This window comes from Crinia signifera, chromosome 3 (genome assembly GCF_055691185.1).
Source record: "Crinia signifera chromosome 3, ASM5569118v1, whole genome shotgun sequence".
Taxonomy (NCBI): Eukaryota; Metazoa; Chordata; class Amphibia; order Anura; family Myobatrachidae; genus Crinia; species Crinia signifera.
The window spans coordinates 194,483,232-194,555,320 of NC_139219.1; positions in this window are offsets into that span (position 1 = coordinate 194,483,232).

Below are 72,089 nucleotides of genomic sequence, written 5' to 3' on the forward strand. Positions count from 1 at the left end.
GCAAGATTTGCAGGTCCATATATGTGAAGGGTATGCCAGCGTGCACGGACGTACGCTCACTCTCATGAGTGGTGACATACGCTGAGTTTTCCATTGAAAACAATAGAGACCCATCCGTGCACGGTGGCGTACGCTCAGATAGCCGCAAGAAGTTGGTGGGAAGACGGACGAGAGACGTCCGTAAACGGTGGCGTACGCTCTGTTGTATGCCAGTTGTCGGAGTCTAAGGGCTGAGCCGTCCGTGTACGTTGGCGTACGCTCAATTGTACGCCACTCCCCTTTGACGTTGTTTCTGGCCGTACGTATGCGGCTGATTTGTGGGTGGACTTAACCTCAACGGCCGCGTACGGAGAGCGTACGCTAATATGGAACGTACGCACGTTTGGCCGCACCAACCAGAATAACCCCCATTATGTGTGCAGCATCATGTGTAATGGGTACTATGGTGCGCGGCATCATGTGTAATGGGTATTATGGTGTGCGGCATCATGTGTAATGGGTACTATGGTGTGCGGCATCATGTGTAATGGGTACTATGGTGTGCGGCATCATGTGTAATGGGTACTATGGTGCCATCAAGCAAGAACACCCTAGCAATGAGCACGTAGGTAAGCAGCACTTATGTGGCAAATATGTAATGGGCATTACGGTTTGTTACATAGTATGTAATGGGCATCATGATGTGTGGCACAATGTGTAATAGGCATTATGGTGTGTGGCTTTATGTGTAATTGGCATTATGGCGTGTGGCTTTATGTGTAATGGGTATTACGGAGTTTGCTAAAATGTGTAATGGGCATTACTGTGTATGGTCTAAAGTGTAATACCACACCCCTTTTTGTGTTGCCACACCTCCTTCCCATGAGGCCAGGTCCCCTTTTTGCAGTGCTGCTGCGCCGCGCAAAGGTCCCCCTACTATTATGTCTGGATCTGGGACCACCCATTACCATAATTCTAAATTCGCCTCTGCTTACAAGCCACTGTGCGCATGGTACACCCGGGGGACCGTAGGTAAAAAGTTTCTCCTGGCTGTGTCATAACACCACAGGCTGTTGGAGCCCGCTGTTGGAGCCCAGTGCTGGTTCCAAAATACAGGGGACCCCCAGTCTTTTTGTCCCCGTATTCCGTATTTTTGGAACCAGGACTGGTCCAAGAGTCTGGGGCTGGTTTCATAAATACAGGAGACCTCTATGCTTTTTATGCCTCCGATTTTGTGAACCAGGTCCAGCTCAATGAGCTGGTTTATACTATATATTTTGCACTTTCATGTCTAACAAAATTGCACATTATCAGTACTAAAAATCACACTTGTCTAAAAATTGCACATTTTCTTTACTAGAAATCGCACTTTTTCCTTACTAAAAATTACACTAAATCGCATGCCAATTCTGACTTTCTATAAAAATTTGCACCCTATTACATTTGTGATTTTAACAAAAGATGTGTGATTTTTAGACATGCGATTTGGGGCAATGTCTAAAAATCGCACCCTATTAAACCACCCAATATAGCAAAACAAATTAAAGAAAATTGCTGGAAAATAAAAATGCACCTTCTTGATCCCTCATACAACCACCTTATGTGACTGATATCCACAATGCTGAGAGTGGGAGTGAGAGTTATTATTGCATCTAACCTGTAAGAAAATTTTAACTGATACATTTTCATAATTGGGCAGCACAATAGGGGTAATGGTTAGCATTACTGCCTCACAGCACTGAGGTCATTTGTTCAATTCCTGCCATTGCCCTAACTGTGTAGAGTTTGTATTTTGCACTTGTGCTTGGGTGATTTTTGGACTTTTTTTCTTACACAATCAAAAATGATACTGATACTGTAGATCAGCGGTTCTCAAACTGTGGGTACTGACCCCAAAATGATTCCCAACCTTCTCAGCATAGGGTGGCGACTCCATGTTGCTGACCATTAGGCTGATGACTTTTCTAATTTCAGTGATTCAAGTGATTCAAATCTGTTGAGTTGTCTGTTATTTTAGACTCCTCACATCACTTTGTGCCTCCACAATACTGCCATACGTGTGCGGTCTGCTGACTACACACATGATGTGATGACATTCTGCATTAACTTGCTGAGGTCCTGTCATTATTTTTATTGTCTGATGGGGTCCCAGAGCAAATAGTTTGAGGACCCCTGCTGTACATTAATTGGTTCCTGGCAAATAAAACCCTAGTGTTTAGGTGCATGTTTTTTTTTAAAGGATCAAACAGATTATGCAATCAACCTAAATATGTCACCCAGGCATGTCGCCCACATTAGAGGTGGTACTGCTGATCCTTGCCCCTATTCATTCTTTTCTAGCCAGTCAAATAAAAGGAGGCAATGACAAAAAAAATATTCAATATACAGGTATTTGTAGTTTTCTTATAGTCACTTTTATTTGATTGTATCATGGTATTATAATATGCCATCAATGTTCCATTTATTTCATTTTGCTCTGCTAATATTCTCATTGGCATCTTATTTTGCTATAAAAATCTGGAGTGAATTCACCCTTTTTTGAAAATCAATAACATTTATTTGGAAAAAATATATATTTTTGGACAGTTGCAATTGTATGTGTGAAAACTTTTGATCTTTTCATTAATTTATATATTTTAAAAATTGCATTTTACATTATTCATTGAAAAACTTTGCAAATGTGTTATGTTGACAAAAAGCGCCTCATTGTTATGCTGACAACAAGTTTTTTGTATTCTTTTAAAAGGATTTTCTTTGTTATTTATAAAAGACAAACCTTTTTCGCTACAATGTTCCCATATCACCAATTGGGCTTTACTAAAGGGAGACATTCTGTAAAGGGCATACACACAGCCACTGCAGCTGTAAAGGCGGCTAGCCTCCAGCCTACCATACAACTATGCTTTTGAAATTAGAAGCAACAAAGGCATTTGATATGGTATCTTGGCCATATCTCTATGAGATATTGGAAAGAAGGGGATTTGACTCAAATTTTCGAAGCACAACTACATTTTCTATAGCCAACCATCCACATCTCTACTGGTAAATGGCACTTTTGGGGAGAAATGTAAATTACTAGAGGAACAAGACAGGGTCGTCCCCTATACCCCTTACTTTTTAACTTGGCATTGGACCCTATGCTCAGAGTATTACAAAGTTGGACACAATTTCAGGGGTTGGTTTGGGCACTGAGGAGATAACTATTTCTGCTTTTGCAGATGATGTTATTTTAATTATTTCCTGACCTGGAAGGACCCTTGGACCATTGATGGATCATATCAGGTAATTTGGATTGGTATCTGGGTTTGAGGTAAACTTAGACAAATCTATTACTCTTTATTTAAAGCCAGGTTACAGATGCCCAAAATGGCATGGAGAAGCTCCCATTAGGTGGATGACCAAAGCCATTACCTATTTATGGATACTACTTCCAAAAATTTTAGCTAGTCTATACGCTCTTAACCTAAAAATCTAATACGCAATATGCGCAAGGACACCGAGCATTGGCATCATTTAAATCTTTCCTATTAAGGGCAAGTAAATTTGATTAAAATGGTTGTGTTTCCTAGACTTTTGTATCCTCTCCAATCTCTTTTAATCTTACTAACTAGGAAAGATACTCTAGAGATAGACAAAACTGTTTGTTCATTTATTTGGAATGGTAAAAGAGCCAGAATTAGTATGATAACATTACACCAACAAAGGGCCAATGGAGGTGTTAATTTGCTTAATGTTAGGGAATATAGTTATGCCTCTCACTTACAATACTCACTTGACTGGATACACGGGGACAGTATTTATTCTAATACTACTAATGATGCAGATTTCTTAGCTGGTCATAGTATAATTTCTTTCTCACATCTTCACAAGGAAGAAATTCCCATAACAATTCAGGAAAATTGACTCAATGTCTACGCGCACGGTATGGCATGTTCTGCGCCATAAACCTATAATAAACTCCCATGTCCCTATAGATTGTAAGTTTGCAGCAGGGCCCTCTTACCTCCAAGTCTGTCTGTTGTTACCGTTTGTTTTATCACTGTCTACAATTGTAAAGAGTAATGGAATCTGCTGCGCTATACAGGTTGAGTATCCCTTATCCAAATATCAGTTGACTTTGTGATACTCTAATCCACAGGTTCCAATGCACAGGTTCACAAACTTTGTCCTCAGAACCCCACATAGTGCATGTTTTACAGGTCTCCTCACAGAATCAAAAGTGGAATAATTATCTCCACCTGTGGATCTTTTAAAATGTGTCAATGAGTAATAAAAACACCTGTGCATCTTCCGTGTGACCTGGAAACCGTGATCTGTGTGGGGTCCTGAGGACTGAATTTCAAAACCACTGCTCGGTACTTATGTATTATCTGGGTTCCCATGTTAAATGCACCCCATTTTTTCATACCCCTACTATCCAACTACGCATGGAACTGATTCTATATAGTGTGGCGAGCGCAGCGAGCCACTGGGCCCGAAGCGTGGTGAGCGCAGCGAGCACCGCGAGGGGATGCGGTCTCATAAGAAAACCAGGAGCCCAGATATTACATAAGTACCAATGGGGCAGATGTATTAAGCTTGGCGAAGAGATAAACTGGAGATAAAGTGGAGAAAAAGTGGAAGGAGAAAACACACCAACCAATCAACTCCCAACTGTCATATTTCAAACACAGCTGATTGGCTGGTGCTTTATCTCCTGCTAATTTATCTCCAGTTTATCTCTTCGCCAGGCTTAATACATCTGCCCCAACATCCCTTATCCAACATATCCCTTATCCATAGTTTCCAGAATGCAATTTTTTAGAATCGCCAGCCCTCACCAGCCGCCATTCCCCGCAATTCGTCGGAAGGGGGTGCACGTGCACAAGACGCTCATGCACCCCATTCCGATGGAACTCCCTGCTGCCATCCGCTGCCTCCCCGTCTGCCTGCATCCCCTTTCTATGGTTAGAGTCACCAGATGCAACCAATAGCCCTGCATGCTGACTGTGCTGCATAATCCAATATTGAAAAATGCATATATTGTGCAATGCACAGCAGCAGAGCACAATGTCACATACGTTATCAACAGAATACAACAATGTCCCTCCAGATCTATCAAGACAGTGGATATTAATAGCCAAAATGTGCAATCTATCATAGATTATGTGGATTTACAGTACTGTATGTGCATCATTATACTGACACTCAGCGAGACTATCAGGAAGCAACAATGGAGTCAGAAGCCAGGAGAAACATCCATACCCCAAATCCCTTTAAATAAATGTATTTCTAGGTTAACTTGTCCACGTTTCTAGATGTGCTTAGAGAATATAATCAGAGGAATATGTACTCATCATTCACTCATCCCTATGGCATTTTGTTGGCCTAAAAATGTGCACACTGCGAATAAAGGAATCATGCATGAGCCAAGATAGCTGACACATGTACCTCAGCTCAATGTGCATGCAGTCTATCAACTGCATATTAGGACTTTGAGCATACTAACCTGATATCATGTCATTGTGATTCCTGGCTAGGGAAACAGTTATAGTTGCTGGTGAGGATCTTGAGTGTGGTAAGGACTTTGCCAAGGTAACATGAGGAGGTGCGACGGGACATTTCCATTATCCTCCCTGTCACTACAGTACCTGAAAGCTCCCAGTTGCAAAGAAGTGCAGAACAGCCAGGAGTTGTGTAGGGCTGATAAGGGGCGTGACTCTGCAGTGTTTGGCTTAAGCTGCATTTTTACAAGGTCATGCAGGTACATTAAGTTGTTACAATTGAGGAAGAACATCTGTATGACTTATCATCAGAGAGTGCATTAAGGCTCAACCACCAATGGAAGAACCTAGGCCTACATAGGCTCAGTGGCACCCCTCCCTGAGGACCCTCATTTTTGTTTAATTATCCAGGGGTCCTCTCAGTCAGCTGAAAATTATTTATATGCAAATTGGTCCTTTGTAAAGATCAGCAATGTTGTGTCTTCTTCAATTGAAATCAACCTTTAGTAGATCACCCCAACACCCCCACCACTCTTTTTATATTCAGACTACATTTGACAGTTCCTGCCCACTTCCCCCATCCTATCTAGACAGTTACAAGAAGTGCAGATAGCTTTTATGTGCAAACAAGATCCAATCCATGCATTTTATGTTACTTAAACAGACATAGGATTAGCTGAACACCAGTCTTTCCATTTTTTTTATTATGCAGTATATTACACAACTGTTAAAGTTGAAATTGAAGTGTCATTAAGGACGAAGGCTCATTAAATTGTACCCATTTATAACTTTCATCAAAAAATATTTTGAAACCTTTCATATCAGTTTGTTGAATTTAATTTTGCTGTAAATATAAGACATAGCAGCATGTCTTAAATAATTAAGCAACATATGTATCACACATTGGAAATAAGGATTACTGAAAATTGTTAGTGACAGTGTTTGAAAGTAAAAGCAAAAAATTAGGGGAAATATAAGAAAAGGAGAACCTACTAGTTGTGTTATAATTGCAAATTAGAGATTAACTGTAATGAGAATCAGGGGAATGGAGAGCTTTCATTGTAAGAGGACAGTTTTGTAATTAATACTTAACGTGTAATACAGTACCTTAAGGCTATATTTTAACTAGTTTGAGTGAGAGAAATATGTAAGATAATGAAAGTCAAAATGACTTCTGAAATTTAAATTATTGGCAACTTGAAGTTAAGTTATAAAAGAGTTTTGAATTAAAAAAATGTTGGACATGTTTAAGCTTATAACAGCTACAGTCACATACCGAATCATGCTGTAATGGTACACAGTATTTTTTATGTATTTTCTTCATAGTTACTCACAAAATGCAATGGTTTTACAGATCATGCTAACATTATCAAAAGACAGAGCTAGGTTTAACATGACAGTCATGCCGGTACTTATATGTTGTTAGTTGGGTACCCACTAAGCTATTTGCTTAGTTTTACGTGTACGCTGAGCGTACTAACTATAGTGGGCGCCCAACATATAAGTACCGTCATGCCATATCTCATGTTACAGTTGACTTTGTGATACTCTAATCCACAGGTTCTAATGCACAGGTTCACAAACTTTGTCCTCAGAACCCCACATAGTGCATGTTTTACAGGTCTCCTCACAGAATCAAAAGTGGAATAATTATCTCCACCTGTGGATCTTTTAAAATGTGTCAATGAGTAATAAATACACCTGTGCATCTTCCGTGTGACCTGGAAACCGTGATCTGTGTGGGGTCCTGAGGACTGAATTTCAAAACCACTGCTCGGTACTTATGTATTATCTGGGCTCCCATGTTAAATGCACCCCATTTTTTCATACCCCTACTATCCAACTACGCATGGAGTTGATTTTATATAGTGTGGCGAGCGCAGCGAGGCCACCGTGCCCGAAGCGTGGCGAGCGCAGCGAGCCCCGCTAGGGGACGCGGTCTCATAAGAATAACGGGAGCCCAGATATTACATAAGTACCCACTGCTCTAATATAATTGCCTAAATCATCATTACAGGTTTGTCTGTAGTAACAGTAGGCACCACTTGGGAGACTCCGTGAATTTGAAATCATTCATTCAACAATTAAATCCAATTCCCTGTTAAAAAAAAATCATAAATGAACCTTACAGTGTACACTGTTCCATCAAAACTCATACATGCTTATAGCCTGAAAGCAGGGCCGGCGCCACCACTAGGCAGCTTTAGGCAGTTGCCTAGGTTGCCGGCCACTGGAGGGCGGCACCACACCCTGCCAAATAATAATTCCTTTGCTATTCCCTTCCGTTCCTTAACATGAATAGGAGCAGAGATGCCGTCTCACCCAACCCACCCCCCTCCCCCAAGATCACCCGGCATACACTCGTGTGACCCCCCCAGCTGCCCCTTCCCCGGCATACTTTGCAGCCCTTTTCTGTTTCTTGTCGCTGCTGACACCGGGAAGCACTGAGCAGCAGCCTCGAGCCCGCCCACATCAAGTGACTTTTGGGAGGGAGTGCTTCGGGAGCTGGAAATCCACTGGACGCACCGGATTGCGGAGCTTCTCCAGCACTTGCGCCCTGCCAGCACTGCACTGCTATTCCCTCCGTGTGCCCCAGAATGCTGAAAACGCGTTTGGCATTCTGAGAGTTGCCGCGGGAGAGGACGGTGGAGCAGCTAACAGTATAGAACACTGCAGAAGTCAGTGCTTCCTCCCAGACTGAGCCCGCCCCCGGAGGAAAGAGTGAAGCTTTGTGCCAGCCCAGGGGACCTCTGCCCTTGAGCGTTTGCTGTCAGCTAAAACCATGGTGAGGTGAGGCCAATTTTTAGTGTGTGGAGGAGGGGAATTGTTTATGTGGGCTGTGTATTTTTCGCACTTTTTCACCAGAGGGTCTCCGTATTTTTACTGGGGGGGGGGGGTTGTGCTGACAGAGTGCCTAGGGCACTTGGAAACCTTGCACCGGCCCTGCCTGAAAGAGCAGATACTGTATAAGCATTATTTATCTTTAAAAAGTACAGTATAACCTACATCAGGCTGGGTTAGTTTCATTGAGTTAACATGAAGATTCACAATATAGGGACACCTTGTCATAATATTAGCAAACACCAGGCTGTAGTCTCTATGAAGAATGGGCCTGTAAAAAATTGTGACCACCCAGGGAAAACCAGTCTTGTACTGACTTTGAGTAGGGTGTTATTACTAGGTCCTGATATCACAGAAGGAGCAATATTTCAGCTGTCATTTGTATGGCTGAAGCAGCCTTATTACTGATTAAAGTTTCGAATGTAATGTCAATCTTGCTAAAATCTAGTCAGTTCTGAAAATTGGACCCTATTAAATTACAGCTAAAATCTCTTGCGAACCTCCATTGGATGTTCAATGAAACTGAGATAAGGGGTAAATTAACAAACATATTAGTTTAGTTTCTGACAATAGAAGCCACAGCAAACTATGAGAGTTAATATATTTATGGGTATCCCCTATAGAGCCACATATAGAGCCATAGCAGGCTGTATACAAATACCAACATTAGTGTTCATTCTAGCACCCGCCATATTTGAAAACCCATGCAGTTCCTCTTCCCTGCCTGGGTTGTCACTGTCTGCTGTGGTGTTTCTAGCACAGGTCTGGTTTGTATATCAGTGCATAATCCGTTTTGCCCATTCAGTTAATCCTTCCTTCTAAGCCGCTGGATGTGGTAGCCCTGCTAGACTCTGGCGTTCACATCACAGTGGGCAAAAGCCGGCTCCATATATTTAAACCAAGGACATATAAACGTGTGGATGTCCATTTAAATTAAACTAAAAAGTCTTGTGGCTGCTATAAGTACTGTAATTGAAGTGTTACAGCTGTTTCATATATAACAAATTTTTATTCACGTTCTATATTGCACAATTGATCTAAGTTTTAAAAATGCTATTTAATGTAATATATCTGTGTATTACTTAATGTATATTTTTTTTTATAGGTGGCCGCCTATGTTTGTTCACTTTTACACAGTAAATTGCTAATATTGCATTCAAAATTAAAACAGTCTCCATTTACTTTGAGCTTGTGTATCCATCCATGGTGAAAAAAGGTAACTTCCAGTTATTAGAATGATAGATTCTGGCATTGCTGGGAATTTTATTACCAAAAGTTTTGTTCTCCAACATCATTTGGTGACTCAGTCCTTAACTCAACCTCTCCTTCTTTCTGCAGTGGACAGCAGTCTAATTGTCAATGGGCAGGTTACTCTCTGCACCCGGCCACTCACACTTCATATTGGAGCTCTGCACCAAGAGGAGATCGAATTCCTAGTTATTCCAAAAACTCCTCAACCCATAATTTTAGGTTTCCTGTGGTTTCAGAAACACCAACTACAAGTTGTTTGGACTTCCATGCAGGTAACTTCCTGGAGTCCAAGATGTTTCCGAAGCCTGTCACTCAAAGGTAGTGCCCCTCGGTCTTACCGAAGTTGCAAACATATCGGAGATTCCATCATGCTACCATTCTTTCTCGGACGTCTTCAGCAAGGCTGGGGCTGATATTTTACCACCTCATAGAAAATGGGATTGCCCAATAGATTTAATCCCCGGTTAAATCCCTCCAAGAGGTTGCATCTATCCCCGCCATGGCAGAGTACATCAAAGAAAATTTGGAAAAAGGATTTATCAGACCATCTTCGTCTCCCGCCGGAGCAGGGTTCTTTTTGTTAAAAAAAGATGGTGAATTGAGACCATGCATTGACTATAGAAGTCTCAACGAGATCACTATAAAAAATAGATATCCTTTGCCCCTAATTACCGAATTATTTGATAGAATCAAAAGTGCTAAAGTGTTTACAAAATTAGATCTATGCCTGGCCTACAACCTCATCTGCATTCGCAAAGGCGACAAGTGGAAGACGGCGTTTAATACTCGTGACGACCATTATTAATATTAGGTCATGCCCTTCGGTCTTAGTAACGCGTCTGCCGTCTTCCAACATTTTGTTAATGAGAAGAAACTGCTCTACAAAGATGGCCTTTGAAAAACAGAGTGAGAATATTCATTGGGCATTCCTAAAGCAAGGCTACCCCCCCCCCCCCAAATTAGTGCAAGATTCTTTAGCCTTAGAGAAAAAATTTTATAGAGAGGAACTATTATGTGCTAAGATGAAGTTGCAAGAATCTAGTAAAAAGAAAAAAGATAGAAGGACTGTGTTTGTTACACAGTACAATGTAAAGGCATCGGAAATTAAGAAAATAATGAAAAATAACTTGTATCTCTTGAAATTAGATGAAATTCTGAATAAATAAATAGATTTCAACTACACAGTAGTATTTAGAAGATCATGTAATTTGAAGGAAAGGCTAGCACCTAGTTTCTTTAGAAAAGAGAAAAATGGTGCCACTAAATCTACCTGGCTATCATCAAAGCCAGAGGGTTATCATAAATGTGGGGGGAGTGGGGTTGGTGGCCCTTGTGCCTCTTGTCTAACTGTGGAGAAAAAAAACTACAAAAATTACATCATATGTATCTGGTGAAACCTTCCCTTTAAAGACTTTCATTAATTGTAAAACTAAATACATTATTTATGTGCTGACTTGTGGATGCGGTCTGCAATATGTAGGCCGTACAATTAGAAACCTACGTTAGATATCTGGGACACAAGAGAAATATTGTAAAGATGAGCAGGAGTAACAGTTTGTATAGACACATGGCTGGTTGCCAGAGGGGGGAAATGAAAAGTATTAGAATGATAGGGATCGAACAGGTTAAAAGTACCCCCCGAGTAGGTGATAGGTATGTCCGGTTATGTAGACGGGAGGCATATTGGATATTTTGTTTGAGAACTTTGAGTCCGTTGGGTCTGAATGACACTATAGAACTTAATGGTATATAAACTAAGATACGTCTCTGGAACTATGGGGGTTATGATAGTTAAAAAACGGATATCAGTCATCTTTTAACTCTGCGGTGTATGCATATAGGGGGAAGGTTGAGAGGAGGGTGAGTTCTTATTTTAAAATGTTTATTTATTTTTATTTTATTTTCATATTTATTTTTATTTATTTTCCACCATATTCACCAATTCTATGCCAAATGATTACTAAATTAAATCATAATTAATTAATGGCCGCGGAAACCTATAAATATAAGGAATCGAGAATGAGGCTTGGACCGCAAACCCGGAAGTGCGGGTTAAAAAAAGACACGCAAACAATCGCAGTATATAAGACACTCACTGAGGCTCAAACTGAGGAAGCCGCTGAGTTGTGACACAGGCGGAGAAACGCATTTTTGGTGAGATCCTCTGCTACTAGATCCCGCGGATCACTTATTCTGAACAAGCTGTTATACGGAAAATGTCCTGAGGTCTGCCCAAAGCAATATAATTGCATTTTGTAATCATCTGGAGTCCAGAGTACTTCTGGTAATTAGTAGAGAGACTGACCCAATAAAACATCCTGACAGCTAAATTGGATTTACATGCGGGACTGGTAACTATAATATTGGCATTGCCTCTTGAGGAACTTTTCATATATCCATATAACCATTGAGCCGCTTTCAGCCTCCATACACTGATATTTATTATATATGTATTATGTTGTATGTCTTGTCTGGTTATTCATTGTGCACTTTGAAAATTTAATATGATAATTTAATATGTAATTTAATATGAATTATGCTTTATAAATGTAATGGATTGATATTTAGATGTGCGATTCATTTCCTGAACAGGACTGCGCTTCTTAAATTGATAGCTGCAAATTTTTGTTGCTGTCACAATTCCTAGATTTTGTTAATGAGATTTTCAGAAATTTACTTTACAAGTAAGTGGTAGTCTATCTAGATCAGGGCTGGGCAACTGCGGCCCTCCAGATGTTGAGGAACTACACATCCCAGCATGCCTTGCATCAGTTTCAGCATGGCCACATAGCAAAACTAATGCAAAGCATCCAGGGATGTGTAGTTCCTCAACATCTGGAGGGCCGCAATTGCCCAGCCCTGATCTAGATGATATACTCTTTTTTTCTCAAGACTTAAGTTCCCATCAACTCCATGTTGCCAAAGTTCTTTTGAGATTACCTTCTAACCGACTCTACTGCAAACTTGAAAAGTGTATATTTGAAAGACCATCTATGCCATTCCTGGGTTACATTGTTTCTGATACTGGGCTGACAAAAACTAGAAAGAGAAAGAATTGCACGATTGGATGCACACCAAGGAAGAAAATATTTGAAGAGAGGGAGTATTCTCAAAAATATTTAAAATTTAACTTTTAATGATATTTAGAACTAAAAAGAAGAGATAAAATTATCCTGAGTAGATTTTTTAATATATATGATCTCACAGGGTGATCTCCTTCTTGGGCTTGTGAAAAATTTCAAGAATTAAAAAGACTTTGACATACATACATACATACAACATATATTTGTGGCGTGCAGATGCACGAAAGAAAGAATAGTGTTTTTAGGGATTAAAACGATTTTCCCTTTAGGCCGGCTACAAGTGATACTGTGAATCTGTTTGGTAGTGCTTCTCTTGGGTTAGATCTCCAATCAAGATAGTTTTATTTGATGTCCCTTTTCTGTGGTACTGGGCTGACCCTGTTAAGGTCCAAGCCATTCGTGACTGGTCAAGACCGACTACTCTAAAGTCCATTCAACGTTTTCTTGGTTTTTCAAATTACTAATTTCACAAATTCATTAAGAGGTTTTCTACACGAGTAGCGCCAATCACAGCTCTCACCAAGAAAAACTCTGATCCTGGGAATTGGCCTCCAGAAGCAATATCCACCTTCAACCTGTTAAAACAAGCATTTGTTACCACTCCTATTCTCTGTCAGCGAGATGAAAAACAACCTTTTATGTTGGAAGTGGATGCTTTGTCAGAAGGAGTAGGAGCAGTACTGTCGCAAAGATTTGAAGATGGGAATCTACATCCCTGTGTGTATTTTTCTAAGAAATTCTTCCCAGCCAAGAGGAATTATACAATCGGGGAACAAGAATTAATAGCAATAAAACTGGCTTTTGAGGAATGGCAGTACCTTCTGGAGGGCGCAAATTATCCCATCACCATTTTTACTGACCTCAAAAATGTGATTTTTTTTTACAAAACACTCAATGTTTAATTCTAGACAAGCTCGTTGGGCCATGTTCTTTTACCGGTTTCATTTCAAGTTATCTTTCTGTCTCGGAATTCGAAACAATAAAGTCGATGCCCTCTCCCGTTCCATGTCTCCAGAGCTCGAGCTTCCCAAACAATAAACGATCCTCAGTCCTACTGTGTTTGCTAATACAAGAATTGTGGATCCGCCCTGGGGTAAACTTTGTTTCTCCTCAGCTTCGACAGAAACTTCTGTTTTGGGCCCATTCTTCAAGATTTTCTGGACACCTAGGAATTCTGAAAACTCTAAAAGTTCCTGCAGAGAACCTATTGGTGGCCTACCATGAGAACTGATGTTAAATAATTTATAGCCTCCTGTCCTCAGTGTGCTCAGCAAAAAGTTTCCCGACTTATCTATGGACTTTATAACAGATCTTCCCTCCTCTGGGTTTTAATACCATTTAGATCATTTTTCAAAGATGTCCCATTTCGTTTCTCTGAAAGGATTACCTTCAGCACCTCGTCTCACTCAGTTATTCATTTCTGCGATTTTCCGCCTTCGTGGACTTCCAATTGAAATAGTCTCAGATCAGGGGGTGCAATTCATCGCTAAATTTTGGAAAGCACTCTGTTCTCCACTACAAATGAAACTCAACTTTTCTACAGCCTATCATCCTCAAACCAATGGACAAACAGAAAGAGTAAATCAAGACTTGGAAACATTTCTCCGCCTATACTTGACCTCATTTCAGGATAATTGGTGGGAATTCTTACCTTGGGCAAAGTTCGCCCATAATAACGCATATCACTCCTCCAGTGATTTTACCCCATTCTTCACAGTTTATGGACTTCATCCACAGGTTCCCGAGTTCCTAAAGCTACCCACCTATGACCTTCCAGCTGTTAATTCTTCCCTTTGGTATTTCTATAATATGTGGAAAAATGTTAATGCCGCTCTCCTAAGGTCCTCAGTCAGGTATAAAACATTTGCTGACTGAAAGAGAGGAGCAGTTCCTAGCATGAAATTTAGAGATTGGGTACAGTTGTCCACCCATAGTCTCAGATTACGTGTCCCTACCATGAATTTGGCCCCCGATTTATTGGCCCTTTCTCAGTAATCGAAGTGATTAATCCCGTAACATTTTGTCTTAAACTACCTTCATCTTTAAGAATTCCCAACACATTTCATATTTCCTTATTGAAACCTCTAATCCTGAACCGATTTCGAAGGTCTCTTCCAAAGACTTCCATCATATGTACTCAACGAGGGATTAAATTCAAAATTAAGAAGGGCCTGGACTCCTGACAATGGGGTTCCCACATACAATACCTTGTGGCGTGGAAAGGCTGTGGTCCAGAAGAGAGTTCCTGGAATAACGCTTCGGACGTGCATGCTCCCCGCCTTGTTCAAAATTCCATCAGGAATTTCCCTCTAAACATGGGAAGTGTCTGGAGGCCACTCTGAAAGGGGGTACTGTCACTGCTCAGCAGAGAGTGCAGCGGAGGTGCCAACACTTACCCGTCCATACGCTGCAGGTCTCCTTCAAGTGCTGGCGCCCGGCGGGCTGGGGCTTTGGTGCTGGCTCTCGCGGCCAGTCCGGTGGGCTCTCCTTCTGACAAATGCCGCAGTTGGTCCCGACACTTGCTCTGTAGGACTGTAGGAGACCTCACAGGCTCAGTGCTGCTTCTTATTAAAAACCCTCCCATGACTAGGCTGCTGCTGCTCTCCTCCATGGGCATGAGAAGCATGTAATGAGCTTCTGTGTCCAACACTAAGGACATTACCCTTGACCCCCATATTCTGGAAACGTTTTGAACTTTTGCATTTTAACCTGTCACCTTGTCTTCTCTAATTTCTCACCTTGTCTTCTTACTATTTGCTCTGTCAATATCCCTGTGCACTTGTGGGTGATCTGTTACCACACATAGTGACACTACACACGGTGACTCATAACCACTCATCTGGTATTATTTTTGCTCTAATGTATCCCTCATCTATCTGCCAGTTGTGCATGCTACATATATTCACACTGGTGATGGTAGTTGACAACCTACTATACCCTGGGTAGCACTCACCCTATGTCATAAAATCTATGTAATTATGAGCCTGTTTCTTTGCACTCCCCCTGCTGGATAGATACCAGCTTATTGAGTTAATCGGATATGGGGTACATACCCCTCATTCTATTGATCACCTGCTGTGTATGTCAAATTAGCCCTTTCATTCTATCACTGACACGCATGCGCACCCGGTATTCGGGTACCATGCGGGAATACAGTAGTTGTCCCCTATACTACGATTACCAGACATGCCACACCCCTTGGAGTGACGTGCGCTGGTATTTCGTTTCATTATTCCACTATACTGATATGGAGCGCACACATCCATGTGATGCGTTCCATGACTCCCGGACGTCACTTCCGGTGACCGGACATCCGGCACCGGCTTTCCCCTCAATGTGCGGTCCATCTGAGCTGCTGGCTTCCTGGTTGCGTCACACAGGATGTGACGTCATCAGGGGAAACGGCGGGACCCGGCGCACACATTGACTTCCGGCTGGGGGGTATTTAAACCAGGCTAACACAACCTCTTCAGTGTGTATCCACCACTGCTCCATGCTGGTTTGCATGCAGCGCACCTATGGCTTTGATGTTCTTTGCTTTACTCACCTAAACGTAAGTTTATCCAAATTTTACACCATCTTAAGTATTTAAACTTGTGTAGGTAATTTTGGGCTGTTTACATTGTTTTTTTTGTACCTACTTAGGCTCCTTGATAAAGGTCCAATGTTTACGGACCGAAACGTCGAAGTATGGTGATGTTATTCCAATTACGACTTTGACCTGTTGAAAATAAAAACATTTGATATTTTTGGGAGGGGGGGGGGAATTTGAAGTGGATTGCGCTGCTGAAAAATAATTGTTTTAAAAAACAACACACTAATTGGCTGAGAGAAGATGAATGAAATGCTGGACACACTGTTAAATTGATAATTTTATAAGAAAAAAATATACATCAATAAAATACATACATTAGATACATACAAAAACAATTAATAATTAAGTATATAAAAAAATATATCTCGTAAAAAGAATCCCTAGATCTAGGAAAATATATCTATAGCTGGTATATTAACAGCCTAAGAGCCTGTTTTATAGGTTAAATAACCAAAGAATGTATGGAGGGTAGTGGTTATGATGGTAAGTGGAGAATAAAGTCCGGTTTATATACAGTCAAAAGATCATTTGATTTGTGAATATAAATCGCAGGTTTGTATTGCTCACCCTTGATGATAAAACTTGCTGCCGTGCCAGTATTTAGGGGTATCCAACGAGTGGTTACAGGTGTTGTAGGTTGGTAGTTCCTTTTTATTTTATTAGGACTTACACTCCTCTCGGCTTGTCGCCGGTGTAGCCTGCCTGTAGTCAGGTACGGATTCACCGCACCGACCACGGCGGTGAAGGAGTGTGTCCGACAATTGGTGGAATGTTGCGCTCTGTCTGGATTCCTGGCTCTCCTGATGTAGCGTGGAGAGCGACTAGGTTAGGACAGCTGATTGCCGGCAGCGGGGGACGAAAAGCTGCACTTCAGCTGTACGGCAGGGTTGGCAGATGGCGGTGAACCAGCAGGTGTGCTGGTGGGGAACGGCTGGGTGAAGACAGCTGATTGCCGGCAGCGGCGAACGGAAAGCTGCACTTCAGCTGTACGGCGGTGGGTCTGCGGGTATGATGGTGCTGCGATGCGCTTGTTCAGCGCGAAGTGGCTCAAAAACCGGCAGCGTGTAGAAAGCTTCTCCTTGTATGGAACAGGCTGGAGGCTGGAAATAGGACGGGTAGAACACCTAACCAGGTGTATAGTGACGTCAACGCGTTTCGTTCCCGTGGTCTGCTGGGAACTTTTTCAAGACAAGTACCTGTGTTCTTTGGGAGATCCTATTTATAGGGATGTAGTTGCTTAAATGTCCAATTGATTATTCAATCAGATCAATTGTTGTTCAGCACATAATGAACATCAAATAATAATAGTACATGTAACTTTTGTATAAAAACCTTTTCATATATTCTTATTCACAGTGTGTCCAGTAAAATAAAGAAAAATAATAAAATAAAACAGAGTAGATTACATGTATTCACCGTTTATAGAAGAATCAGTGTCAAAGAGATCTCATTAATAGTTAATTAGAGTATGTGTTTGGTAACCTTTCTTTTTAGTGGTATATGTTCAAACCAATACACATTGCCTCCATTCGAGTATCAATCCATACTTTGTTACATATATTAAATCAATAAACAGTTTGGATTTTTTTCTCTCTTTTTCTTCTTTTTTTGTTGTTGTTCGAAGGCAAAAACACTTAAGGATTTATTTGTATATCTATATATTATATAGTATGATATGTAATAAAGACATGGAGAATAGAGAGCAATAAATTTGACTATCTGTAAAATAACTGATAATATGGAGATGGTATTTATTTTCATCAATTACTATACTTATATAATTTATTGGGTGTATAAGGTCATTATTATAACTTTCAAAAGAAGTTATTAATTATTAATAGTTCAATCAATTTCTTTATTTATAATTCATTTATATAGAAAAGGTCAATTCAGATCAACCTTTAACAGTTATATATGTCAATGTATATCGAGAGAGAGAGAGAGAGAGAAGGGGAGGGGATTAGAGTAGGTAGTCCAATAAGTATCTATAGAGAAAAAAGGGGGGGATGAGGGAAAATAGTGAGCTCACTGAGCGTTTTAGATATTGTATATGGCTAATATTTCTATAAGGAGTGAGGTTCATATTCAGTAAAGTTGGCGGTCTTATCACAGATTAAATATAGAGGATTCGTAGTAGGCATAGTTAGGGTATCCATCCCTCAGAGCAGACACCTAACCCACCACCTACACATTTTTAACACCACATCAGTAACGGTGTGGTGTATTTTTTAACAGTGACCCGTAACAAACATTAAACTAGTATTTTTCTGGGGGTACAAAAAGTCTCTCGCTAAGCAGAGTTTTCTAAAGCGATCGCCCCCTCTTTTTGTGTTGACAATTTGTTCAATTCCTGTAACTGATATTCCACTGGGGTCGCCCCCATGTTTTTCTAGGAAATGGCGTGGGATACTATGGTTCTGTATTCCCTTTCGGATGTTATTTCTGTGTTCCCTAAATCTGCTTTTTAGACTTCGAGTTGTTCGCCCCACATATTGGAGCTTACATGGACACTCCAGTACATAGACACAATAGACTGTATCACAATTTATAAAGTGTTTAATTGGGAAGGTTTGCTTATTGGAAGTAGATGTTACTAATTTGTTTTTATTCAGCATATGTTGACATGTTAGGCATATATTCTTATTACATTTGTAGTTGCCAATCGGTTTGGGGGGAATCCAAGTGGAAATTTTGTTACAGTTCATGGGGGGTAAAAGGCTCGGAGAGTTGAAGACGAGAGTCGAGACGGGCTCACAAGAAGTGTATGCTTCAGCTGTGGAAACCCCATAGATTATTAAAATACAACTTTAAAAACTGCTAAGCGCCAGGAGGTGTGTCTCGGAGTGTTCTAACATATAGTCACTTCGATCGTGCCCGATTTGATATTTTTATCTAAAACCTGACTGTTTTTGGATAAAGTGGCGAGTGCCTATGTCTCTGTCTCAGAGAAACTTTTTCTATAAACTGGAGTTCAGAGTACACTCTTCACCCCTTCACAGGACACCCCATCGTTGACGTTTGTCTTCCCTAGTGAGAGTGCGGTCTACACCTACACGATTATATATATATATATATATTATTTTTTTTAAACATGCCATCCACATGGGGGCCCCAAGCTAGAGGGGGCCATGGGGTACTGACCCCATTTGCTCCCCCTTTAATCCGGCCCTGATCTGCACCATCTGCAGTGAACATGGTGTTGCCCATTAAAGAATGAGTTTGCGTTTGTGAGTGAACTAGAATCAGGCCCTTAGCACACTGTAGAAGATAATGGGTATTGCTAACCATAAATAGAAGCACAATTAGATTTTAGAATTGCTTCTAGCCTAGACAAATATTGAAGATGTACATTACTATGAAATTGGCCATGTATATAGAGAATAATAAAACATATATAAACACACTAGGGCTTACAGCACATTGCTGCAAAGTGTGAAATCTAGATTTGTTCCTTGCAAAGTAAAATTAATTCAGCTTGAATTCCAGCTCTGCATACTGCTGTAGTATTAAAAAAAATATATTTTTAAACATAAAAAAATGTAAATACAGTTTATTGAAATTATTGCACCTTACTTTCTCTGACGGTATTTTTATTTTTAGGAGAGATTTTAACTTATTCTTAGTAGAGGAGTAGCAGGAAGGGAGGAGACAGTGTCAGCTCCAAGTGCTGCCTTCTCCCCTGCCCCTTAAGGATGAGCCACTGCTCTGCCCTACCCCAGAAAACGTCAGAGACCCAACTTGTTGCAGGGTCGCTGTGTGGAGCTTCACCTGGTAAATGCTGGGTCACTCGGATGTAAAAGGTGTTTTACACTGAAACAATAACCTGTGATATTTCCAGGTCTACCCAGGTCACAGCATGGTGTTTAAAGGAATCTGGAACTAGCAGCTACCAGAGATTTACCAAGGTAATGGTGCAGTGTAAACAGCTCAACCCAACCCAGGTTATCTGACCTAGGTTATGCTAAACCCTTTGAGTGCCGTTTCTGTGAGAGATCCTCAAAATATCTGCTAAAAATACCAGTGCCGCTCACAGCGACTTTAACTAAATTTCAATCAATTGACTTGGCTGTCTTTGTATTTACTGTATTTATACTAAAAGAACAGTCTCTGTGAGCGATGCTGGCATTTTTATTGGCTATACTGAGGGTCTCTCACAGCAATGATGGCACTCAAAGGGTTAAAAGTTGCTGATTTTCTGTGTATGTGGAGCCCTGCACCAGCGATGCACCAGTGGTGTGTGCTGAGCGATCTGTGTGGACAGTGTTCTCTGATGAAAACACTGGCGATCCCCCTAGAGTTTGACTGCATGCAGTTAGGATCTGGTCAGGCAATAGCGATGCGCAGGACCATGCATCGCTGTCACTGAGGGGTATACACACGGGGCAATGTGTGCTTCATTTCTAAGCAATCTAGTCAGATCAATTAGAAATAGCCCTGAAATTGCCCCTTGTATATGGCCCTTTAATGAAGTTCATTGCATGACTTTCATGCAACACCCAAGTTCAGTGTAAATGGGGCTTTCCCAGGAATAATCCGGGTCCAAGATGCTTTGTAAACAGGTTCTGATCCGGGTTGGAATTGTGTCCAGAAACCTGGGTCAGACAACGATTTTGGTTAAAAAGCGGTATTACTTTTCTCTCACTGCCACTCCATCCTTTAGACAAGCATTCCCATGTAGGCCACCAGCCTGGAAGGAATTATAGGGGGGGGGGGGGGGCGATTCAACACCGCTCGTTAAGCAGCGGTCATTTGCTGCTTAACGAGTGGCTTAATTACACACTACCATCCCACCAAACACCCGCTACTCTCCCACCACCGCCGCCTGCATCCCCTTGGTAACATGTGAGGGAATGTGTCCAAGAGCACATCCCATTGAATGCGGCTGCAGGTGAAAGAAATCATTCAATGGTCGCGGACCATCGAATGATTTCTTTCACCTTCGGAAATAAACTGACTTTTATTTAATTTGGATTCCACTGAAGAGGGGGCGATCGCTTATGTCGTGTGAGGCATTGACCCACCTGCATTCCCAGGGGAATTCCCAGCATTCATGGGGATCAGAAAATGCTGGGCGTTCCCATGCCCGGGGCTAATGTCCGCCCTGTCCGCCCCCCACCCTCCTCTACCTGTACATAGTCACCAAAGGCATTCTGCTTCATCTTCAATAAAAAAAAAATAGGTCTTCATCTCTGATATTATACAATGTAAGTAACCTTAATCATTGCATCAGTCCTGACCAAAATTTTGATTATTTAAATGTACAACCTCAAGCAAGATAACCATCTTTAATCAGGTTAGCAAAGTAGAAAATTAATAAATGCAATCAAATTCAAGAGGGTTATTTACAAAGCTTTGAGTGAGAGAAAAATGAAGGAAAAAAGCTGATTGGCTAGTATTTTCTCATCATATGTATTTCATAGCAAATACAAATCCCAACATAAAAAGCAATGTTTAAAACAATGTAACAGGATCACCATGGAATACATCTGTTTTAGATACTTAGGGGGAAATTTACTAAGATGTGTATTCTACTTCACATGTGATGTTGCTATGGACAACCAATCAGAATCTACAGTACTGCTTATTTATTTAGCACCATCTAGAAGATAGTAGACAGGATCTGGAGCTGGTTTTAAAAAAATCGGGGAACCCCTATTTGCCGGGTTTCCTGATTTTTTATTACCAGCTCAGGCTCTTTCAGCCTGGTGCTGGTTACGGCCGTGGGGGGGACCCCACGTCGTTTTTTTCTATTTATTTATTTTTCTATTTTTTTTTACACATTGCAGCCTGCACGGATCTGACTGGTCCGTGCAGACTGCCTATACGAATTCGTATCAGCAGCCGTATATATGGCCGCTAATACGAATCAATACAACATCGGAGGTTTACAAAGCAGTCGTATTTGACTGCTTTGGAAATTCCACTCCGGAACACAAATTTGCATCCGGCTGAAACAGCCATATGCACTCGTATTCAGTCGTATTTAGAATACGAATACAATATATCGTATTCGTATTCTTAGTAAATTTCCCCCCTATATGAAACTTTGAGTTTGCAGTGCACAAGGGTTTTATTTAACTGGACACTAATCTGGGGAAATACCTCCCTTTAGCTGAAAGACATTCTGGTTAATCAGCATAGACAATGCACACTACAGTAAATGCATTATTATGATATACGTACACACTTGCCCTTTCTTAAAATAAAGCAATTCTACAGCAACTCTATTTACTTATATAATAAATAATAACAATAAAAATGCACAGTCTCATCAATATACTATATAAGTCAAGGCAATCACTTTTGAATAACTTTTATTTTGAGGCCCCTTAAAATTAGATATCACGTTACAGTATAGTGCCCGTTTGCATGGTTTACTCAATGATCTGCTGGGATATAACTACACAATAGTACATAAGCTTTCTGTTGTCCTGGATAGTGATGCATAGATTATATTGTTCTGTCCAGCTAAATGATGTCTCTATCTTTATGGTATTTCCTTTCTATGTGTGGCCTATGAGGTTTGTAGACAGAAATACAGCATTACTGGCCGGATCTACTGCACCAGTGTTAGCCCTGAAGCTGGCAGCTGGGGACTGAATAAGTGCCTGTGTTATCTCCAGCAGTGACTCTTATATACATCTCCTCACTGCACAGCGAGTGTCCACCACTTTGAAAGGGCCGCACTACACTGCCTCAACTATGGATGGGGATCGCCATCACTGCCCCCCTAATTATCAATTGGGAAGCAGCCAGAACTGCCATGCCCCCAATCTCATCACTGTCTACTTACTGTTAGGGACTCCGGGGGCAGCTGTAAACCGGGACTGGCAGGGTCTTTGATTGCTGTACTTTGCCACCTGCTGCACACCAAGCAGGACCAGGGAATCACTGTGTGCTCAGGTAACAGAACAATGTAACTCAGCATCCTCAACATGGCCGCCTCAGCACTGCTCCAACTGTTCCCTCAGAGCCCAACTGTCAGTGTGAGTCTTCTATTTATAGCCTGCAGTCACATGACCCACTGTGTGCACATGCAGCTGTAACTGTCACAGTTGTGTCTTCAGTTCTCTTCACAGAATCACAATTTATGTAATAAAATTAATCTGGGGATCTTTTAAAATGTATCAGTAAAAAAATGAATACACCTGTGCACCTGAAAGATAACTTGGAATACAGTGTTTAAACTCAATTGCATTATAGTTTTGTCAAGGTATTTTACTGTAGATTTGATGATAAAAATGTATAAAACAAGACTACTATATTCCCAAAGTAAATAAATGCAACATAACATTTTTTGAATATAAACATTTGGTACTCTTTACCTAGAAGGGCGCCCGTCGTGGTGATCGCGGGTACATTTATGTCTGGCCGCGACGCGACCGACGCAATGCCCACGATTTCCCATTGAAACCCATGTTAAACATGGAAATCGCGTCGGTCGCGTTGCGGCCGTCCATAAATGTACCCGCGATGCCCGCGACGCGATGCACCCGATTTCCCATAGGAATCAATGTTAAATGGCCCGACCAACGCGATTTTACTGTTAAATGCCTCAATGGACCCGATTTGGCCATAGGAATCAATGTTAAATGGGCTACAGAGCCCAAATAGGCACAATTAACCCTTAAATGTCCCCCCAAATTTTTAACGCCACCCCACGATCCACGCCAACCCGAAGCGTGGCGAGCGTAGCGAGCCCGCGAGGGGCGGCGGTACGCGTCCTCCGACCTTTTCATGCCCTACTATCCACTAGGGCGTGGAGTGAGAATAGAATAGTGTGGCGAGCGCAGCGAGCCACCGAGCCCGAAGCGTGGCGAGCGCAGCGAGCCCCGCGAGGGGACGCGGATACCTTCACAGGTAAACGCGTCCCCTCGCGGGCTTTACAGGTGTCCGCGTCGCCACGGACACCTGTGAAGCCCGCGAGGGGACGCGTATAACTGTGAAGGTATCCGCTGCGCTCGCCACGCTTCGGGCTCGGTGGCTCGCTGCGCTCGCCACACTATTCTATTCTCACTCCACGCCCTAGTGGATAGTAGGGCATGAAAAGGTCGGAGGACGCGTACCGCCGCCCCTCGCGGGCTCGCTGCGCTCGCCACGCTTCGGGTTGGCGTGGATCGTGGGGTAGCGTTAAAAATTTGGGGGGACATTTAAGGGTTAATTGTGCCTATTTGGGCTCTGTAGCCCATTTAACATTGATTCCTATGGCCAAATCGCGGGCATTGAGGCATTTTACATGAAAATCGCGGTCAATCAGCCTTTTTAACATTGTTCCCTATGGGAAAATCGCGGTCATCGCGGGTAGCAGATTTTTATGTACCCGCGATTTACCCGCGATGCCCGCGATGACCGCGATTTTTACCCCCGACGCCCGCGATTTCAATCGCTGGCGCCCATCTAGGTAAAGAGTACCAAACATTTTGTTGTCTTATGACTTAAATTTTGCAGACTTAACAGATTTTTGAAATGACAATAGCCATGATTTTCCCAACACATATTCCTATATGTGCTGGCTTGATACATTTAAACTACTGATGTGAATGCATGGGACCCATTAGCTCGAAAGGATGATAATTAGCCTGGCCATTAAGCAGCTTGCATTTTCTCTTAATACACCATTATTTGTTGCTTCATTAGCATCGCAGAAACAATAAAAGAAAATATGTCACTGTTAGCTCAATTTATATGGCTCAGTGCACTCTGTGTTTAAATACATTAGAGTGGTAATTGACCATGTAATTGTATATTTCCCAGAATATTATATAATATGTTACATAAACTATAATATTGCATTCTACAGTACCATTTTTAAGCTAAAAATATTTCAGGTGGTTTGGCAGCAGACTTCAAGGTTATCATGTCAGACAAGTAGGATTTTTCCCATCTGCCACTTGGAGTTGGCAGAAAGTTTTGGAGCACACTCATACAGCTTCAGTACTGCAATGCATATAATTACATAGCAGGAATGTGCTAATTAAATGCTTGCTCACGTTTCTCTCTTAGAAACCCTCGTATTCTTGAGTGGAATACATATAAAACAAACTTCTAACAAGGACCTCATGGTGTCTGTAGTTGCCTAGTAATCTATGCACACATATTTCTTTTTTCTTGCAATTTTTGCTTCTAAAACGGAAATACTTATATGAATTGTCATGCAGATTACAGATAAGGGAACACCTCCCTTTCTTGCTGTGTTTTTACTTTTGTACATTTTTTACAAGTTGAGGATACATTGAGCTACAGCTATTTAATAACAAGCAGAATATTGTTTACTTGAAGGAGAATGCTGTATGACTATGTATTTAAGCTTACACAATGTTGCCATTTAATGTGACAGTTGTGGTCAAGGTCACGATGAAATAGTATTTATCTCTTGGCTGACCAGTACAGAAAGAAGACTCCTTTTGTGGGGCACATTTACACAATATAAACATATAGAATACAGTGTGGGTTGTCACCGGCACTCAGTCCCACTTTAGAGTAAGTTGCCCAGGTGCCTTTTGAGTAGTTCCAGAAATGGAGTTGGTAGATAGAGAGTTGATGCGGCGTCCCCCCAAGGACATGGTAATATAATAATCAGGTGTAAAACACCATGAGTTATCAACATTTCAGTTTTATTTCAAACCTGACGAAATCCTGACGAAATCCTGGTCCACAGGCAAGATGCAAAATTTGCGGCGTTGCTTGTGGACCAAAATAAGGTCCAAAGTGCCTAACATATAATATCAATTGAAGAAATAATACCCTTATCTAACACAATAAAATACAATACAGTAAAAAGGAATTCAATGCAGTATTAAAGCTTGATGAAATGCTAATTAATCACTAGATTGTTCAAAACCTCAAACAACATGTCCCTCTACATATTTGTCCACTTGTATCCAATAGGGTGGAACCAAGTAATATGTAATACATAATATAACGAGGCAACCATTTTAGAATCAAAGTATCTGCAATGTAAATGTATAAATTATACAGATAAACATATTGTCACATACAGTATAAAAAAATAACTCTGATCAGATAAAATATCCTTTATTTAACAATTCATTGGGACCTGCAGGATTAACAGTGGTTAACATAAAAATCACCTGCTCTCAAACTGAAGTAGGCTGTGTGATCTGTCATCACCTCTAATGGAGCGGGGAACCTGGTCTATCATATGATATAGGAGCATAGCCTTAGTACTGTATGCTTGGTCTCTGTGAAAATGCCAAGCCACTGAGCATTTCCTAATGCATCACAACTCATCAACGGGAAGCTTTACCTTCAAGGCTATAGAACATGTCCAGTTAGAACCAAAAGGGGGGACTCACTGAGTCTGCTATCCCAAAGGGAGACGTACTGGATATATCAATTAAACACAATGACCCCACATTGCCCCTTTCCTATAAAAGAATGCGAATGAAACCATATCAATAATTTAATAAAGTGATTATTTTATAAACATAATTTTATAAATGCTATATGGACATACTGTAATGTATACATATACATATATATGTATATATAAATAAATAAATATATACATATTTATGTACAGTATGTATGTATATAAGAAACCACAACCTGCACTGTCACCCAGAGGGAGCCAGATGCTGGGGTACCAGGAGCATAGGTGTGGCGTAATGCTACAATAGAACAATAGTGGTTATCCCCAAATGGGGAAAGAATAGCACTCACCAGGCTTTGTAGATATTCAAAAAAATTCAAAGTAGTTTATTCAGATAAATTGCTGCTGTTTGCGGATGTTTTGGTCCAACATGGACCTTTCTCAAGGCTTGCAGTATAATCCAAAGAAGTAGTCAGGAGTCACAACAGGGAACAGGAACATAATATATATATATATATATTCTGTTCCAAGAAAAACATTCCCAAACCTGGACCTTAATGAGAAAAAAGCACTCCAAAATCTGTCCAAGCGGACTGAAATTACAATAAGACCGGCAGACAAAGGAGGCGCCATTGTCATACAAGATACGTCACAATATGTTCTCAATTTAGACAAAATGTTGTCAGACACAAAAACTTATAGAAAACTACAGGGTGATCCGACCCTGATGTTTAAACAAGAAATTGACACGATCTTGAAGGAAGCAGCTCGACAAGGACACATCTCTAAGAAAGTTATGGACACTTTGATACAACAGTTCCCAATCACCCCGGTGATATATACAATCCCAAAACTCCACAAAGATCCCCTCAACCCCCCTGGCAGACCAATTATCTCTGCCAGGGGGTCTCTCACTCAGGCTGTTTCAAAATTCCTAGATAATCTATTACAACCTTACATCACGGCTGAAAAAAACTACCTAAAAGACACCACGCAACTTTTGATTAAACTTCAACGGCTTGAAAACCTCCCCCATAACACCAGTCTGTGTACCCTGGATGTATGTAACTTATACACGGTTATTCCACATGCCCAAGCGCTTGCCACTATGGAAAGGTTTCTGAGACGGGTTAAATTTGACAAACTGGATTTGGATTTATTCTTACAACTATTGGAATACACCCTCTGCAGAAATTATTTTATTCACAATACGGAATTTTATATTCAACTGACGGGTTGCTCAATGGGGTCCAACGTGTCTCCAGCCCTGGCCAATATCTATATGTTTGAGATGGAGAACGACTTCTTTTTTCAGGACTCCAATATCTATGATAATATCATCCTATATACTAGATATATAGACGATTTATTGATTGTGTGGTCAGGTCCACAAGAACAACTCACAGCAACAGTAGAAAACATCAATGCTTTAGATACCCCTATAAAATTTACGTTCTCTATGAGTTTTGAGCAGGTTAATTACCTAGACGTATTAATTTCTCTAGAGGGAGGAGATATTAAAACCAGTGTTTATCATAAACAAACAGATCGTAACACCCTGCTACATTCCAGCAGCAACCACCCCCCAGCCCTAAAGAAGGGGCTCCCCAAATCTCAGCTCATCAGGGTGGCACGCATAACGAGCGATGTGGAAACCTTGGAACCAGCATTAGATGAAATGGTTAATAAATTTGCAGACAGGGGTTATAATGTGACTGAATTAAAAAAACAAAAACGGGAAGTGCTTAATACCCCTAGAAATCAATATTTGAACCCTACGCCCAATAAAAACAATATGGACAATAGCATCCCCTTTGTAACCACTTTCTCTCCATCTAGCATTTGCCTCCCACGAGCGCTACATGCTTTCTGGCCCATCGTTACAAGTGATAAATCCTTACCAGCATTTTATAACAAAAAAATTTTACCTAGTTATAGGAGAGATAGAAACATCAAGGACATGGTAGTTAAAACCAATGTAAATACTAAACAACAAGCTACTCTCTTCAATATCCAACAGAAGAAACCGGGTTGTTACCGGTGTCCATCCTGCACAACTTGCAGTTTTATGGAAGCGGGTCATACATTCAAGCACCCCAATACGGGGAAGAAATTTAAAATTAATCATGTCCTGTCCTGTAAGAGCCAATTCATCATCTACATTATAATTTGTCCTTGCGGAAAATATTATGTAGGGCAGACGATCAGGACTCTAAGGGAAAGAATGGCAGCACATCGTTCAGCCATTAAAGCTGCTTTAGAAGGGAAAGATGTTGATCAGCCGGTGGCGAAACATTATAAAGAGTTTCGCCACTCTCTTACTCAGTTTAGGTGTAAAATAATAGATCATATCCCCCCGCTCCCACGAGGTGGGGATAGACAAAAAAAACTTACACAGAGGGAGTCTGAGTGGATATTTAGACTTAATTCCCTGGCCCCCAACGGGTTAAATGAGAAAATATCCTGGGGAGCATTTATGTAATATTGAGCATTATTGTGTCAAGCCCAAATAATAATACCCTTGAATAAGATAACGTGATATACAGTATTTTAATTATTGCTATTGTTTATAACATATTTGCCGCACGAGCCGTATATCCTATATTAATGCCTTTGTTTTATTAAGCACACTGTCTTTTTAATCATATATATTATGCTAATGCTACCTATATGCCAGATTGATAAAAAAATTTTTTGCACAGTTTTTCACTTTTTTTCATCCAATCGACAGATTGGTCTTAGTTCATGTCCCCTGGTGTGTACGCGCCGGCTGTCAGTGAAACCAGTCAGGGAAGCTTCAACGTCCTGCCCAGCCTATGGAGAGGTGGTCTGACGTCATTGGAGGCCCGAACCTGCGACACACCCCCGGAAGTGCGGTGCACCAGCCACGGGGAACCGAGCACACACGTTCCACGATCTCTGGCATAAAAGGTATGCATTTAATTGTATTTTGCTTCTTCTTTCTGCACAATCACTATTGCACTTTAGATGTCCGTCCTGATGAAAAGGCCGATAAGGCCTTGAAACGTTGATGTATATGTGACAACCTTTTGATCTTTTGCATCACTAAATTTTTTTTGCTACAAGCCCGGAGAGTGCCGCTCTTTATTCCCAGGGGGACCTGGGGGTAGTTGTGTTATACGTATATATATATATATATATATATATATGGGATGCAGTTACAATCCCGGCGGTCGGTATCCCGGCGTTCAGAATCCCGACGCCGGAATCCCGACCGCCGAAATGCCGACACATTCTCCCTCCGTGGGTGTCCACGACACCCCTGGAGGGAGAATAAATTAGTGTGCCGAGCGTAGCGAGGCACCGGGCCCGCTGTGTGGCGAGCGCAGCGAGCCCGCAAGGGGGGGCGATCCACGTCCCCCCCTTTTCGGCATTTCGGCTGTCGGGATTCCGGCGTCGGCATTCTGAACGCCGGGATCCCGACCGCCGGGATTCAATACTGAATCCATATATATATATATATATATATATATATATATATATATATATGTGTGTGTGTGTGTGTGTGTGTGTGTGTGTATAGATATATATTTAAAAAATAATGAATAACTTACAAATTTCTATTGTTAACATACGGATGTTTTATCATTATATTGTCCCAATATTTATTTGCACATATACATATATGTTTTTAGTGCTTGAATGAATCTAAGTTATTGTATAGTATACTAATTGTATTACCATATAGAGTGCCATGACAAATATGAGACTGACTCCACCAAAATGGGCCCATTATATCAAAATGAAGGTCTCTAAAATAGTTTGAACCACATGCCGATATACAATAGACAAACTCGCTTTACCAGCCACAAGTTTATTACAACACGTCAAAAGGGACATAGATGGGCATAGGAAGAGACACAATATAAAGGGACAACACACTTTGCATTCAAGGATGAAGCATGGAACGCCACTTACGGTCACGACCTGCTCATCAAGTAGCCGCAAATACATACATATCATTAGTGGGGGAGGGGGGTTGCCTTACAGGTGATAACTGAGGAATAAAATTAAGACTAATGTATTAAATGCTTTTTAGCTATCACCCGTCCAGATATACAGATATAGCGCCCCTCATTTAGGCTGGGGCTGGCGAGCCACCAGCCTCCGTCATCCGCCACCATCCACCACCATCCACCAGAAGGGGAGGCATGTGCACAAGATGGTGAGTCCCTGAGCACCCATACATGTGTGGTAAGCAAAATTACAATGGGGGCTACATGTGTATTAGCCCAGGGCACTTAGAACCTTTGAAAGCCCTGCGAATCCTGCCCTCAATGGAATAACACTTCCGCAAGGAGTCCGTCAATGCACTTACTGTCCCAATAAACTTCTGTGCACTTCAGCTGCTATCAGCCGTGAAACTTCCAGTCTATATGCCACACTATAAACATATAATATTTGCATACAGGCATCACCGAACATTTTCGGTTCCCGGGGCATTGGAGCTTCCGGTTGTAATTAGTGCCATTTGAAGTACAGTAATTTTCAAATGCAATTAAACAATTAAGGAGGATTATTTTGCATTTTGTTTGTTCCTACTATGATCATAAGATCAAAGTACCATATAGCAGACCTGTATTCTCTCCCTCACTCCCCTTCTTGAGTCTGAGATTAAACATTAGATAAGCGGTGACACGTGTTATATATTTAGCCTATTTATAATTTTTGCTGTACAGTATTTCATATCACCTTTTCTACATTTTTCTCGTATGGTAAATTATATGCTATACTTAACTCAACTTCTATGTGTTCTTAATGTTTGGTTGCCGCGCGAAGCGGAGTTCGCTCAGACGGCTCTTTGCTCACTCATGTCCTGTCCTCATGTGTTTAGGATTTCAGACAGGGGTAGGATACCTATAGTATTGTAATCTCCTGGAAGTTACTTGCCTACAATATATTGTGCTTTGTTCACCTTGGTCATTTAACTCGCTCCATATAGGTGAGAAGACTTCTGATCACTTCCGGTCCACATCATCCGTGCGCGCCACCGTTATCACGGGGATCCGATGTGGCGCTGTAAACAAAAAAGAAGTGACATTTCAAGACATATACATATAATTAAGGAAAATGTGTTCGCACCCTTTTTTGAAACATGTATATGGTGTACAAAGCAGACATTGTATATCCATAAAGGATATATATATAACAACAAAACAAAATGATAATAACCAATATTATATAATTAAATGCTAATAAGAAATATATTTAAAAAAATCTGAATAAAAAAAGCAGGAACAATACTGTATATCATAAGTTTATATCTGTAATTTCCGTGCATTCAGGCTTGTGATACTTATTTAAAGGACACAACATCACTTCTGGTGAAATTACAACTAGGGGACATTCCAGATATCACCTGGTTATGCACCCTTGACATACAAAGTTTATACACCAGTATCCCCCATGTGGGAGGAATTGAAGCCATGAGGTCTCTACTTCAGAACAGCCCAGCCTATGATGGTCCTAACATCAATGCTAAATTTCTACAAAAGTCTGGATATGCAATGGGATCACATGGAACGTTTTCCCCATAGGATAACATGGGACCCGCTACCTTCGACCCCCTCCAGTTCTGACAGCTGCCATCACCCCCTCCCCCCCCCGGCATCGCAGACGCTCATGGTTGATCTCATTCTAACCCAAATCGCTGGGCCTTCAATCTGATACCAGGCTGATCCATATGGGTCAATTAATTCTGGAGATATTGTGGGTAAACTGAGTTTTTTATTTCTGAAATGTCATTTCATGGCTGTTCATGAAACTGGAACCAAACAACCGAGTTTCAACCGAGTTTCATGGGACATAAATCATTTGAAGCTCACTCAAAAGTTCTTCAATATGTATGTAAATGGTTAGTTGGTTCTGAAGAAATAGCCAGTTAAACAATATAACGGCAAAAGGGGGGGGGGGGGGGGGGTCTCTCCCCACTCACACCAGAAAATGCAGGGACTAGGCTGGTGTAAAAGGGGCCAACCCGGGAATGTCCATACATGATCCAGAGACCATATTCCTGGGTAAATCCATGCATTTTCTGGTGTGAAGGGGTATCATTTAAAATAGCCGGGACCTGCAGTGCTCTGAATACAGCGGGGCAGCCCCCCGCTCTCTACCCGGCTGTCAATGGCTGTCAATGGCCTGGTGGCAGCTGTTCCCCAGTTACTGTAAGCATTTATTCCCCCTTGGCAATGAGCATGGAACCCCTGGCAATGAGCATGGAACCCCTGGCAATGAGCATGTAGGTAAGCAGCACTTATGTAGCATAATTTTTAATTACAAAAAGAGTTGGTTTTGCACTTGCGCTGCCAGATCTGGATTAATCACCTGACGTCATATCCGCCTGAACGCCAACCCACCTGTGAGGTCACGATTACGTGGTTACGGAGCGAGCATCACGGATTGTCTACCCCGGCTCAAATCGGAGCCTCCCCCAACTCGTATAGCCGCAGACACCAGCTAGCCGGCTCCACGGCTTAACTGTCGCATCCCTCAGGAATACAAAATAAGGACGCCAGCAAACAATGTGCAGCGGGTCGAGCCACTTGTCATCGGGCTCCCTGCCCCTCCATCTCTAACCATCAAGGAGGGTGAGCATATTCCAAAGGAGACTCTGCGCTACCTGACACTTACCACCTGGCGTTACATGCGCTTAACAGGCAATTCGCATTGAACTCCTGCTTAACAGCTTATAAAGTGCTTCTGGCTTCTACCTTCTCCTAATCCTTTAACCCATTCACCCCCCACTATTAACAGTCGGGCTGATGCTAACCGCTTACTGACATTAACTGTGCTCTTGAAACCACGCTTTACCATCTAATACGTGACCGGGCTGTTGTTGGCAATTCTAGCATATTTTTACCCCAGGGCCTCATCTGCATATGAGTAACCCACTTCTTTGATTTATGGTATCTGCCTTTTATCTGTGTATTTATATATTTTTTATGTATATGTGAACCTTTATAATATGCTTTTTCTTATATAAAATCTAATTACATTATTTGAAACGTGCCCAGGTGTCCTTTTGTTCAGTGTGGTTCGCAGGTGATTAATCCAGATCTGGCAGCGCAAGTGCAAAACCAACTCTTTTTGTAAACTTTCAGTGGGTTACCAGCAGACTCACTTGCCCTTGCTGCAGCCAAACCTGGAATATTTTTATTATAATTCTTACTGAGTATTTAATTAGTTCACTTAAGCGCCGGGCTCTGTGGATTGTGGAGATCTCATAGGAGCCCTCTACACCCACAGATCTTTTTTCCTTTATAATTTTTAATTACGTTGTTTGGCATAATACGTAAAGGACATTATGGTATCTGGCTTAACATGTAATGGGCATTATGGTGTAAATTTTTAATGCGCGCAATGTCTCATTCTGTGTAGCATTATGTTAATTTTAGCTCAATCCGTGTGGCATTATGTGAATTTTGGCTCAATCCGTGTGGCATTATGTGAATTTTGGCTCAATCTGTGTGGCATTATGTGCATTTTGGCATAGTCCATGTGGCATTATGTGAATTTTGGCTGAATCCGTGTGGCATTATGTGAATTTTTGTTCATTCCGTTTGACATCATGTGTAAGGGGCAAGTATAATGGGGTCTAGAATTTAGTTGCACTACAGTCAAGGACACATCACCTTTCGAGTGACCACACCCCTTTTCCGGAGCGTACCTTTAGTGCGCGCACATCCTCATCCTTCAATTTTGATGCCAAGGTGGGCTTGTGTACTTTAAAATATTTTTAAGCCCATTCCCATCCACTCTCTGCCCTCCTCCTCTCTCTTGCTGCTTTCTTAGTATGTACAATGGCACCACTAACACCCCCCTCTCCCTCCCAAACCCTCTCCTATCATGGTGCCCCCCCCCCTGTCATTTTCTCCTGGATCCGCCCCTGGTGTGTGTGTGTGTGTGTGTGTGTGCGTGTGTGAATGTACTACTGATCGTCACCCTATCTTATTTTACTGCATACCATATGAAGACTAATTGAAGTATAACAATTTATATATTTAAACCATAAAATTACATTGTGTTTTTTTTTATATTATACTTTTATTATGTACTATACTTCTTAGGAACTTCATGAGAACAAGTTGTACATGTCACGAAACCATTAAATGTAAAAGCTAAACATTGTTCAAGAATAACAAATGCATTATCAGAAACTGATCTCTTTATTTAGCTTATTGTAAGGAATTTAAATTCTTTCCATTGACCTCAATCATTTACATTTCTTTGCACAATTACTTCTGTCAGTTTGAAGCCCATTTCTTCAAGAAAAACTAAAATACAGTATAATGAACTGCTTGCCTCCAAAAAGGTAAGTCAAAGTAACTACAGAATAATACAGTATGCACATAATACCACCTACCACCTACAAAATCACCTACATATTTATAAAGCTTTTCAAATTTACATTAAGCATTTGCAGAGGTTATAACATAACATTAATGCATTGGAGGTAACCATATGATGAAAAGCTACATTTAGCCACTTTTTTTCTAAACAAACATGACAGAACAATAGCTTGCAATATTGGTTAACACCACATATAGTTGATTGACAGGAAGCCAGCATTTGTGGGTGTCACCTGGATAATTTCTGGGAGTATCAGGGAAAATGCAGGTGTGCCCAAGCATTTTAGGTGAGGGTATGTGACGTCAGTTCCTACTAATTTCTCTTTGCCCTTCATACAGTATACTGCTGTAGTGTCATAAAATTAATTTGTTGAAGATTAGCTGCTTTTCTTAAATCCCATTACTGACATAATTTGTTGCCGCCATCTGATAGGTAGTTTCAGGTATTGTATAATGTGTACCCAAATGAAAAGGATACTTTTGCTGTAGCGGTGGTTTGTCTAATCACAGTGGGTTAATGTGTTTGCTGATAGATGGTGTGACATTTTTCCCAGTTGTGCATGTGTAGTTCTTTATTACTGGAAAGTTGTTTTGCACGGTCGGATGCATGATGGATACCTCCAGATCAGCGAAAAGAGCCGTTATCCAATTTCTTCAGGCAGAACGTGAGCATGCTTCAGAAGTGTATTGCAGGTCCACAGAGAGCCGGTCACAGTCCACCCGCAGTGGTTCCAAAAATAGGGGGGACAAAAATAATGGGGGTCCCGCTGTATTTTAGAATCAACACCGTGCTCCTACAGCCAGCAGGGTGATGCCACAGCCGGGGGAGACTTTACATACATGCTCCTCTGGCCAAAACATCACCCCGGGCTGGTCAGACCTGGACATGGTCCTTGAGGGTGTGGGGACACCTGAGTCACCCACAGGCATCACCTGTCCAGGGCCAAAGCCCGGGGATGTCCCCAGCACCCCTGGGTGGTGGGTGCTGGGCTGATTGTTTTGGTTTAAAAAAAAAAAAGATTTCAAAACTAACATTGGGTTGTGCTGTCAAACTACAAGTCTGAGAAAGCCTCCCCCACAAGCAGGGATTTGTTGAACCACAAAGAACCCAAGGCTGGCTACTATCTACATTTTTTTTTACTTTTACTCACTTTTTTGGACAGAACCATGCACAGCTGTATGCTTCTGTCAATCTCACATGCCAGAAACAGGTCTAGTTTTCTTGAGATTTTGGTTATGTTTAGGATGCAATTTGAAAAAAATGCAACCTATAACATTTACCATTTTCTGCAATTTTTGGAGTGCAATTTTTTTATTTACGTCAAAATGTGCAATTTTTACCGCAAATTGCACACTACATGTGCGATTTTTGGTAAACTTGCGATTTTTGTGGTTTTTGACCAAAAAAAATCACACCATCTAAAAAATCGCACCCTATGTTGTTTATAGTCCATCTCTACTTTGGCGAGTTTCTCTGGCTTTTTAGAAAATCCTTTTTATATAGGACAAACTGATTTCTTATATGGGCCAGCCACTCAGTCTCCTCATTGGCAATAATCACAGACAGATGTTTTTCCTCCATGTTAGCGATTTTCCAGTAATTCCTTCCTGGGCTGTTCACTTACTAATAGGATGATTTCCAGTGAACATTTGTACAGGGGCGGTTTTTCATGGTAAATCCCACGGGTATTATTTTACATTGATAAAAGTCACCTAATGAAATCACTACTGGAAGTCTATCTCACTTTATTTTTAATTTAAGTAGATCCCTACAGATAATTCCCTTTCAAGGATTGCCTTTTTTTCACTCTCTGAGGGGCCCATTTATCAATGTTCGCATTTGCAATGCAGTCTGGACTGAATACTACTGCCCAGGATCGCATTGTAATATGCAATCCTATCAGCAGGATGTATCATGCACCAAAAAAAGTCTGAAACTGCGATGTGCTGAGCCAGGCACTGGGGGCAGTGTGGTCCAAAGCCCATAGGCTACAATGGGCTACCAGAAAAAAGATGGGGGGTTGCCTAGGCAACCAAACTGGACGCTGGTAGTGGGTATGACGTGAAGCAGCTACCGGAGGAGGGGAGAGCAACCCCTCAGATTCAAGAAATAAGGAAAAAGAAAAAATAGCGCTAATACACCAATGAACAATTAAAAATATGCAAATTTAATAACACATAAAAACAATTGCAAATACACCTCAAAGCAGTAGGGGCAAGGATCCGTACCTATGAATACCGATAATAGTCAACATGTAACTCCAATGGGGTAATTGTTGGATGAGTGGAACAAATTAAAATCCAACAGAGGGGCCACCAATATGACAGTCTCTGCAAATGCAGATAGGTTATAGTTACCACAGTGCAGTCACCAGGAGATTTTATTCCATTTCAGGATGCATGTCAGCAAGTGTTATCATAAGGTGGTGAAGAGAAGTTCATAGGTGGTGCTTTGGGGGTGAAGGAGTGGGTGGACAAGTTCTGTTGGTTGGGCGGCTGGTCCGGATCCGGGGTGAGGTGCAATAAAGTGCTGGAAGGGTGTCAGAGGTACAAGTCCTGACGCGATTCCCTGCATCCAAGTGCAGTTTTGTCAAAGGTATCATTGGAGTTACATGTGGACTAATGGCGTATTCATAGGAACAGATCCTTGCTCCTACTGCATTGAGGTGTATTTGCAATTGTTTTTATGTGTTATTAAATTTGCTAATTTTTAATTGTTCATTGGTGTATTCATGCTGCTTTTTCTTTTTCCTTACAATGGGCTACCGCCATCTCAGGTAGCCCAGGGATGTGAAGCGCTGCTGCCCGATGTTGATAGATCAGGCAGCTTCGCATCTCCCATAGAAATCTATGGGAGATGCGGCCAGAGGCGATGCAGAAGGGATCCAGCAGGGACTGGAGATTCCTGCTGCGGTCCCTTCATACATTCCAGTGATACTTAACATTTGCGACTCACCCCCAAAATTAGTGATTTCTTGGATTTTGCTGCAAATATTCAATAATAAATGCCCCCCGAGTAACTAAAATATCAACAATGGGAACAGTAATGGGTTAAGAAGTAATTTACTCACAGTGATAGCCCATACATTGCACACCGTCCCTCTAGGGCTCTATCAACTTGATGGGGTGTCACAAGAAGCCTAGGAGAATGATAAAGTATCAGCCAACCAGCTCCTAACATTATTCAAACGCAGTAATGTAACCTGGCAGTCAGGATCTGGTTGGTTGGTACTTTATCTCTCTGCACTTTATTGCTCTCCATGGCTAAGTACATATGCTCCACAGTATGAACTACTAGAGGAATCTTAAAATGCTACCAGTGATGGACTGGGGTATGAATGACCCAACAGGTAAATATTGTTGTAGGGGCCCATATTTAGGGTGTGGCTGTCTCCAAAATAGGTATGCCTTGTTGCAACAGAGGCTGGACCCTTTCATATATAGTAAATATTCAGGGGCGGATATAGAAAAAAATGACTTGGGGGGCACAATGACAGTGGACGAGGCGGGGGGTGTATCTTTGTGTGCATGCTCCCTGAAAAGTAGGTGTGGCAACAAAGGGAATGCCTAGATAAATAAATAGATAAATATATATGTATACAGCACTTATGCGGCACAGTGATGCTTATAGAAAGAAATGCTCCACATTGTAAGTAATTTTTAATACCTTTCAATGTCTGCATGAAGTGGAGTGCATGTGTGTATATATATATAAATATATATATATATATATATATATATATATAAACAGGAAGAAAAGGGGCACTTCATGGTGCAGATAAAACTAATTTATTTGGAAACCAGCAATAAGGCTCCAGGTAAAAGTAAGCAATTTGCTCGTACCATAAAAACAATCTCTGTGGGCTGGTTTCCACATGATGTAATAAATACCCAGGGCACACTGCTCCACTGCAACTCTGGATTGCGCCGCCGGACCTGGTACCGTCGGGCAGGGAGACGCGGCTCAGGAGAGAGACACGCCGGGATGCAAGTACCGGGTATCACAAGTCACGCCCTAACATGTTTCATCACAGACTTCATATATATATATATATATATATATATATATATATATATATATATATATATATATATATATATATATAGACATGGTATTCCAAGGCGGGTATCAACCATCTAGGAAGGCACCACCGGTAGATGTCCCTACTCTAGCCGAGAGTGCCGAACAAACCCTCTACCCTATATATATATATATATATATATATATATATATATATATATATATATACAGTCCAAACTGTCCGGCACTCAGCTGTTTGTAAAGCAACGGCTCCGGTGCTCATCCAAGGGTATAACATATATTTCGAACGGTGGATGTCACTCGGAAGTAAATGAAGAAGCAGACAACTGTCTTTAAAGCCAACGTTTCAGGGCTGGTGCCCTTTTATCAAGACTTAAAAATAACATGTGAAACAAACATATATATAGACTAGACAAAACTTACAGTTGCGTGCGCCCTCCACCAGCCTCGCCTCCGACCGGGGTCCGGTGACGTCATCTGTGTGCAACTACAGTGACGAATGGGAACCTCCCCGGGGGGCGCGGCTACACCGAGGCTTCTAGTAACCATGACGCCGGCTGTTGCATACTCACGATACAGTGCGTGCATCCCGGTTCTAAGCGGCGCAGATAAGGAGCTGTCCTTTGTAGTGCTGACGGCTGGAACCCCTTGGAGATGCATGTGCGGCTTGGTTGCAGAGCCTGTGTGATGACATAGAAAATACAGTGAATAAATCATGCGGTGCAAAACAGCAGACTAGTCTGAAATGCCTGGGGATTAAAGAGCAGGTTATGAGGCGATGAAATACAGAGGGGACTAGAAAAGACAGTACATAGTAATCAGTCTCAGCTGAGAGCAACGAGAGTGATGGTAGTAGCCTTGCGGTCGTTGTCAATGGTTACGGGGCTACCGGACAGTTAATACAGTTCATGGTGTAGAGGTGATGACACCGTAAGAAAGAAGCACCACTATTAAGTGTGTTCCTGTGTGTGAGACCGTGAAGGCTGGTTGCCCGGGGTTACAGAGCAGCAAAACGGCAGAGAGTTCAATGTGGTTCAAGGGGGAAAAAAACCATTCCTCTGCAGTGTAGTCCTGAATGTGGGACTGTGAGGGACCTGATTCACAGGAATGCCGTATATGAGAGCATCTCATTCAAGCCTTTGGGGTGCATAGTTTGTAAGGTGTGGATCCAGTACGATTCCCTTTGCAATAGGGCTCTATCTCTGTCTCCTCCTCTTCTGCTAGCTGGGACGTGGTCAATCATCTTCATTTTTATATTGGTTAGGCTGTGTTTGGCATCCCTCCAATGTCGTGCCACTGGCTGGTCGGCTGCCTTGCCCTCTAGGGCTGCTTTGATGGACGATCTATGCATGGCTAAGCGTTCTTTTATTTGTCGAGTAGTCTTGCCAATATACAACCTGCCACAGGGACATTTAATTTGATAGACAACGAACCTGCTGGTGCATGTGAGGGGAAACTTGATGGAGTATGATTTACCTGTAAGCGGATGACTGAATTTGTCTCCTATCTCCATAGTGCTACAGGTGGTGCATCCCGTGCACCGATAGTTCCCTGGTTTACGGGTAAGGAAATGGCTTGGTTTAATGATGCCCATGTTGGTTACATCATTGTGGATCACAGTGTCTTTTATATTTTTGCCTCTGCGATAGGAGGGAAGTATTCTGGTTCCTTTTAATGCCGGTAATGTTTTGTCCTCAGCAATAATGGGCCAGATAGCCTTGGCTTGACGCATCAAGTTGGTACTTGCTGTAGTGTACTCCTGTGTCCATACTACAGATTGCAGGGCTGTTGAAGGATTTTTGTCTGCAAGCGCTTCCTCTCTTGTCATGGACAGTGCCTTCATCTTTGCTTTTTGTAGAGTTTTATGGTGGTAGCCTCTTCGAAGAAATTTAGAAAGCATAATGTCCATCTGTTTGTTAGCATCATCTTGGTCGCTGCAGATTCTCCTTACCCTGAGAAATTGTGAAAAGGGCAGGGATTTTTTTAGGGGTTCAGGATGGTGGCTTCTGCCCTGTAGGCAGGTGTTCCTGTCGGTCGGTTTGTAGAACATGGTACTAAGCAGTTGACCTGTTTCATCTTGTTGAATAGTTACATCCACTGACGAAAAGCTACATTCATGTGTCAATTTGATTGGACATTCCATATCATTGATGCTTTTGATGAGGTCTTCAAAGGCTTGCTGGGGGCCCGTCCATAATAGGAAGATATCATCAATGTATCTAGTATATCCCGCTATCTGCGAGGTAATGGTCTGGTCGGAAAAGAAGTTTTGTTCCATGTCAAACATGTAAATGTTCGCAAAGCTCGGGGCTACGCAAGACCCCATTGCACACCCCGAGCTCTGCACATACATATTACCGTTAAATAGGAAATAATTTCGCGTTAGAGTTAATTCTAACAGGTGTACAAAAAGTGCAGCATCTGGACCTTTATAAGCTAAGTTGTTAGCTAGGAATCTGGCGACTGCTTGTATCCCTACCACAGGCTGCAGGGATACAAGCAGTCATAACATACAGTATGTACAATTCAAATAAAAAGTCTGGAACCTGATGCCTAGAGGAGGAGGTGAGCAATCATGATCCCCCCCCCACACACACACACACACACACTGCTAATACTGTGAAAATATTCTAATCACATAAAATTCACTAGTGCAGATTTATCAGTATATCAGTATGCTGACCCACCAGGGTCAGATTACGGTCTGTGGGGGCCCATGAAAGGTCTGCCCCCCCCGGACAGAGGCATCATCCTCCCTCCCAAATACCCCCAACCCCCCCCCGCCCCAGAGATAGAGGCATCACCCCCCCCCCCCCGAATGGAGGCATCAAACTCCCCCAGACAGAGGCATCACCCCCTAGGGCAGAGACATCATCCACCCACCCCCCCACCCCACCTTGGCAGTGCAGGGATCCAGGCAGCGGGGTCTGTGTAGTGCTGGCGAGCGCTACTAGTTCCCATCTGCTGAAGGGACCCCTCCGCTTACTTCAAATATGCCGCAGGGACCCCCTGACTACCCGACCCTCGCCCTGCCAGACCCTGCTGCCTGACACCCACCAGCCACCGCAGCAGTAGGGTGGTGGTTATGGGGGCCCCAGGTGTGTGGGGTCCCTGGGGCGACCGCCCATGTTGTCCTGTAGCTAATCCGCCACTGCGACCCACAGTCCACATGATAGATTGGCCACAGCAACCATTGATTATGATGTTACAAGTGGGCAAGCATAATTAAATGACCCTGTTGCCAGACATATCAGACTGCAGATCATTAAATAAGTAGGCAGTATGAAAGATTGTTTGTGCATACACAATACCAATTGATAGAGCAAATGGTCTGCAGTAAATCCATAAGAAAAGTATTTACACACATCCTAAGACTTTAAAGTGTGGATTCCCTATCATCTGAACTCCGTATATAGTGACTGTTTAGTCATTCAAGATTGTGCTGCATAGGGGACAAATTATGTACATTTGTTTCAAGTCTACATGGACCTAAGATGACATCTTAATTTTAAATGTAAAGTGTTGTTATTAGTGACCATGGGTATTGCTTTTTTATATGGATTATTTAGAAAGAGCCTTTCTGGTGAAATGTCCAGTAGAATGTCTCCACACATTTGAAATCTATTTATTGAGAGATACTTTAGTTCTGAAAGAGTAATTTAAGTTTTAATGCTTTTGAATGGTGTGTGGAAAAGTTACACAGATTAATATGTCAACTTAGATGAGTTTCCTTTTTGCCTAGAGATACATTCTGAATCTAATGATAGTACCCTTTGCAAATGGGTCCATCCTGCCTGGTGCCTTTAAGGCTTGCATTCCTGGAATGATATATTTCTACATAAACCTATTTTTATTTTTATAGACGTACAGTAGTTGTTCTTTTCTATACAGAAATATATATGTACAGTAGTTCACTATTTGGGATTACATTTTTAGAAGAAATGCATGCTACAATATAATAAAAAATGAAGGCCACCATATCCAAATTATGTTAGTATCGCTGGAATGTATTAAAGGGTTTTTGGAGCAGTTTTGGTAAAAGAAAAACTGCTCTATACCCGTTAATTCACCTTTTATAAGTAGCCAGTTTGCATGTCCCATACTTCTAATAGAAAATCTATCTGGACAAATTTACTGGAAAAAAAAATTACATTGAGTCTGTGAGAACAACAACACCTTCAGCTGGGAAAACACAAGGCTCAGTTATGAATCTGGGGGTTCTGCAGAGCTTTTTTTGCTCTAGGCAGAGAAAGCAGTGAAGGAACTGGACATTGGCATTAATTCAGGTTGAATCGTTAAACTGCGAATATCGCAGCTTACCGAGCGCCTGAGATGCCACCCTCAGCCTTGACAAATACCACCCCCATGCTGCTGAATCCCCTCAGTACCATGCGAGGCGATGTGTATGAGAACACATCCCCTCGAATGCCTTCGCTAGCAGGAAAAATAATTTGCTGGTTGCCGAACAAATTAGTTTAAAATGTAAGGTCAATGGACTTTCATTCTCATGAGCTAAAAATAAATCTTGTGTGGTTTCTACATGTCTAGAATTTTTCCATCATTATCACTTGCAATCTTATTGATAGAGTAGATCCTTATTCACCTTAAGTGTTGCGCATCTGATTTTGACTGGAAGCATATAAATTAAATCCCCCGCCCATGGACCACCGTGTTTTTTGGCAACAACTTGTTTGTGCGTGACGGCACCCTATTGCATTAATTACCATAAAGTATCTGTATTAAGCATATGTCTACTATTTTTAAATTGGAGTATGAGTGATTGCTTTTTGTTTAAATTCACTAAGTCAGCCTCACTGTCTGGCATCAAGGCACTTATAATATTATGAATACCAGCAAACCTGTGAACGAAAAGTCATGTTCCTGGGGGGCGTGGCTTAGACCGGAGAGATGCATATTCGCCTAGCTCTGGGCCCAAACCCCTATAACAACGGGGAGGGCTCGCTTACCGGAGCGGAGGCATCCAGTCCACCAGGAGGGACCACCAGAGAGGAGGACAGAGGCTTGTGGCGTGTCTTGGAGGTCCAGGCGTGGAGATCTGAGCCGGGGCCTACTCGAGGACCGGGACCGTGGCCTCGAGTTTGGAGATCCCGGAGCTTCGTCGGACAGCGGCGCTGGGATCAGTGAGGAGAGCCTACACACAGCCCCCCACACCCTGAGGTGTGCGGGGACCGCCGGGGGTGCCTAGAGAAGTAATGAGCAAGGCAAGTGCAGGCTGAAGGGGATTACTGCCTGGCGGCACCATGGACTAGAGGGACATACGCCATTATACCCTATACCACCAACGGCCCCCAGCTCATCTCCCCACCAGCTTAAATTATAGGTGGCCCTAAAAATACCACACTGGGTGCCCTGCTGGCTGCACCCCCACAGATAAATCCATTTAAAGCACTCCATTCCAAGTCATTTAGTCATCATTCCAGTTCACTGGATACTGACTAGGTATATTGCTTGGATATTCCTCACATTATATATTGTTTGGCGGATTGATTATAGAGCTCTTCACTGCTGATCAGGGAAGCTGTATGGTTGATATTGGAGGAGTGTATATATACAAAACTCGTGATTGACACCTAAGCTGTATTGGGTGGATTCAGTTCTAAACTCTCATCACCTATTTGCCACTACCTAACAACATGGATAAATTTATGGCACGTCCACAGAGGACCCAGAGGAGCAGTCAACAAGGCAAGGACCGGGGGAAGGCTACCATGTCTCAATCCTCACCCAACTCACCAATGTCGGGATAGGAGGGAGACTCTGATGCGCCCCCATCTCCAACTGCCCACTCTATATCAACACAAGAGATTATGACCATATTGACGACATTACTGGATCAAAAATCGGCGCCTATAAAGGACTCAATTGAGTCGACCCTCAGACATCTAACGCAGCATACACAAAGGTTGTCAGAGGCGGAGCAGAGATTTTCAGATTTGGAGGATGAACTAGCAACGTTCACAGTCACGGCATAGGAGAAGATGGTGACCAACATTCATGACAAGCTCGAAGATCTGGAGAATTGAAACAGACAGAACAATATACGCATCATAGGCCTTCTAGAATCCGTTAAGAATTCGGAGCTTATGCCCCTGGTCGCAGACTGGCTGCCTCGCGAGCTGGGCTGTGTGCCACCGGAGTGCTCTCTAGGGGTAGAGAGAGTACATCGTGTGGGACCGGATAGACAGACTTCAGGAGATCGACCTAGACCAGTTATCCTGAGAATCCTTAACTACACGGACAAGGTCCGCATTCTGGATGCTTACAGAAAACGTAAAGATTTGCAGTATCAAGGAAACAAATTACTATTATTCCAGGACTTTACTTTTCTGGTTGCAGCACAACGTAGGGAATTTGCACCGGTATGTAAGAAACTATTTGAAATGGGCCGGAAATTTGCCTTACTATACCCGGCTAAACTGCGGATGTTCCACGAGGGGCGACCATACTGCTGCAAGCTGCTAGAAATGTCATTGACTCTCTCAAAGATGATTCGACCTCTCACGTGTCCGACGTGGAGTGACTTTTCCTGGTATTTATTACTTCTGCTACTACAGTATATCCTTTTACGGTATTCTCATTCCAGTTCTCATTATGTGTAGCTTTATATATACATGAATCTCTCACTAGTTTTCGTAATGTTCAAATATACATGTTATCTCTTAGGATAATGTTATCTATTGCTATTCTCTTCATGGCTTTTCCTGGGCCCCAGATGATTCCTGGATCCCTCCTACTCGGGAGCGCATTAACAAGCCATGATACAACATCTATTCCCATGGTTGATTTATGTCATCACATTGTTTTGTTGTTGCTCTTTCTCTGTGCTTACCCGAGATGTTTAGGATTACATTATGGTATATTGCAGGTTTGCTGTATTATTGGTTTTTGAAATTACTTAAAAATGTTTGGTATACATTCATATTTACTACATTTGCGAATGTTTTTTTACTCACAGGTACATTAGGTTATCATAGATCATGTCTTGTGTTCCATGACCCGCTCGCTGGGACGGGGAGGGGAACTCTAGAAATGTGTTATCTAATGATTCATTGGCCCAGGAAGGGTATTGGGTAGATATGACTGATACATTTGCTTGTTCCATTAGACTACAGTCTTCTTTAAAATTTGTTTCCTGGAACATAGAAGGGCTAAACTCCCCCATCAGACGGTGTAAGATATTGACCCATTTGAAAAGGTTAAAACCAGACATATCATTTCACCAGGAGACCCACTGGGACATAGCCGATACTAATGTTCTAAGGGGTTCATGGGTGGGGGAATTTAAAGCTCCCTCCTTTACCTCAAAACGTAGGGGTGTACTGATTCTTTTTTGTAAAAACCTTCCCTATACCATTCGGGATGTGTGGTCGGATCCCGAGGGCCACTTCATATTCATAAAGCTTTTACTTTTTGATGTAGTTTACACGCTTACACACCTGTAACCCATCATAAGGTATTTTATACAGCTATATATACTAAACTACTTTCATGGACCGAAGGAGAAATAATTATGGGTGGTGATTTAAACTGTGAACAGTCTAGAGGATTGGATAAATCTCCAGAAAGTGGAGGGAATGTTAGGGGAATGGATGCAGTACCTATAACTCTATTAACTAATAACCTTGGTTTATGCGATCCATGGAGGTGCTGTTACCCAGTCTTCAGGGAATATACCTTTTACTCAAACACTCACCACCAAGGCAGGGAAACTGTTGGCTAATCTAGTTCGCTCCCACTCAGCCCCATCCCAGATTCTAAGTATTGGAACCCCCTGGGATCATTGGTTGAGAACCCCCGGGAGATTTTAAAAACATTCCAACATTATTACGAACAACTCTATTCTGCACCACCTGAAGTCACTGAGGAGGGCCTTAACTTTCTTAGACTAGCAGAATTACCTGAGCTCACTTCAGAGGAAAGGGAATTTTTAATATCCCCTGTCACTGATTTAGAATTATCCCCCATTATCAAGTCTTTGCCCAAAGGTAAATCCCCGGGCCCCAATGGCTTTGGTGCCAAATTTTATCAAATGGCACACGAGCAGATATTGCCCCACATTATTCCTCTATTTAACTCCATGATTTCGGGAAACCCTGCCCCACATGGCTTTACAGAAGCTAGAATTGTAGTATTTCCCAAACCAGGGAAGGACCCTATGAAGGTGCAGTCGTACAGACCCATCTCACTGCTGAATCAAGATTTAAAACTCTTTACTAAATTACTGGCTCAAAGGCTTCAATCCATTCTACCCAGGATTCTCCACCTGGCCCAAAATGGTTTTGTGAGGGGGCGTACCTCGGTGCACAATGTCCAAATGTTAATTGCTGCTCTACATACATTTTAACAGCTTTCCCATATGGAAGCTATTATAGTCAGCTGTGATGCCGATAAGGAGTTCCATAGAGTTTCCTGGTCGCATATTTTTAGGATACTCCAGACTCAACAATTTGGAGAAGGATTTATTAATAAAATGTTATATTCTTGCCCCACAGTGCATTTAATAGTGAATGGTTTAAATTCCACAGGTTTTTCATTGCATACGGGGACCCGCCAAGGCTGCCCACTGTTGCCACTACTTTTTAACTTAGCCCTAGACCCATTAATAAGGATATTCTTCAAAGATAATACCTGGAGGGGCATATCTCTAGGAGACTCAGAAATGAAGGTGTCAGATTTTGCTGATGATCTGCTATTATATATTGGCAACCCCAAGGCAGCCTTTCCAGGTCTACAGCGAACCCTGTCAGACTTCCAAAAAATCTCTGGCTTCTTGATTAACTTTGATAAGACATAAGCATTGGCAGTATACCCAGAAGCTGCACTGGGATGGCTTACTCCATTTCCATTCTGCTGGACACGAGACTATTTGACTTATCTGGGCTTGCGGTTCCAAAGATAGCTATCCGACTCGATTAATTATACTAATTTTAATTCCCAAATGAAAGTGGATTTTGATAGGTGGCAACATCTACCGTTGTCCTACCTTGGGAGGTGCTAATTATTTAAGATGGTCACCTTTCCATGCCTCCTCTACCCGATCCAGATGCTGCCGTACCTTGTAACCAAATATGATGTTATTACCATTAACAGGGCTCTTACTAAATTTATCTGTGCCGGAAAACGCCCTAGGATTGCGTTATTTAAGTTACAACAGCCCCTATCACTGGGAGGCATTAACCTCCCTAATATTCAAGACTATGCCCTAGCTTCAAATGTGCGGTATGGTCTGGACTGGGTGGGAGGGACCAACCACTATGTTACTCAGTCCCTAGATCAGGCCTTCCTGCCCAACACCTCACTGGTTGCGCTTTTGCACTTGCCATTACCAGCCATTGTACAAGAGGTCAAAACTAACTCTTTGCTTTTCGCTCCCTATATGGCATGGCGGGCTACACGCCGGCGTTTTAGTCTTCCTAGCACATGCTCTCTATTCTTACCATTAATTCATAACCCTGCTTTTCAAGGAGGGAGTCCGGATGTAACTTTTGGGAGATGGCACCTTGGGGGTCTTCATCTTGTACATCAATTCTTAGAAGCAGAACACGCCACAGTACTCACATTGTCTAAATTAAAGGAACGATTTCCAAATTTAGTCATCCCAACATTTGCCTATTTTCAAGCTCAAAGCTATATTTTAAAATTAATAATGACTCTCTCAAAGGTGGAATTTTCCAATACATTAAAAAATCTAATAATTACAAGTGAGGACAGACCTCTATCAACTTCTATCCTCTACGATCTGACTCGGAAGAAAATAAATTTAACATGAACTCCACAGGGTTAACTAAATGGCAAGACACAACCCCGGGGTTTAGTATAATTGATGTAATTAGACTAACAGTCCATCTTAACAAACAATTGGTTTCGGCGTCATATGCTGAAATGCAATACAAAATCCTGCACAGTGCATATTACACCCCAAAATTGAGGTACTTAACTGGGATATCTGATAACTCCAATTGTTTCAAGTGCAAATCACCAGATGCAGAGATTATACACTGCCTCCGGTCCTGTACGATTGTCCAGCGCTTTTGGGACAAAGTGCAGTCCTATATTAGCAATATGTTACATATTTCATTTAAGATCACGATGCCCTGGGCCTTGTGGAATTTCTACCCCCCCCCCCCCCCCCCATCCCTCTCCCCCAAGCCCACCCCTGGCACACACCTCATCTTAGCTAGAATATCCATGGCGGCAAAGAAAACCATATTATCTAAATGGATACAACCTGATCATATATCCATAACACTCCTTATGCCCAGATTGATCTACATGTATCAGATGGATTGGATAGAATGTGTGCTTGATGTGGAATCCCGGGCTTCCAAGTTTTCTGATATTTGGCTGCCTTTTATACTTATGCTATCTGCCTCAGAATGAGAAAACATTAGAAAGGCTGTACATCTATCCACCTGGTACAACATGATGATTTTAGAAAAGGGGGCACCCCCCTTTTAACACAACACAACAATGCCTATAATAGCATTCCATTTTTTATTTATTTATTTAATTTGAATACTATTTGTACTCTTCTTTGGGACCCTTGTATACCCATATGTCATGTCACCCATGTGAAATGTACCTGTGATTAGATGTTTATTGAATTTGCTTTGCAATGTAAAAACTTTATTACAGTACTTCAATAAAAACAATATTAAAAAAAAACTCACTAAGTCATCTCAATGTCATTTGACTCAAACATCATTTTCTTTGAAAGAATTAACTTCTAAACTGATGTAAATATTTGTTCTATTAATCCCATGGTAGTAAACAAACTACTCAACAACTTGGAAAAAAATGTTAAATTCTTCAAGAGGAGAAAGTAGTCTAAATACAGTTCGTAGAAGAAATTAAATCTTATCATAGTCACATTTTAAGCAATTTAGATAAAGAAAAGTAGAGCAATATCCAGTATGCAAAGCTTAAAGAGTCAAAGCAAGCAGTGCCAAGTGCATTCACAGATAAACACCCCAGCCATATCAACAAAGTAAATAATCTCAATGCTAATTCTGATATACAGACACTTGTGTACAGTATGCAGCTGCAGGAAAAGGACATATTACTTTACTCCTATGGGAACAGAAATATGAAGAGTATTGTGTTTAGCTTCCTCCTGTGATAAATAAGTGTAATTTAATTAAAAGACAGACTGGAATCTACAATTTATCTTTGTTGCCTAAAACTGTTTACTATAATGTGTTTCCACTATTTTAAATGAAAGGATTTACCAACAAGACATAGCAGGTAGTACTAAGAAAAAAAAAAAAAAACATGTGAAGGCTGAATTTATGATGACAGAATTAGTAGCTCACCGCTTAATGACATGTGACATACTGTATAGTAATGATACTAAGGGGTAAAATTACTAAGATCGAATGAATTCAAACGATATAACCTCGGTCAGGAATTCCATATCTGCAATTTACTAAACTTGGTAGAGTTTACGCTATTCGATGTGGGAAACTCGTACATAAACACATGAAATTGGTAGAGAACATCTGTTCGGACAAATAGACCATTGACCAAACTCAGAAAGTTTTGTCCACAGACATCACTTGTACTGTATCTAGAGATTTACTACGGATTTGTATTTCTAATTACAGTCTAAATTTGCACAAAATTGTCTGCAAAACAAGCAGATATGAACCAAAATAGAAATCTCAAAAGGAACACCTCTGTGCATTAGTGTTTCATGTAAACATACAAAGCCATCACTCACAGGTATGTGGCCTCAAAGGGAATAAAGCACATGCATTGACTTCTCTTTTATCAAAAGGCTAAAGACGCATGGCAGAATTTTCTGTTCTGGAACAAATTCTGGTGTGGGCTGTGTGATACCTGAGACTTTGCCATCCGGCTTAGAGAAAGCTTGTGCAGCAGGTTGTGCAGGCCTCATGTATTTAAGGTAAATTTAAACCTGAAAACATTGGCTTTGTCACAGAGGGCCGGCTGTCCGTGCATCTGGTGGGGTCCTGGAGGCTGTCTGGCCACGTGGCGGGGGTGTGGGCATGAGGCACTGAATCGTAGGTGGGTAACGGCTCTGTGTGATGGTCTGGGTCAGAGCTGGTGCCGACATTTTGACTAAGGGCAAATGGTTGTTACGCCAGACAGTGAGATTTCCTTCCCTCCTGTACTGACAGTCAACGGCAGCCACCCTCTCACTATTTAGAGTATCGGCCTAGGCTGTTCAATGTCAGAACAAAACGTCTCTTGAGCAGTTCACTCCTGGAGACTCCTGGCATTACATTGGCCTGCTGCGTTCATTCAGCCAAGTCAGTCCTTCTTCAGTGTTCTTGGGACATCGCTTTGCACTTTGCCGTTTTGAGTTCAGTCCAGCCACAGGATCCACTGAACTCTATCATGATACCTCCATGCCACTACCACTCCAAATCTTCTCAGTTCTTCAAATCCGGACCCAATTATCTTCGTCACAAATACATGTCTTCTCAGTTCTTCAATTCCGGACCCAATCATCTTCGTCATCAATCCACATCTTCTCAGTTATCCAACCCCAATCCAGTTACCTTCATCATCACCCCATGTCTTCCAGTTCTTCATTTTCACCACTAAAAGGCCTAGCATGGACTTGAACTTTTGTTATGCACAAGAACTTATTGCGCTCATTACTTAAAGTATTCTTTTGACTTTGCTCAAAGAAGTTGTTTGGGATCAGCCTGTTGTTTTGAGTGTGTCAGGCACTGGAGGGATTCACACGCAGAAGCTAAGTACTCTGACTAATACCCTCTGTTTCTGGGATTATACTATATCAACGCCTCACCAAATCAGTTTCTGCAATCATAGATTACTTATGCTTTATCAAACTCATTTTAGATTGCCTAAATTACTTCAAAGAGTCCAGTTAAGGACCCATTTTTACAGCTACAAACAGTGGGGTAGGGGTGCTTGGCCGCCCCGCCAAGCACCCCTATCCCGCCGCCCCGCCGCCCATGCGAACCCCCCCTCAATCCCCCACAGCCTTACCTATCGCGCTGGTCCCGGCGGCTCCGTTCTTCTGCTGAGGACCACCAGAAAATGGCCGCCCCCATACAGCAGACAGTTTCAGAGAACTGTGTGCTATATGGGGGCGGCCATTTTGTGGTGGTCCTCAGTAGAACAACGGAGCCGCTGGGACCAGCGCGATAGGTAAGTCTGCGGGGGATTGAGGGGGGGTTTAACTATAGCACCGCAGCCCCCGGCGCCCCCACATGCACAGCGCCCCCCCGCAGTGGCGGGGGCTGCGGTGCTATAGTTACGCCGCTGGCTACAAATTCCAAAACCCTTTTTTATGATGGTATTAGAATTTGCACCTCTGATAAAGTCATTATGATGAAACACGTTGGGTTTCTAATTCATATCCATCAAGAACTGACTGCATAATGGACTGCTGTTAATTTTGCATTCATTTTTATTTTGTTTTAATAAATATGGCATACAGTATGATAAAAATTGTGTGACATGGTTCTACTGAGAAATTATACTAATTTGAGTGTTGGGAGTACACCTAGCGCGCACTCTGGGGCAGATGTATTAAGCCTTAACAAGAGATAAATGCAAGGGTGATAAAGAGAGATAACCATCCAGCCAATCAGCTCCTTACTGACTTTTTTCAAACACAGGCTGTAACATGGCAGTTAGCAGGTGATTGGCTGGGCGTTTATCTCTCTTTATCATCCTTGCATTTATCTCTTGTTAAGGCTTCATACATCTGCCCCATTATCTTTTGTATATATATATATATATATATATATATATATATATATATATATATATATATATATATATTTATATATAGCTGACAAGAACAAGACGTTAACCCGGTGCTTGTGCAAAAGAGTGAATACTTTTCTGTGGTCTATGGCGTTTCGGACTACTGCCCGTCTTTATTTTTATACTGTAAATATACATTTATATTCTTGTTTTCTCTACATTTATTGGCAGTTTTCTTTAAGTATTTGAAGCATTGTTATATTTTAGTTTTTTTTGTTTAGATTTAACATACATTTTATTTGTTTTATATTTGGATCTTAATATGATATGTTTCCAACATGCTTATTCTTGATCTGTCCTTTAACTACCTGGAAATCAAATAGTTTCCTATGACAGAGACCATCTCAAAAATGCAAAGTAAGAAGATACTGATATTGATAAGTCCCTACATGCCTATAGTACTGTATTTCTGATCCTGTAAGTGCAATCTATACATTTGTTCTGTCTAATACTATACATTTAGTCCCTCGAAAATTGGGATATTTGGCCTGTAACAATTTAAACAATTTATCTGCTTTCATTATGGGTAGGTGAATGTTCTAACCAAGAAATTACTACTTCACTTTTCTTGGTACTTGTTTCCTAGCACGGCGCCCATCGCATACCATAAGGCATACGATGGTATGCGATGCGATGTTAGCCGATGTTATACAATTTTAAATTGTATACCATTGAATTGTATGCCATTGTATGGCATATACAATGGTATACGATTTTAAATTGTATAAGCACCCTAATGGGTGTTTTCAATGTTAAATGTGCCCACTGTAAGATAAATAATTGTATAAGCACCGTAATAGGTGCCTCTAATGTTAAAAACACCCCCACACCACCCGTACTATCAACGCCAACCCGAAGCGTGGTGAGCGCAGTGAGCCCGCGTGGGGCGGCGGTACGGGTCCTCCGACCTTTTCATACCCCCACTATCCATGTCTGCGTGGAGTTGATCTTATATAGTGTAGCGAGCGCAGCGAGCCACCGAGCCCAAAGCGTGGCGAGCGCAGCGAGCCCCGCGAGGGGTCGTGGAATACATGTGAAGTAATGCGCGTCCGCTCGCCACGCTTCGGGCTCGGTGGCTCGCTGCACTCGCCACACTATATAAAATCAACTCCACGCCGATGTGGATAGTGGGGGTATGAAAAGGTCGGAGGACGTGTACCGCCGCCCCTCGCGGGCTCGCTGCCTTAGCCACGCTTCGGGATGGCGTTGATAGTGGCAGTGGCGTGGGGGTGCATTTAACATTGTAAGCACCTATTAAGGTGCTTATACAATTAAAAATCATATAGGGGGACCATTTAACATTGAAAAAAAACCATTAGGGTGCTTATACAATTTAAAATCGCATCGCATTGCATTCTATGCCACTGTATGCCATATACAATGGTATACAATTTTAAATTGAATACAATGCCATACAACTGAACATCGTGGGCGCCGTGCTAGGAAACAAGTACCCTTTTCTTAATTTGTTTTCTTTTAAGAAATATGAAGCATTTTTAATTTGACAAATTAATTTTTGTTAATAAAAGTTAAGAGCAATTTAATCCATGGTGATGAAAATAATAGATAATGAATAAAATGAAATATTGTTTAGTCAGCGTGATAATAAGATTAGGGATCAATGAATCATTGTAGAGGATTTATAAAAGAAAAAAAGTGAAATCAAACACATACTGTGTAACTAAAGCTCTACCAAAATCTATGGAGTGATCTGAAGAACTTATATGAAAAGACACATTTCAAAATCAAATCACTCATTAATCTCCTTGAGGTACCAGGGCGGTATTATGTGCATCTGTTTATTTATGATATACTGTAGCAATCAGGTCTTAAATTGCACACATTATTTATTGATGCATATAACTGAGACACTTTCAAAGTGTTTTTAGGGGAAATTAAGTCAGACAATGAATGTGGATAACAAAGCAGATGATGTTTAAATTGTAGACATTGAACAAATAAACTACAAAGCAATTTTACACACATGGTTCTACATTAAAACTAAAGGGTACACCCTCAACTGTACCTTTATTGTCTTTGCTTTGTAATAAACCAATCACATATATATATATACCTGTTTAACTTATACCTATTTCACACCGCAAATGCCGGGTCGCATATGGAATTTGGACATGGGTTTGTCTCGAAAGTGACCCAGCATTTACACTGTTTTAAGCTACCATAGTGACCTGGCATTAAGCCAGATTTCTGACTCAGATGGGGGTGGGGCATCATAAGGGGTGGCGGAGGAGGCAGTGCCTTGGGCTAATGCTGTCTCCAAGCACTGCCTTACCCATTCACACTGCACAGAAACCTAGGTCAGAGCCATGTTCAACCCTGGTTGTGACCCTGGTCAACCCGGGTTGCTCAACCCAGGAATTTGGTCAGTGGTGCTTTCCCACCGCAAATACAGTTAACCCAGGTTGACACGGCAATAACCTGGGTTGCTTTGATGGTCTGAAAGTTGTATAATATGACTCAGCCATACCTGTCCAACATCTTGTTATTGGACACAAATAGAAAATGCTTAACATATCTGAATGCATTTGGTTACAGGAAATACTGTTGATAAGCAGTGACATTGTTTAATAATGTCCAACCCTTCTGCAGATCTTCTGGGTTCACACACTAATAGCATAAAATAATGTCAGTAATAGAATCCACCCCTATTGTGAAAGGACAAAGCTGCAGGTGTCCAATCAAATTCATAAAAATCATTCTATTTTTGTGTTTAATAACACATTAATTTCCAGTTAATTTCACCTCCTCTTCATGGAGGGAGTTTCATGCATTTCAAAAAACAATATTTAGTTTTTAAATCTGAGTTTTTCCTTCCAAAAGGAACTCGACCAAAAGTGACTTGTTTCTTTTCAGATCCCAAGAGTTTGGGTGTGTTTGGTTTTCGACAAAACAAAACCTCTATTCATTGTTTTATGTGCCACCACTCCCATGTGCTGTAGGTTATGTTAATAGGTCCTTCCATTTTCTGTCTACAGATTAGAATAGGCATTATTATAGTTAATTTTTGGATACATTTATACAGTGTGTCAGTATTAAGAATGTTAAAGGGGATGCAGTTACAATCCCGGCGGTCGGGATCCCGGCGTTCAGAATCCCGACGCCGGAATCCCGACCGCCGAAATGCCGACACATTCTCCCTCCGTGGGTGTCCGAGCGTAGCGAGGCACCGGGCCCGCTGCGTGGCGAGCGCAGCAAGCCCGCAAGGGGGGGGCGATCCACGTCCCCCCCTTGTCGGCATTTCGGCTGTCGGGATTCCGGCGTCGGGATTCTGAACGCCGGGATCCCGACCGCCGGGATTCAATACTGAATCCTGTTAAAGCCCATTTGATGAGGTTCAGTATGTTGGGCATATATTTTTTGTAAAACAAGCTAAGAACCTAAGTTGTAGTCATTTTAAAATGTAGAATCGATTAGAATTGTTCAGATGATCAGAATTATTTGCACACATGCATTTCCTTTTTTCTGTGTGACACTGTAAGTCTCAGCGTGGTGGCACTTCTTTTGTATCTACTATTGTAAAGCGCAACCGAATCTGCTGCGCTATCTAAGAAACTGTAAATAAATAAATAAATAATTATGTTTTTATGAACACTTGAAGGTAAGACTCCTTGTACTTGGACTAACACCCCTTCTGTCTGCCATAGAATATTTTCATTAGTGTAGGTTCTAGTATTTTCGGACTACATTTTAGAATGGGCTTTATAATTGATAAATTTCCCAGGGTGACATGGTAGGTGTGCATGCATTTTTGGCCACACATATGGTATGGGATTCAGTACTGAATCCCGGCGGTCGGGATCCCGGCGTTCAGAATCCCGACACCGGAATCCCGACAGCCGAAATGCCGACAAGGGGGGGAATGTGGATCGTCCCCCCTTGCGGGCTCGCTGCGCTGGCCACGCAGCGGGCCCGGTGCCTCGCTACGCTCGGCACGCTAATTTATTCTCCCTCCAGGGGTGTCGTGGACACCCACGGAGGGTGAATGTGTCGGGATTCCGGCGTCGGGATTCTGAACGCCAGGATCCCGACCGCCGGGATTTTAACTGCATCCCATGGTATGAACCTCAGTTGTACTCCATGTTAAATTATAAAGTTTACTTTAATTGTTCTGATCACTAGTATTCTTAATGTGAAGCCTTCACCTGCACCTTCCGCCCTTCCTTTTTTCTGTATAAGACTATGGTTTTTTGGGGGGTTCACTCCTTCTGGCAAATTTCTTCTTAAATGGACAAAACCATTTGCACTGCAGGGGGGCAGATGTAAAATGTGCAGAGAGAATTAGATTTGGCTGATTTATTTTGTTTCTGTGCAGGGAAAATAGTGACTGCTTTATTTTTACACTGCAATATAGATCTCACTTTGAAGTAAAACCCCACCCAAATCTAATTCTCTCTGTACAAGTTACATCTGCCCCCATGCAGTGCACATGGTTTTGTCCATTTGAGAAGATATTTGCAAGAAGGCGTGAACCAGAATTCCCTTTGACCTAACTACTTGCCTCACATGGTTGCATTGTCGCAAACAATGTAAAACACGCCTCTGTACATAATAAGTGATATCTCATTGTATGGTTGATAATAATGTACAATTTTGTGTTACAATTTTTGTCTTGTCTTGCCACAGCTCCCTATTTGGAAAGATTGTCATACTATGATTTTAGCCTATTACTTGTATCAAGGTACTTTATGACTGATATTTTGTAAACCATATTGCTCCAACATCTGCTATTATGCTACATTGGTCATATAAATATTGCAACTTAGGATCTTAAACCTAAATGACATTATAGCTTTGGAATATTATAATTAAAACAGCATCAGTGTCATGTCTATACCTGTATACAATAAAGGGACTCAAAGGCTAAACATATTATCAACTTATAAATGAAAGTTGTATCACCTTTTAGCAAAAGAGGCCCATATAGGCTCCTTGGCGATTTATTTTGGTGGCCCAGTTTTTATAAATTATACACAGATTAGGTTATATTGGGCTAACCAAATTATAACTCTTTAAGTTCTTTGAAAATATAGAAAGACCTTTGTTGTAGGTGATAACAATAATATACAAATCTGTGTATATGTAACATACAACAAACTGGATTTTGGGGTGATTCTGGTTGGTTTGTAAAAGCAAACTCCTTTAATGGACAAAACCATGTGCACTGCAGGTGGTGCCGAGTTATTTTATTTCTGTGCACAGTAAATACTGCATACTTTATTCTTACACAATTTAGATTTCAGTTTGAACACACCAAAATGTAACTCTCTCTGCATATCTGCCCACAAGCAATGCACATGGTTTTGTCCATTAAAGGAGTTTGCTTTTGCAAACCAACCAGAATAACCCTCTTTGTCATATTTTGATCAAACCTATAAATGTACAGGCATCTTCCAGAGGTGGAGCTTCAGGGCAGTCCAAAATTCAAATAGGGGAAATTCAAATAGGGGAAACACACCAACTGCCATTGAATTCAAGCCGTCTGTGCTTGGTAGAATTTGTTGTAGCAATTGGTGTGGTTTCACTATTTTAATTTTGCAGTTGAATCCTCTACCACTGAGTATAACAAGTATTTGACAGTGGAGTTTATGCAAAGCTTCATCTGCTCAAACCACTTGGTGGAGCAGTAGGACCAGTCCAAAGCAGATACTGTACATCTTCTACATGTTGGATGAAGGTCTCCACTGTACTGTTAAATTAAAATGAGTCCCATGTATCCTGTGCTTTGTGAGAACATAAAGAAGTCACAACATGTCAGGCATTAACTGTCCAATATGGACAAGGAAACCAATCTAAGTTGGTATGGAGCACCTGCCAAGAGTGGTTTAATCAGACCAGCAGCTGCTTTGGGGAGTAGTCAGCTCCCAAATACACGAGAAAAAAACAATAGAAGAATAAAGCAGCGCTGAAATTACAATGAAAAATTTATTGTACACAATAATAAAAACATGAATTATACATTAAAAAATTGAACCATTGGCATGTGCAGATATAGATATATTGGTGGACCCAATAATTATAATCACCGGTGTAGAGATGGTGTTTTGACCTGCTCTGATCCTGGGAAAAAGCTGGAGAGTCCTTATTTGCCACTTGGTGGTTTCCTGAAGCTGTTATCACGGACTACAACTGATGGCATCGATGGAATTAGCCTATCAGGAGTCCCACTACTGCGAGTGGTCAGGTGTCCAACGAAATTTGATGTGGCTTGAGACTTCCAAGGTGGTGGGCATCCGATCAGGTAATTAGGCAGGTGGGACAATCCTTTAGCAACAAAAAGTTAGAGTCCTTGGGTGATTGGGGTCCAAGCAAAGGGGTCACCAACACGTTTCGCAGTGTCTACTGACTGCTTTGTCAAGGTGTCCATTAGGGTCTGTGGGTGCCATTTTTATACCTGGCTTCCCTTAGGTTCATTTGCATACCAAATTGGTTCAATATCATACAAAATATAAAAAACATAAAATAAACCTACTCGGAGACAGTGGAATTACTCATTTATCAAAAATATATAATTATGACACAATTCGATTATTGCAAAGATAAGAAAAAACAAGAATAAGATGTAATGACGTTCATAACACTTCCGGGTCAGTGCCCTGTCATAGACCGATCCAATCACTTCCGGGTCAGAATTTTTATTATCAATAATTGTATGTTCCCCAATATGCTGGGTTGCGTTTAGGCGCTCGTTTTAAAGAATAGATGAGAGCAATCTTTCCGCATGTTGTTATTCTTCCCGATCGCACAGAGAGTGTGTGTTACGGGGATGTTGTTTACCTCTGCCCGGAAGTGATGTCGCGTCAAGCATCCTTGTTGTCATGGATATAGATGCATGAAGCCGGAGGTGACGTCGCGTTCGGGGTTTATCGGCGCGCACGTCATATCTGGCCCATGCAGTGTCCTGACACTTATTGGGTCCGGCAAATAATACCGGAAGTATCCCTTCGTTGTTATGGAGTTGTCCACGTCATTTCCTGCGTGTGACACGCAAACGGAATGACCACATCCTGATATTTGGAGCGCAGATAGAATTATATATCGACCTGTTACTTAGGGCAGAGTTATCCACGTCATTTCCTGCGTGTGACACGCAAACGGAATAACAACATCCTGATATTTGGAGCGCAAATAGAATTATATATCGACCTATTACTTAGGGCAAAGTTATTATAGACAATTATATTGCAAATCAGTGTTCAGTTTGCTATGCATATTCTTTACATAAATATAAAAAGGTGTTTGGTCGGGTTATTCTTTTTGTTTCATAACTAAGACAGTATTATATACACATTATATACAAAGAGAAGGAAAAAGATAGATTTTATTATTTGTTCTCATTTCATATATACAGTCAGAATAGGGTAAAAGGAAACATAATAGACTGAGCAGATTCGTATGAATTGTATAATTATGCAATATTTGTTTATTTATTGGCTTCGTTATATTTTTAATATTTTTAATTATTTTTAATTGCATGATGTTAATTATACATAAAAATAAAAATAAAAATAAGAATAAAAATAAAAATAAAAATAATAATAATAAAAAATTATAAAAAATTATAATAAAAATAATAAAAATTAATATAATTATAATAGGGGGGGGGAGAGGGGGGGGAAAGGGATGGGTACAATAGGAAAGAAGGGGAGCCATAAGAATGGGGGAAGTGGACCAGTATATTTTTAGAGAAGTAGGTGATATTTTTCATAGAACGACATTCAACTCTAGCGAGTCATTCAGTCCTTTCGGATAGAGGGAATTGAATTTAAATATCCAATAGATCTCTTGATTACATAAGATCTGAAATCTATTCCCGCCCCGTTTAGAAATATCAATCTGTTCTATACCCACAATGCTTAGATCTTTAGGATCACTCCTATGACACTCAACGAAATGGCGGGACACACTGTGTAGTAAATTCTTATTTATGATATTTCTACGATGCTCGAGGAACCTCACCCTCATGGGTCTGGTGGTTCTACCCACATAGTGTAACCCGCATGTGCAAGTCAATAAATAAATGACATAGTCACTATTACAGTTTATAAAGTTTTTGATAGTATAGGGATTTTTTTCTCCATCTATTGGAATCAGTTTTGTTTTATTCTGAATATATCCACATGTAATGCACGAATTCCTCCCACATTTGTAGCAACCTTGAATTTTGTTTGGCAACCACATATCTGGGACAGTTGATGTTGTTATTGATTCTTTGTTGTTATGTTTAAGTTCTTTTAGCTCACTAGGAGCCAGCATAGTTTTTAGTGTTCTGTTTCTTTTGAAAATAAATGATGGCTTTGGGGGTAAGATTTCTCGTAATGTTTGGTCTTGTTTTAGAATATCATAGTTTTTTTGGACAATATTTTTTATCTCCTTATATTGTGTGTTAAAGGTCGAAATAAAGGAGATCCCTTTATCTATTGGGGTTATAGTGATTTTCTTTTTTGGTACTAATAGACTGTCTCTATCATATTTTTTGACCTCTTCGATTGCGTTCTTAACTATATGTTCAGGATAGCCTCTGGCTGTAAATGAATTGGCTAGTTCTGTAGCCTGTAGCTCAAATGTTTTTAGATCTGAGCAATTCCGTCTAGGGCGGAGCATCTGCCCCTTAGGGATGTTCTTCTTCCAGGAGGGGTGATGAGCACTCTGATAGTGCAAATAGGAGTTTGTATTCACTGTTTTTTTATAGTTTGAAGTATGAATCTTATCTTCTTTAATTTCCAAACTGATATCCAGGAAATCCATTTTTTTAGGGTGAAAAAAATACGTGAATTTAAGATTGAATAAATTAGAATTAAGGTGTGTGACAAACGTGAGTGCAGAAGATAGGTCCCTATCTTCTGCACTCACGTTTGTCACACACCTTAATTCTAATTTATTCAATCTCAAATTCACGTATTCTTTTCACCCTAAAAAAATGGATTTCCTGGATATCAGTTTGGAAATTAAAGAAGGTAAGATTCATACTTCAAACTATAAAAAAACAGTGAATACAAACTCCTATTTGCACTATCAGAGTGCTCATCACCCCTCCTGGAAGAAGAACATCCCTAAGGGGCAGATGCTCCGCCTTAGACGGAATTGCTCAGATATAAAAACATTTGAGCTACAGGCTACAGAACTAGCCAATTCATTTACAGCCAGAGGCTATCCTGAACATATAGTTAAGAACGCAATCGAAGAGGTCAAAAAATATGATAGAGACAGTCTATTAGTACCAAAAAAGAAAATAACTATAACCCCAATAGATAAAGGGATCTCCTTTATTTCGACCTTTAACACACAATATAAGGAGATAAAAAATATTGTCCAAAAAAACTATGATATTCTAAAACAAGACCAAACATTACGAGAAATCTTACCCCCAAAGCCATCATTTATTTTCAAAAGAAACAGAACACTAAAAACTATGCTGGCTCCTAGTGAGCTAAAAGAACTTAAACATAACAACAAAGAATCAATAACAACATCAACTGTCCCAGATATGTGGTTGCCAAACAAAATTCAAGGTTGCTACAAATGTGGGAGGAATTCGTGCATTACATGTGGATATATTCAGAATAAAACAAAACTGATTCCAATAGAAGGAGAAAAAAATCCCTATACTATCAAAAACTTTATAAACTGTAATAGTGACGATGTCATTTATTTATTGACTTGCACATGCGGGTTACACTATGTGGGTAGAACCACCAGACCCATGAGGGTGAGGTTCCTCGAGCATCGTAGAAATATCATAAATAAGAATTTACTACACAGTGTGTCCCGCCATTTCGTTGAGTGTCATAGGAGTGATCCTAAAGATCTAAGCATTGTGGGTATAGAACAGATTGATATTTCTAAACGGGGCGGGAATAGATTTAAGATCTTATGTAATCAAGAGATCTATTGGATATTTAAATTCAATTCCCTCTATCCGAAAGGACTGAATGACTCGCTAGAGTTGAATGTCGTTCTATGAAAAATATCACCTACTTCTCTAAAAATATACTGGTCCGCTGCCCCCATTCTTATGGCTCCCCTTCTTTCCTATTGTACCCATCCCTTCCCCCCCCCTCTCCCCCCCCTATTATAATTATATTCATTATTATTATTTTTATTATTTTTTATAATTTTTTATTATTATTATTTTTATTTTTATTTTTATGTATAATTAACATCATGCAATTAAAAATAATTAAAAATATTAAAAATATAACGAAGCCAATAAATAAACAAATATTGTATAATTATACAATTCATACGAATCTGCTCAGTCTATTATGTTTCCTTTTACCCTATTCTGACTGTATATATGAAATGAGAACAAATAATAAAATCTATCTTTTTCCTTCTCTTTGTATATAATGTGTATATAATACTGTCTTAGTTATGAAACAAAAAGAATAACCCGACCAAACACCTTTTTATATTTATGTAAAGAATATGCATAGCAAACTGAACACTGATTTGCAATATAATTGTCTATAATAACTTTGCCCTAAGTAATAGGTCGATATATAATTCTATTTGCGCTCCAAATATCAGGATGTTGTTAGGTACTTGTGGAGTATCACGGCTCCCACGACCTGCATCGTATGCAGATCGTATGCTAAAAATCGCATCGCATCGCATCGCATGTGGCATACGATGGCATACGATGCGATGCGATGTTTTACCGATTTTTGACTATTTTTGCTCAAAAATCGTATGCCATCGCATAACATCGTATGCCATATGTAGTGGCATACGATGTCATACGATGCGATATGATGTTTTACCGATTTTTGAGCAAAAATGGTCAAAAATCGGTAAAACATCGAATGGCATCGTATGCCATATGTAGTGGCATACGATGTCATACAATGCGATACGATGTTTTACCGATTTTTGAGCATTTTAGCTCAAAAATCGTATGCGATCTCATCGGATGCCATACGATGGCATGCGATGCGATGGCACCCGATTTTGCACTGAAATGCATCAGAATGCATTGAAATGTGTATTAAAGTAGTGAAATGCCCCCAAATGCCATTTTTCATAGTGCACCACCCCCACTATCAACGTCAACCCGAAGCGTGGCGAGCGCAGCGAGCCCGCGAGGGGCGGCGGTACGCGTCCTACGACCTTTTCATACCCCCACTATCCACGTCGGCGTGGAGTTGAGAATAGAATAGTGTGGCGAGCGCAGCGAGCCACCGAGCCCGAAGCGTGGCGAGCGCAGCGAGCCCCGCGAGGGGACGCGGATACCTTCAAAGCTATACGCGTCTCCTCACGGGCTTTACAGGTATCCGCGTCCCCTCGCGGCGCTCGCTGCGCTCGCCACGCTTCGGGCTTGGTGGCTCGCTGCGCTCGCCACACTATTCTATTCTCAACTCCACGCCGACGTGGATAGTGGGGGTATGAAAAGGTCGTAGGACGCGTACCGCCGCCCCTCGCGGGCTCGCTGCGCTCGCCACGCTTCGGGTTGACGTTGATAGTGGGGGTGGTGCACTATGAAAAATGGCATTTGGGGGCATTTCACTACTTTAATACACATTTCAATGCATTCTGATGCATTTCAGTGCAAAATCGGGTGCCATCGCATCGCATCGGAGGCCATCGTATGGCCTCCGATGCGATCGCATACGATTTTTGAGCTAAAATGCTCAAAAATCGGTAAAACATCGTATCGCATCGATGGCATACGATGCCATGCGATGTTTTACCGATTTTTCACCATTTTTGCTCAAAAATCGGTAAAACATCGTATCGCATCGTATGACATTGTATGCCACTACATATGGCATACGATGTTATACCGATTTTTGACCATTTTTGCTCAAAAATCGGTAAAACATCGTATCGCATCGTATGACATCGTATGCCACTACATATGGCATACGATGCCATGCGATGGCATACGATTTTTGAGCAAAAATGCTCAAACATCGGTAAAACATCGCATCGTATCGTATGCCATCGTATGCCACTACATATGGCATACGATGCCATACGATGGGAGCCGTGATACTCCACAAGTACCTGTTGTTATTCCATTTGCGTGTCACACGCAGGAAATGACGTGGATAACTCTGCCCTAAGTAACAGGTCGATATATAACTCTATCTGCGCTCCAAATATCAGGATGTGGTCATTCCGTTTGCGTGTAACACGCAGGAAATTACGTGGACAACTCCATAACAACGAAGGGATACTTCCGGTATTATTTGCCGGACCCAATAAGTGTCAGGACACTGCATGGGCCAGATATGACGTGCGCGCCGATAAACCCTGAACGCGACATCACCTCCGGCTTCATGCATCTATATCCATGACAACAAGGATGCTTGACGCGACATCACTTCCGGGCAGAGGTAAACAACATCCCCGTAACACACACTCTGGGCCTTATTTTGGTTCACTCTTTCTGACAAAATCCTTCTTAGATGGACAAAACCATGTGCACTGCAGGGGGGCAGATGTAAAATGTGCAGAGATAGTTAGATTTGGGTGAGTTATTTTGTTTCTGTGAAGGGAAAATACTGGCTGCTTTATTTTTACACTGCAATATAGATCTACCTTTGAAGTAAAACCCCACCCAAATCTAATTATATCTGCACAAGTTACATCTGCCCCACCTGCAGTGCACATGGTTTTGCCCATCTAAGAAGGATTTTGTCAGAAAGAGTGAACTAAAATAAGGCCCTCTGTGTGCGATCGGGAAGAATAACAACATGCGGAAAGATTGCTCTCATCTATTCTTTAAAACGAGCGCCTAAACGCAACCCAGCATATTGGGGAACATACAATTATTGATAATAAAAATTCTGACCCGGAAGTGATTGGATCGGTCTATGACAGGGCACTGACCCGGAAGTGTTATGAACGTCATTACATCTTATTCTTGTTTTTTCTTATCTTTGCAATAATCGAATTGTGTCATAATTATATATTTTTGATAAATGAGTAATTCCACTGTCTCCGAGTAGGTTTATTTTATGTTTTTTATATTTTGTATGATATTGAACCAATTTGGTATGCAAATGAACCTAAGGGAAGCCAGGTATAAAAATGGCACCCACAGACCCTAATGGACACCTTGACAAAGCAGTCAGTAGACACTGCGAAACGCGTTGGTGACCCCTTTGCTTGAACCCCAATCACCCAAGGACTCTAACCTTTTGTTGCTAAAGGATTGTCCCACCTGCCTAATTACCTGATCGGATGCCCACCACCTTGGAAGTCTCAAGCCACATCAAATTTCGTTGGACACCTGACCACTCGCAGTAGTGGGACTCCTGATAGGCTAATTCCATCGATGCCATCAGTTGTAGTCCGTGATAACAGCTTCAGGAAACCACCAAGTGGCAAATAAGGACTCTCCAGCTTTTTCCCAGGATCAGAGCAGGTCAAAACACCATCTCTACACCGGTGATTATAATTATTGGGTCCACCAATATATCTATATCTGCACATGCCAATGCTTCAATTTTTTTATGTATAATTCATGTTTTTATTATTGTGTACAATAAATTTTTCATTGTAATTTCAGCGCTGCTTTATTCTTCTATCAACTGTCCAATGAATGACAAGCTAATGGATGCATTTATGGGCCAGGAAATACACCACTTTTCTGAACTTATAGTGCTTCCAGCACTTCTGGTGGGCTTTGGTCAACAAACTGTACCAGTCCCCAGTGACAGTTCACTACTGCACCAGTGATATGGTAGCCACACAACTTGCCTTGTTGAAAACAGCAGCCACCATCTGCTTGGTCATATTGCACTCACATTGGAATTGTAGTAGCTGTATAGGGTGATATTTTTAACTACTTTTTGGACGCAATTTTGTCATGTATAACCTCCATTTTGTATCTGTATAACTTCATTGTTATATAAATGTACTTTTTACTAGGATTAAATGCTTTTACAGACATATAGGCACCAGTTAGAAATATAGTTCCATTCTAAGTGTCAGCTGTCTTTTTCCTTTGACCTCGGGTGGAAGATATAGTGTGTGGGAAGGGTAGCCAGTGTTTAGGCAAACTAATTATAATAAATATATGTTTCTGCTATCAGTATGTCTAATCGGAACTGTCTAGTAAGCTGTATGGGCTATTGTGTCCATAACTATGTGAACAGGAGTCTTGTCATTTTGGGATAATTTATATCATGTGAACAGACTGCCACATCCAGAAAGCAATATCTTACAATACTAGGATATTTGCTGCAGGATGGGTATATGTATAACCTAGAGACTTATACATAGCAGGAGTTCCTGAAATCTAGGTTTGTCTGCAGCGGACACAGACTTCTAATCCACCTCAGTGTAATAACTCAGTAGAGTCATTAAAGAGGGACCCCGAGGACGACTGGACTCTTATTCTTTAAACTACTTATCTGATGATAACCACCCGGGACAAATCTTAAAACATCTGAGATAAAAGATGAGTATTAACTTGTTACTTATTTGCATGTTTTTATTATTGTAGCTTAAATAAATGTTTATCTTTGTTTTGAAATGTCCTGTGTCAGTCTCCATATTTAACACATTGTATCTTAGAACCTGGTGGCTTGAGTTATTATTTTCAACCGACAACAGTAGCAAACATCCAACTTGTAGCAATTTGTTTGCTCTTGGTGTTGAAACAGTAAATACACCACTGATGATCTCCCAGACCAAGCTTGAGTGTTGAAGCACCAAGTCACCCAAGCCTCCTTCTGCTCTTGAGTCAGCAAATGGCTAAATAGCAATAATCATTACATTTACATTTTAAAGAAAAATATATACAGTACCAACTTTAAAATTATAATACATTATTAGTGAATTGATTTGATTGCAAATGGTAGATTAACTTGTTAACAACAGATTTATCACAAACATTATATTTTCGCAAAACATTTTCTATTAAGTTAGTCTAACTTTGAAGAACATTTGAAACCATAACTTAAGATCATTAAAAGTTTAAGCCAAAGTATTAATAAATAAAATGATCCTTTGTGTGTTTTCTGTTCATTGGTCGGGAGGCTGAGATGAACTTCTATTTAGCATGGAGGCACCTTGAGTTTAACAATGATCATCAATTGTGTTTTGTGCATGAAACTATTAAGTGAGTTTTAGCTTTAAGATAAAGTCTGACAGCTCAGATATATATCTCACACCTGCAGGTTGCAATGACTTTTATCATCTCATGTATCACTCTCTGACAAGGGACCATGTAATATATCACCAAGTGTTACTTAAATGAGAAATGAAGCAAGCGTCAAATGGATAGTTATTGAAAATTAAGTATTGTTTGAATTACATGTAAGTGTGCCCTTTGGCATTATACCAAATGTCAATACATTACATGCTAAATAAAACATGATCAGAACTGAAAGAGAAATAGAATATTTAAATTAAACCAAATTATATTAAACGAAACTTGAATTAACTATAGTAACTTATTAGATATTTAACAAATAGACACTGCCTACTGAATGTAAATACACTATGGGGCTCATGTACAGATACACTTAAGTACCTGTATCTGCTTTACAGTAAAGCCAGATTACAAACAAGGCAGTACAAATGTGTGCCTAGGGTCTGGCCCTTCTGCTTGCCCCCAGCCGAGAAGCTCAGGCTGCTCATTCTGCTAGTCTGCTGGAGTAATCTGTATAAATCAGCAGATGTAAGCATTATATTGCCCAAGGGTTTCACTTATGCTGCTGACAACCATTTCTGCTGGCAGCGATAAAGGTGTGTGGCCTCATGAAAGAGGAATGGCTTTGCAGGAGTGGCATGGCTTTTTAGGAAGGGTGTGGCCTTGTGGCCCAAACCAGATGCTGCTGGATCCCCCCAGAGAATGCTGTAGCTGCAGTGCAAGCTCCTACATTGTCAGAAGCCACGTTCTGCAAGTAAAGTTACAGTGCAGCACCGGGCTCCGAATCCTGTCACTGAGCAGGAGCCAGCATTTTGGTGTAACACCCCAGAAAAATGACAACTCAGTTCCATCCGCACGCCCACTTAAATAGTGATGCCACTGATGGGGCTTTCTGGAACACATTGTGTAACGCAAACCAGCAGCCATACTGGATCTGGTTTACACATAAGAACTGGACATATTGGACCATATAAATCAAGGTACCTCTGGTGGTGGAACCTGCAACTTGATTTTTCTATGTTTTACTAGTCCACGTGAATGATATGTAAAAGTAAAATAAAATGCCAAAACCAGACATCGACCTTTCATACAGAATACCACATCTACAGTAAATTTTGCTGGTGTCAACCATTTGTCTATGCTGATCTTATGCCTGTTGACCATATGGTGTCTGCCAATTGACTGTCGATCTAAACACCATTTCGATTACATAGCAATTATAAAATAACCAAGCTTATCTAGCACTTCAGTCCATTAAGACCTCAATGACAGATCGTTACTAAATGGAATATAATTTGAGAGCCAAGTGAATTTGTCAAAATAGGTGTGAAAATTACAAAGCAAACATTTTTATTCATCATAATGTAATGTTTACTTTATATAGGAAATATAATCTTTTTTACAAAACATTTGGTACTTGTGTAATACGCCTAATTTTGACATCGGGTCCAAAAAATCGGTCGCATCGCATGCGACGAAATCGCATGCGATGCGATGCGACCGATTCGACCCGATCTTTACATAGGATCCAATGTTAAATGGTCCATGAGACACGATTTTACATTGGAACCAATGCTAAATGCCCCACCGTCCCCATTTTTTATTGTATACCCACCCTGATGGGTAATTACTATGTGAAATGCCACCCAATTGTTAACGCCACGCCACGATCAACGTCAACCCGAAGCGTGGCAAGCACAGTGAGCCCGCGAGGGGCGGCGGTATGGGTCCTCCGACCTTTTCATTCCCCCACTATCCACGTCAGCGTGGAGTTGATTTTATATAGTATTGCGAGCGCAGCGAGCCACCGAGCCCGAAGCGTGGTGAGCGCAGCGTGCCCCGCGAGGGGAGGTGGAATACGAGCCCGAAGCATGGCGAGCACAGCGAGCCCCATGTGGGGACGCGGAATACATGTTAAGTAATCTGTGTCCCCTCGTAGGGCTCGCTGCGCTCGCCATGCTTCGGGCTCATATGCTGCATCCGCTCTCCACGCTTCGGGCTCTGTGGCTCGCTGTGCTCGCCACACTAAGTAACATCAACTCCACGCCAACGTGAATAGTGGGGGTATGAAAAGGTCAGAGGACGCGTACCGCCGCCGCTCATCACGATTCGGGTTGGCATTGATCGTGGGGTGGCGTTAACAATGGGGGGGATTTTACCTATTAATTAACCATCAGGGTGGGTATACAATGAAAAATCGGGTCTGGGGGGCATTTAACATTGGATCCAATGTAAAATCAGGTCTGAGGTACAATTTAACATTGGGTCCAATGGCAAAATCGGGTCGGTCGCGTCGCATCGCATGCCATTATATTTCTAGTGGATATTTTACACACCTCTCATAGGGCCTTATTCTAATCTACTCTTTCTGACAAAACCCTTCTTAGATGGGCAAAACCATGTGCACTGCAGGTGGGGCAGATGTTACTTGTGCAGAGATAATTAGATTTGGGTGGGGTTTTACTTCAAAGTGAGATCTATATTGCAGTGTAAAAATAAAGCAGTCAGTATTTACACTGCACAGAAACAAAATAACTCACCCAAATCTAATTCTCTCTGCACATGTTACATCTGCCCCCCCCCCCCCCTGCAGTCCACATGGTTTTGTCCGTCTAAGAAGGATTTTGTCAGAAAGAGTGGATTAGAATAACCCCCATAGAGATGTTGGCACTCAAAGAGTTAATCTTGCAGTTTTTCAGTTTATAAAAATATATATTTTGTCATCTATAACCCATTCACATGATATAACTTTGTTACTTTTTTGTGCAAAATTGTTTTTAGTAATAAATATATAAAGAAAAGTAGCATGATATTTGTCTTCAGGGACATATTAGTTTTGTAAAATAACATTTAAAAAATCAGGTCATAAAATGTATACATAGGTGCATAATGAACATGTATGTAGGATAAATCATTAATTATCTGAGACAATGCTTCTTTCCTTGAGAGAGTTGACAGCAGTATACTGTCTATAGCATCCTGATAAGTTTGTAATTGCTTTTGTTCTAGCCATACACCCGATTGCCCTAGCTTCATTTTGACTATTCTGCTTTTTTTTTGTACTCGCCTTGGACTGTTTTTAATACCTCTGTTTGCTCTTTCCCCAACCCAGATTGTTTTTTCTACTGCCAGCAAATATCCATTTGTACTACCTGGAGGTAACGAGTTCTTGGGAGCACATTGTAGTTTATGAGAGATGGGGCTTGTATAGATAAAAAGTGGACATGAGTTGAGTTTGTACATGGACCTGCAGAATTGAATATACAGTATGCAGATATCCATTCACCTTATTAGACAAATATATTTTTTATATCTTATCCGCTTTAGTATCTTAAACACAACAATCACCATTTAGCACAGGATACAAGATATACAGTAGTTATTGTGAAATGATAATAATAATAATAATAATAATAATAAATGTTATGTTATGTCTACTGCACTGTAGAAGTTGTGTGTGTACTACCTAAACTACATAAGGATTCATATTTACCATATTCATCTGAGAACAGTGATGATCCAGCTTGCCTGGTTTTTATGCATAGCCTGGTCTTTGGGTGTGGTTGCATGCTAGGCCACTTACTATTTAGGTATGCTTCCAGCACTGAGACCCTGCTAGTTATACTGCTTTTTTTTTCTCCATTGAGGGTCAGCAGTGGCTTCTCACTGTGCAGTTTGTTTATTAGTGTTCCAGCCGTAGTTCCCAACCGTGGATCTGCTGTCTGCCGCTAGTCCCTGTTTCTGAGTCCAGTACCAGTCATGTGTTCTCTGCCTGGCCCTGCGTTACCCAGGAGGTTTAGATAAGTGCACTCCCTTTCCATCATTGTGCCTTACTACCATTCTGTGAGACATTCTGTGTAGAGTTATATTGTCTCTCATCCAGGCCATGTGTCTTCTAAGACATTGTGTCTTTGTACTTGTTTATTATTTTGTGTAACATCTTCAGGCATTGTTACATTTACCAGCATAATACTTGTGCGCTACTTTTGTTTAACATCTTCATGCATAGCAGCATTCATTAACTCTACATGTGTGTATGTGTGTGTGTATGTTATTACTGCCTATACCTCCATGCATTAGTGGGGTCATTAGTTCTGTGCTTTTACCTCCTGACTCGGCATCTAGGGCCCATTTGGTCATTCCTTTAATTACCCATTGGGAACAATTGTACCACTGTCTGTTTGATTAATGGGTTTTAGTT